The following is a 72089-nucleotide window of genomic DNA, read 5'->3' on the forward strand; positions in this document are numbered from 1 at the left end:
GAATTAATTTCGGAGGATGATTACTGTTGGCCTGGAGTATGGAGTTACCTGCTGTGGTTTTTCTGAACAGGGATGTGTGTAAAATCCCCTCCTCAACGAACACCCTCAGGTCCAGGTAGTCCACTGCCACTGGACTAACTGTGCCCGAGAAGTGCAAGTTGAGGGTGTTGTCATTCAAAGCATCTATATAATCAGATGCTTGTTCAGTTGTCCCTTGCCATATGATGAATAAATCATCAATATAGCGTTGCCACTGTATTACTCTGCCTTTTCGTCCATTTTCTACGGTCCTGGGCACCCGCTCCTCCCACCAGCCAACGAATAAATTTGCATAGCTGGGGGCGAAGCAGGTGCCCATCGCCGTACCAGACCGTTGTCTGTAGAATTGGTCCTCGAATAGAAATATGTTGTTCTCTAAGCAAAATTCCACAAATTCAAGTAGCATGCAGGAGTGTTCCATAAATCTTAACTGTCTCTTTTTTAAGAAAAATTGTATCGCAGTTAAGCCATCTTGATGTTGTATGCAGGTATATAGACTGGTAATGTCTAATACTATCAAAAGATAAGAACTGTCCCATTTAATAGTCTCAATTTTCTTCAAAAAATCTTTTGTATCCTGCACATAGGATTCAAGTTGTCTTACGAGAGGTGACAAATAGTGATCTACAAATATAGACAAATGTTCAGTGAGGCTATTCATAGAAGACACTATGGGGCGTCCCGGGGGATTGATGCAGTTTTTATGGAGTTTTGGGATATGATAAAACGTGGGAATTACTGGATTTCCACTCCGCAAATACATATGTTCCTCTTTCCCTAGCATGGATCTACCGTGCCACTTGCGAATTAACATATCATATTCATTAACACTCCTTTCATATTCCTCCTTGGTTGTCACCTCATAATATTTGGTGTCCCACAATTGTCTTATGGCCTCATCTTTGTATTTTGATCTGGTTTGTAGGACTATATTTCCGCCTTTGTCAGACGGCTTGATCACTATGTTAGTGTCCTTTACTAGTGCATCCAATGCTTGTCTCTCTTTGATGGTTATATTCTTCGTTGTTGGTTTGTTCTCACACATCTTAGATCTTAATTTGCACAAATCGTTGATCATGGCATCCGAAAAAGTGTCTATTGCATCCGGAGGCATTTGAGGATTAAAAACAGAGGTTGATTTTAAAGGGCTTTCTTCTCTGTCCTGCTCTATACCTGCCCTTTTTGCCCTCTCCACTAGATCCGGATCATAGCATGTTGTGGCATCTAAATCTGATTACAGACTGTCGATTGATTCTATTCCTGTAAGATCATTGCCCGTTAGGATATCCGTTGCTGTTATTCTTTGTCCTACTTTTTTGTCCTTGATGTTCGGTCTTAATTTGAAGTATTTGTGTAACTTCATTTTCCTTACCAAACGAAAAAGGTCAATACGGGTTTGCGTGTATTCAAGACCTTTACTAGGGCAAAAAGTTAATCCTAAACTTAGTACTTTCAAATCAGTAGCTGTTAGAATTTTTTCAGTTAGATTTACCACAGTGAGATAAGGAATGTCTATGATCTCTTGTTGGTTTTCTTTTTCTGTGCAGGCCATGTTCTTCCTCTTCCTCTTCCTCCCGTTTCTGCCACCCGCTCTTCGGGTTTGTCTTCTTTTCTTTCTGGTGGTTTGTTTTTGCCACCCCGTAGCCTGGATTGTCGTATGATCTTGAATTCGTCGTGAAAAGGGGTAGCTCCCCTTCTTCCTCCCGACGATTGTGCTTTCCCATCATCACCGGATTCACTTTCGGGATCTGTGATGTCTGATTCTGATGATACTATGGTAGGATCCTCAGTTTGCTTGGCTTTTTGGTTCAGTTCTTTTCTAGGGGCATTGAATCTTTTCGCAAATGTTAGAACTCTTCCACTTAGATAATCATTCTCATCTCTAATGAATTTTTCATGTTTGCGATTTTTTATTTTTTGTTCGTATTTGATTAGTCTAGTTTTCATTTGTGCTTTCAGTTGTACCACCTTTTCCATATCTTCTTGATTCTCGAGTTCCTTCTCCATGTTCTCAATTTCTTTTAAGGTTTTATCCCTATCGCTCCAGGCGTATTTTACTAGGATTCCAAGGGTACCCCTGCAATACTGTGCAGTATGTTCTGCCCAATCCGTGAGCAGTTTTGGATCGGGATTCTCGTAGGAGGGAACCGTATAAACTCTTAATCCCCTGGGTACTCGATTTTCCTCGATATAGCTTTGCAAACTGGTGGCCTCCCACCATTTTCTAGTCTCTCTCTAGTAAAGTCTTTCAATCTTATTCACAGTTTCCTGCAATTTGTCTCCTACTTTCGGCGGTTCCTGTGCATTTCTTCGTGTATCCGCAGTTTGTCGTTTGAAAACGTCACGGGCTGCCTCCCGTCGACTGTCTTCACAAAACATGTTTCGGGCTCTGTTAGTTTTGCTGTGCCCGTTAGACTAGATGTAGTCTCTAGTCCATTGAATAGTATCCCCTTCGCTCTGCCACGTTCTACCGTTATTTGTGTATAACAAACGGATGTATGCAGTCTTCTTACCGATTATGGCTCGGAGCTTCTCAGCCTTCTCTGCGGTTACCGCTCGTCTTCCTGTTCGCATACACACGGGTCTGGCGGTGCTCACGTTTTCAAATATTCACGCTTCCTTCTGACCACAAACAAACGGAGCACTCTCCTGAGCGGGTGCGGTTGCGGTCCTGGTCAAAACCGCCATATGTGACGCTCCCACCTTTAACTTCTCCTCAAAGGAAACTGCACTCACGGGGATGCTATTTCAGATTACTTATTTATTACGGGCAAAACAAACGCGTTTCGGCGTGACGCCTTCTTGGGAGTTCACAGAGCATAAGTGTTGATACATTTAAATACGTTTCCTTAGGAGTAGAGATAGAGAAGGGACTACAGCGTTATGAGTGATCTCAGCACCATCTTTGAACAGTGAAAAACGTACGTGTCTCTATACACATTTGTACATATTTACATACATTATTCACTTTTGTTCTATCACTATATTTGCATTTGTATATACAATTTATAAAGCCGTGTATCGGCTTTGGTCCCAAACTCTAATCATGTTCGATTTCTCCCTTATGACAGATACTAGAGCTCTATGTAAGAACATTGTAGGGTTGAAGTTAACACTGGGAGGAACGTGAAAAGTGCTCTGATGCTTTTAGTCAATATCAAGTTGTGTATCAACAAAACTTTATTGCAACAGACCTGTTGCAATGTCCAAGTTGTAGTTCAATCACGCCGTGTATCGGCCACACGTTCCTCTTCAGTGCTCCTCAACCCATATATTACTGATATGTCGTATATTTCCATTATAGTCAGTGCATATAATTTCTCGTATGTATACAAAGCCTTAGACTGAAACACTGGAAACCAAAACCAAAAACCAAAAAACTAAAAAGCAGGAAAGAAAACAGATGTAAATCTCCTAAACTTTACATTTGTACATTATTTATACATTTGCATTCCATGAGTATCATGTTGGTATTTACTATGTGCAGATCTGTCAGATTTTGCTTCATTGTCCTTACTATTAACCCAGATGTACTGTGAGTTCTTCCCCACTATTTAATCCGTTCAGATATTTGGTCATGAGATCTATGATGTAACGTGACTCTAGTCGGCGCAATTTTTTCAATCGGTCCCCCCTCCTGATGTTATTGGGGACAAAATCTACACCATAAAATTGTAGCTTGTTTCTGTATTTTTGGTGTAATTCAGAGAAATGACGCGCCACAGGGTATGCCTGATCTACCTTATCAATGGCCCTAAGGTGTTCGAGGATTCTGATTTTCAGGGGATGGATGGTGCTCCCTATATACTTGAGCCCACAGGGGCACACAAGACAGTATACTGCATAGGGAGTACTACAAGTGAATTTATTCGTTGGCTGGTGGGAGGAGCGGGTGCCCAGGACCGTAGAAAATGGACGAAAAGGCAGAGTAATACAGTGGCAACGCTATATTGATGATTTTTTCATCATATGGCAAGGGACAGCTGAACAAGCATCTGATTATATAGATGCTTTGAATAACAACACCCTCAACTTGCACTTCTCGGGCACAGTTAGTCCAGTGGCAGTGGACTACCTGGACCTGAGGGTGTTCGTTGAGGAGGGGATTTTACACATATCCCTGTTCAGAAAAACCACAGCAGGTAACTCCATACTCCAGGCCAACAGTAACCATCCTCCGAAATTAATTCAAAGTATACCTTATGGTGAACTTTTGAGAATGAAGAGGAATAGCTCAAAAAAATGCGGATTTCGAGGCGGCTGCCTCGGAAAGCATTAAAAGATTTAGAGCTAGAGGATACCAATCCTCTACTCTTGACAGGGCCCTGTCAAGAGTGCGTGGCTTGGATAGAAGCACTTTATTGAAAGATAAAGAGAAAAAAGATACCCAGAAGGCGAATCAATTTTGCATGATCACTCCTTTTTCTTCGGATGCCAATCAGTTGAGGAAGATACTACGTAAAAATTGGCACATCCTCCAAACTGATCCAGTCATCAAAGATGACATACCAAAGTATCCCCTAATAACTTTTAAAAGAAATAAGTCATTGAGAGATACTCTAGTGAAGAGCCATCTAGAAGCATTACCAGGGAAAGCCAAAACCTTAAAAGAAATGAAGGGGTTCTTTCCTTGCGGAAAGTGCAAGGCTTGCACCAACAGCAAGAGGGTTCTTAGATATCAGATACCTGGGAGGAAGGGATTTAAACCTATAAACAAATTCATCACTTGTAGTACTCCCTATGCAGTATACTGTCTTGTGTGCCCGTGTGGGCTCAAGTATATAGGGAGCACCATCCATCCCCTGAAAATCACAATCCTCGAACACCTTAGGGCCATTGATAAGGTAGATCAGGCATACCCTGTGGCCCGTCATTTCTCTGAACTACACCAAAAAGACAGAAACAAGCTACAATTTTATGGTGTAGATTTTGTCCCCAATAACATCAGGGGGGGGGGAACCGATTGAAAAAATTGCGCCGACTAGAGTCACGTTACATCATAGATCTCATGACCAAATATCCGAACGGATTAAATAGTGGGGAAGAACTCACAGTACATCTGGGTTAATAGTAAGGAAAATGAAGCAAAATCTGACAGATCTGCACATAGTAAATACCAACATGATACTCATGGAATGCAAATGTATAAATAATGTACAAATGTAAAGTTTAGGAGATTTACATCTGTTTTCTTTCCTGCTTTTTAGTTTTTTGGTTTTTGGTTTTGGTTTCTAGTGTTTCAGTCTAGGGCTTTGTATACATACGAGAAATTATATGCACTGACTATAATGGAAATATACGACATATCAGTAATATATGGGTTGAGGAGCACTGAAGAGGAACGTGTGGCCGATACACGGCGTGATTGAACTACAACTTGGACATTGCAACAGGTCTGTTGCAATAAAGTTTTGTTGATACACAACTTGATATTGACTAAAAGCATCAGAGCACTTTTCACGTTCCTCCCAGTGTTAACTTCAACCCTACAATGTTCTTACATAGAGCTCTAGTATCTGTCATAAGGGAGAAATCGAACATGATTAGAATTTGGGACCAAAGCCGATACACGGCTTTATAAATTGTATATACAAATGCAAATATAGTGATAGAACAAAAGTGAATAATTTATGTAAATATGTACAAATGTGTATAGAGACACGTACGTTTTTCACTGTTCAAAGATGGCGCTGAGATCACTCATAACGCTGTAGTCCCTTCTCTATCTCTACTCCTAAGGAAACGTATTTAAATGTATCAACACTTATGCTCTGTGAACACCGAAGAAGGCGTCACGCCGAAACGCGTTTGTTTTGCCCGTAATAAATAAGTAATCTGAAATAGCATCCCCGTGAATGCCGTTTCCTTTGAGGAGAAGTTAAAGGTGGGAGCGTCATATATATATATATATATATATATATATATATACATATATATATATATATATATATATATATATATATATATATATATATATATATATATATATATATATATATATATATATATATATATATATATATATATATATATATGTATATGTATATATATATATATATATATATATATATATATATATATATACACATACCTATACACACGTGAATAAACAAACATATATATATATATATATATATATTATTTATATATATATATACATATATCTATCTAGACATACAAACATAAATACTCTCATATAAACGTGCACATATATAGTGTTTTTAACATTACATACAAACCTACAGTGTTTTTAACATCATGCTAACACATACATTGTTTTAATATTGCATAGACAGATTTGCATTGAGGATTGTCCAGGGGTTAGTAGTCACTGCAGGGACCAGGGGTTTACAATGAGCTACGAACTATGGTATGGTTGGGTGTGTGAAAAAGTTTCTTGGTGTTGTGGGAGTGGGGGCCTGAGGGTTAGATATTGAAGCTGAGGCTGTGCTTGTCTTCGTGTATGGGAGCACAAATCTATCAGAGCTTTAGGAGGCCACGTTCAAAATTTGCTGAGGAGAATGAGTTTCAGCTTTGCCTTGAAGTGGGGGAAAGAGTGATTTCCCGAATGTCTCGAGGTAGGGCATTTAGATTCTTGGGGCATTCCCTGAGAAGGAGCAGGCACAAGATTTCTCTTTCTTGAATTTGGGCAGAATCAGAAGGAGGCTGTTAGAGCTTCATAGAGGTCTCCTTTGTCTAGCTTTTGATAGTTTGTTTGAGAGATAGGTTTGTTTATTCATGCGAAGAGCTTCGTGGGTTATGCATGAAGCTTTGAATATAGCACTTGCCTATATTGGGAGCCAGTTGAGTCGCTTGAGTGTGGGGGTAATGTGGTCATGTCGCCTCTTCCCCAATATCAACCTGGCCACAGCATGAATGTCGCTTTTACGGGGGCTAAGTACATTTTTTGGGTGCCTGTGAGCATTGCATTGCCATAATCCAGCTTGGGGAGGATAGGGGCTTGCACCAAAGCCTTCAGGTCTTCACTAGGTATAAAGGGTTTGACTTTCTGTAGGAGGTTTTAGTGAGTAGCCTGCACTTTTGTAGAGGTGTTAATTCGCTCCTTAATGCTTAAGTGACCTGTTGAGTGTGATTCCCAGGGATTTGAAAGAGTTCATGATGGACAGTTTGCAGTTTAGTGCAATGATACTGTTAGCCCGCTAGTTACTGAATGGGTTTTTCTTTAAGTTGGATGAGGAGGAGCTCTGCTAGTTGGTAGCCAATTCTGGCTTGTTGCAGTATCACAGCAAGAGGTTCCATATAGAGGTTGAATAGGGCAGGGGACAGAGTTACGGGACACCTTGCAAAGCTGGTGTTGCACTTGAAATTTCATTGTTGAATTTGATAAGCTGTGTGCATTCGTTTAGAAAGGAGGTGAACCATTGAAGGACCATTCCATTGATGCCTGCACTCTTCTAGAGGATGTGTAGGATAATGTCAAGGTTGACATTGTCGTAGTGCTGCAGATATATCAAGGATGACTATGAGGCAGGCCTGTCTTTCGTCCAAAGATCTATGGAGTTCATCAATGATATGCAGTAAGGACGTTTCTGTGCTACAGCCTTTCCTGAAACTTGACTGAATGGTGGCCAGTAAGTTATATTTTTCAATGTAGGCGTTGATTTGGGCAAGCACACATTTTCTTAAGTGATTAAGTGATTAGGAAGGAGGGGGAGGTTGGTTGTAGGTCTGTAGTTATTGAGATCCCTTAGGTCGGCATCCGGAATTTTGGTGAGGGGGGGTTACTTGGCTGAGTTTGAGGGGAGCCGGCATGGAGCCTCTGAATAGTGAGGAATTTATGATATTGGTCCAAGTAGGTGCAATGATGTGGCTGAGCTTTTTTTCAAATGCCGCCACAAGAGGGCCTGATATGTGTGAAGTGGGTTTCATGTTCATAAGGATTTTGCAGACTTCTTCAACACAGACTTGTATGAATTCATCTCAGGTTGCATTGTTTTTCAGTTGTAGGGAGTTAAGGTTGGAGAGCTGTGTTGGTAATTGGAATAGCTGTGCTGGCAAGGAGAAGATATAATCTACCTTTAAGGAGTGGGGTTGGGTGGGGACCTTTCAGCTGGGGGTACCTTTAGTGTGGCGGGCAAGGAGGGAGGCTCACATGCGAGAATAATACTAGATACTTTTTCAGAAAACAATTATGCAAATTCGTGTCAACGTTTGGTCGAGTTGTTAATTGCCAATTGAGGGAAGAATATGTTCACTGCTTTATGATGTTGAAAAGTTATTTGGGTCTGTTTTTGGACCAGTCTAGTTGTTCCCAGAAAAAAGAGGATTTTTCTCTGAAGATACTTTTTTTGTATTTTTGGTGTGCGGCCCTGAGTATCAAAAGATTAGTTTCAGATGGATGCTGCCTCCAGGTTCTTTCAGCTAGATGCTGTTGGTGCCTCTCATTGTTTAGGTTGTTTTTACATGCAACCACCCGTGCCTTTTAACGCAAGACCATATTTACAAAGATTTGTAAACATAGTTTGCGCCAAACCTTCATGCCCCTTCAAAGGAGGCGCTAACAGGAGAAATGCTTTAATTTTTCTGTGCCTTTCCAACTTTTTATGTGTGCTGCACTGTGCAGCACGTATGAAAAGTGGTAAAAGCTTTGCATTGTGCCTAGCATAGTATTTTGTACAGGAAGGGTACCCTTCCTGTACAAAACTTATGCTACACTTATGCACACACCCTAGCGATACGGCGCTAAAGTGTGTGCATGGCGCATGGCAGCTGAAATCAGCCCCCGGCGCAAGGGAAAGGGGAAGAGAGAGCCCTGTATCTGAAGATATGGCGCTTTCTGCTCCTTCCCTGTCGCACAATGAAGCGCAGCCTTGAGGGGGCGGGGGTGCTGTGTTGTGCGACTTTCTTGAAAATCCCCCACTTGATGTTATTGTTGTGCAATTCATTTTGTGAGGTAGAAGATCTGGATCTAGATGAGGACCTACCTCAATTATATTTTGCCTATAGAATCTGTTTTTTTTTAATATATCCCCTTCTTTCATGGTGGCAAGGGTGGGAACTGGAAATGCAAAAATGGCATTAAGTATGTGTGCTATGTATGGTTGGTTATGTTTCAGACAAAAAATGGCAGACAAATAGTTTTCAAATGTAATAAAATACTAATAGACGAGTTCTTGTTATTTGATTTTGTTGTCATGGTTGAAAACCGAGAGAAACATTACCTTCTTATAATTCATTTATTGTTTAACTAACATTTGCTTTTATATTTTAAAATGTATGATGGAGGGAAAATTACTATAAATAGGACAAAGAAATACACCAATCTACACCAGTCTTTGACTTTGTAAGTTTTTTCTTTTATTAAACAAACTAAATAAACTAATCTAACACAGGGTAATAACCAAAAGGCAAAAAATAGTAGAAAAAAGTCAGTCATGGTGAATGAAACCATTAGTGAAGAGCCAAAATTGTTTGAAGTCCAATGTCCAAAATAGAACTGGCATCAGAAAGATAAATGTGTCCAGAAAATACTCCACAGAGTGACTGGTAATCACAGACTGGAGGAAATGTGGTTCTGTGTGTCTTGGTGGTGGTGGAGGTCTTGCCATCCTCTCCTGGTGGTCCGGATGAATGTGTGCTTCTGCGGGTGGTTAGTGGAGGTATCCATAGCCTGAGCTGTGGTAACAGTTGGGGTTAGAGGTTAAGGTGTGGGCCAAGTGAGACTCACTGGAGCCGTCTACTCAGGCTGACCAGACTTGCTGGAGTGGAGTCCTCACTGAAGGCTTGTTTTTGGTGCAGAATGGAGGTCTCCTCAGTGGCAGGTGTTAGGCCTGTTATGAATGAATAAATACAATATTAAAAGTCTGGATTACAATTCAAAAGTGCTTGAAGCTAAAAACAAAAGTAGCAAGCTTAGATAGTTAACATAATGATTGTACACTTCAGTGGTATTATAATCAATAACAGAAACAGTTTAAATTACACACAGAAGTCAATCAGAAAAGCAGGTAAAAAGATGTCCTGAAATTAAAAGAAATATTTTATTAGTAAGTAACATTAAATATACCAAACTTTCCAAAGAACACAGTACAGAGGAGAAATGTGAAGTCAAATTTTCTAAGACCTAGAATGCTAAAAATCTTACTATTACACAAATGATATATAGCATTAGTCATCATATAAATATTGCAGAGTACATTTTAAAATACACCACTTATATTCAGCATACAAATGTACACACCTTACAATTTTGAAGTCAACAAAGTTTGCTTTGTGCAATTCATGACATTAATTCTATAGCATAACAAGGATAGGACAGCAGAGAAATGTAAACTGCACAACATTTCTAAACTTAGAATGGACTATTAATTGATAAATACAATACACTTTAACATATGTGGAAATGTAGAAAAAAAAGAATGAGGAACATACCATAGCAATCTTATTTTCACAAAACCAAAACATGGCATAATGGTAGTTGTAGGCATTTCAATTATATATTTACAAAACTTGCAACATTGAAAGGTAAACATACCTAGTGAACATATGCAGTTACAAATAACAGACATTTACAATACAACAAATATATGAAATATGTTATTTGGTGTAAAAACACTTATAAGGGCCATTACATTATGGGATATGAAATGGAGGTTGAAACCTGTAATCTCAAATAAAAGATAATACATTAAAAGACACAACAAAGGCAAAAAACAGATTGATACATATATATATATATTGGTTCTATGTTTGCAAAAGGTGAAACACACATTAGTAACAGTAACATGGAAAGTAATAAGGGCATTTAGGTTTAGTGACCCTTTCAACCCCCTCCACCAGGGATTTCTGTCAAGCCTTCAGGATGTAGGATCTGCAAGACCTTCTCCTCCCAGGAAACTCACTCTCCCCTGCAGGCCGTTCCACCTCTTTTTAATTCCTCCTGTATGCGCAGGTTGTTAGTTACAGCATTCACTCTATTAACTATCTTGGGAACACATTTGTCTTTTCTGAGATATGGTTGTAGTTTGTACTTGGGATCCAAACAATTTTGGCTCTACTCTAATAATTTCATCCACCATGACTGAGAATTCTCCTTCAGTAAAACAGGGATTTTTTTCCCTCTCATTATCTATATTAAAAGATTTGTAATGAAATATATAACCCACAAGTAAATAAATAAAAGAATTAAAAAGGAAGAAGAAACAGTGAAAACAAAACAAGACCACTGACTTAACTGACAAATGTTCTGGTGTCTTGTTGTGGTGCAGTGGAATGGAAAAGTTTAATGGATCGAAGTGTAGTGTGTTTTGTGTTGTGGTATGCAGGTGTTAACAATTAGCCAAATAATATCAGGTGTGTGATGCTAGTATCCATCCTACAGCCACAGGAATAGCACCACATTGGCAGCGTCTGCAAGGGACTCACTCCGTCAGCAAACCACCGCTAGAACACCACTAGCACAACTGTGAAATCTAAATAGGCTCAGTGCAACCCCACTGCCCTGATGGTGATGGAGTTCTGTTGCCTCAGACAGAAAGTCAGCTAGAATACATCAAAATACGGTGGCCGGGATTCCATTACCTTGACCGAGTACTTGGATACTCTGCCACGGAGTGACGATGGTAGTCCCGCCTAGATCTAAATCACGCCCTGAATCTTGGCATAACTGCAGATGACAAATTATGGCCATTTGCATACGTTCACAAGATCTGCAGAATGAGGGTTCCTTTCTTACCCTGGCTCTCAAAAAGGAGAAATTGCAAGAAACCTTAGCTAGAAAACAAAAATGACTATTTCAGCTGCGCAAATGATCGAAGACTTTTGTCCTTACAGTGGACCTGCAACTTCTGAGAGAACGTTTTTTCAGCAGAATTATGTTAGAATCGTTGTACTTTACAGATATTAAGATAAGAAAGGATTAGTACCATCCATATGTGAATCCTATTATAAATATTAAGCAGACCATTTAAATTTAAGAAAACCTTAGTAGTAGATTTAACAATCACATTGCACCCTCATGACAGTCTAAAATTTCAGCCCATCTGGCACAAGTGGTCTATGTAAAGGGTGGACGTTGCTAACCACACACAAGATGGACGCTCTCTGAGGTAGCTCCTGCAAGCATGTTCAATCCCTGCTGCCTACCAGAGGCTGGACTGACTGCAACATAACCAGAGGTAAGTCAGGGCCAAGGGAGAGGGAAGGTAGTGGCACAGCAGAGTGCTGCACAGAAATCTGCAGTTTTGGCCACAGGCTTCCCTTCAGCCACAGCATGAAACACAAAATGGCAGCTGCCTCAGTTGAGTGCATGTACAACACCGGCCACTTGCACTGGAAAGGCCTGACAATCATTGCGGACCACAAACCTGTGCTGTCCAGCATCTATGGTACCTGACAATTGCAGAGAGGTGAATAAAAGGAACGCTGCTGCTGAAGGGATCAGCTGGGGGTCCTGCACTTCACGAGGTAGTCAGGGGTGAAAGGCACACTACGGGTCATCCTTTAGCTGCTACAAGGTGAACACACTGGGAGACGCCAAGATTGGGCACCAGCAACAGACCAGGTCGTCTACCCCTGGCCGGGCCGGTGACCAGCGAGGGCAGGGTAATAGGTTCAACCTGAGCCTGTGGAGCCAAAGACTTACAGAGGTCCCCTAGAGGATCACTACGAGTGGCAGGACCTTTGGGGACATCCTGTACTGATCTAGGGGCCTTTTCTCCCCTTACTAAAAGATGATACTATTTGACTGTGAGGTCACGAAAAAAGAAGGGGGTGGTGGCTGCCGTTCACACCCCGGCATGAGTGCAACAGAGTACCACATCATAGAGCCCTAGGAAGCTTCCTTGGGACTCCAGTCTGTGGCCTGGCAGCCCCAAAGAATCGTCTGGTGAGTTTGTAAATTCTATGAGAGGGCCTCGATTCCTGTTGGGGGTGCTAAGTCCACCCACCCCTCAATGCTGGGGAGATCTGAGTGAGCTTTGCCACCTCTTCCTCTCTACCAACAAGAACTATATTGATGACTCTCAGGCTGTAGTTTATCATGGGACCGTTCCCGTGCCAAAACCACTAGGGAGACACCAGCCGGGGAAGTGCTCAGTTACCCATGGTGAGACACAAGGCAAGGAAATGTATTCATTGATTTGTCCCGTGGATAAATTGGTCCTGATGCTGTGAAAGTCTCTGTGACATACTGGGAAGAAAAATTGACATAGACCTGGGTATCCTCCGTGTTGACCATTATAATCTGGCAGATTGGGTGAAATGGAACTCTGAGGCCCTTGAGGAGGTGGACCCGGTGGTCAGGGGCTTACAGGACGGAGTAACTGTACTACTCCGGTGAGTGGATTTGCTGGACCGCAGGGCAGAGGACGCAGAGGGTTGGAGTTGCTACAACAAAGTTACAATAATTGGACTGCCTGAGATGGTGGAAGGAGTGGACATGGTCGCCTTCCTCAATTCCTGGCTGACTAAAGACGTTGCTCCACAAGATCTGTCACCTTTTTTCACACTGGAGAAAGAACATGGGGTCTCCGCATGGCCACAGCTACTCGGGGCGCTCCCTCAGCCAGTGGTGGCATGACTGCTACTCCATGGAGACAGGGACCTGACACTGCAAAAAGCCAGGGAATTCCAACTATCCACTTTGAGAATTCATCAGTGGCCATCTTCCCAGAATATACTATAGCAGTCCACCAACAATGTGCCTCCTTCCTTGGAATTAAAAAAACCCTGCAGTATGTGCTTCTGTGCCCTGGGCACCTCAAGATCATGATTGATGACCATCTAGTGTTTTCTGATGACCTACCTGCAGCTTAGGACTAGATGGAGATCTACAAGTTGGGTACAGATGGGAGACTGGGCCTTGGGCCACCGGGGCCAAAACATTGTGGAAGGAGGCATGCAACAACATCCATGGTGTGCACCCATCTAAAGGACAAACAGAGCAGGAGAGAGCAGTAGCAGTCGATGCAGCCTCATCCCTTCGGACATTGACAAGGTGGACTCTTGAGGCACACCGTTCCGCAGCTTCTTCTGAAAGTCTGGACTCTGACAGTACACCTGAGGATCTCATGTCTGGGTCCCAGATATCCCCCAGACTGGCTGACTACCTGTAAATTTGGTAAGTGACAATACCCTCTTCTTCACATGCTCCCAAGAGTAAGCCCTTTATATTGAGGGGATCAATTTGCACCAGCATTGGACAATGGTGCTCCAATGGCCACTCACATGACTCTGCCCAATCACGCCAAGGCAAACTGGCTTACAATTACTTTAATCATTAAATGACTTGGTTACATGGGGATCTGAGGTGGAGAGGTCTCCTTTGTGTTTATTGCAGCAGCTACCCCTCACGAGAACCCTCATACATCAGTATGGTATTGTGGATTTGGTGTTCTACAACTGTTTTTATTTCTATGTTTTGGGCATGGTGCCATTGCTGCTCTGACCAGGGGTAGGAGAGTTTGGGACTGTGCAAATGTTTGTGCCCAGTGTTTGTGAGCGGTTGCATTGCTGTGAACTTGTACGAGTGTTTGAGGTGGTGGCGTGGATTGTGGTGGGGGTGGCTAATGTCGCCATCCTGACTGAACGGACAATGAGATATTCCTTCCTTACCTGTAATGTCCCAGGAATGGGTTTCATTGGCAAAATCCTGTCCTTTTTTAAACACGGGGAGTAGATGTGGCCCACCTTCAGAAAACCCACCTAGTTGGGATTGAGGCATTTACGTTACAGAGATGGTGGAGGGGACATGTTTATGTCACAGGGCACTCTGCCCTCTCTATAGTGGTGCTAGTTTGGGTCAGGCCTGGGATTCCCTTGGAAGTCTTGAAGAGATATATTGATGACGAAGGCCGCTATGTTATTTTATCAGGGAGACCCAATGGGCTCCAGATACTGATTGGCAGCATCTACACCCCGAATGTGGGACGGGGACAGTTCCTGGAGACTCTATTCACATGAGTTATCTCACAATCCGTTGCTACTGGGGGGGTGAGTATAACTGCATCACCGATGTTGCACTCAATGGATTTAGCCCTTTCATGGCGGAATCACCAGCAGTGAGACTGGAGCAGAATTTCTGTGACTGGCTTTTACAATGAGACCTTCTCAATGTGTGGTGACGGCAGAATCCGGAGTGAAGGGAGTACTTATTCTACTGTCCGATGCATGACTCACATTTCCGCTTTGACAAGATGGTGGGCTCTGTGGAGCTCGAAGCCCAGGTTACCCGCACCAAATAATAAAGCCACAGACTTTGTGACCTTAACCTAATATTGGTGGATGCCTTCTTGGGTGGGTGTACCCACTTGTAGACTCTCGTTCAATTACCTACATGAACCCACCTTTAGAGATCTCTGGACAAATCAATTGCAGATTAGTTCACCAATAATGCCCATATTGCCTCCCACACTAATATTGGGACACTTTTAAAGTGGTGAATCAAGGATATTGTCTTAGTCAAACAGTAAGGTGAAACGATTGCTCTGGATGGACCTATCCATCCTGGAAAAGCCCATCTGTTGCCTGGAAACCGAGGCCCCAAGCCACCCTGAGGTCATGCTGGCCCTGAGAGAGGAGCACGAGAGGAATTTGGTTGTGCTGGGAAAGCTCAGAAAGTCAAACAGGTATGACTATATGAATACTGCACATACGAAGTGAGGGTGAGCAGGTAGACTGCTGGCCTTGCTGATCCTCCCGGAGGACAGGGGGAACCCTATTACACACAAAGGTGGGCTGACAGGGGAGATGGTTTATCCCTAGAAAGACATCCACACAGTGTTTATGGAAGACTACAGAACTTGTATGGGGCTGACTACCCTGCAACAGCAGAGATACAGGATGCCTTCCTGAACAGGTGATCCAGCCGCAATTACCTGCCGAGGACCAGGAAGTGCTTGGAGCCCCCACCTTTCAGCCTGAAATAGAAGAAACCATCAAGGGCCTGGCTTGAGTTAAAACCCCAGATACTGCACACCCTGTCCCGAGTTTGGGTCAAATGTACACCAATGCTCTTGTTTGCAGGTCTATGTCAGTCACGTCCAGAGAGACCCTTTTAGTTCAGGTGTCCAAGCCCTCAAGCAACGTTGCAGCCACAATGGCCTATTGCCCCTCTCAAGTTAAAACCTAGTTTAGAATATCCCTAGCAAGATCCTTACGGATTGACTCAAGCCCTATTTTTACGCTATGGTACCTAAGGACTTGTACACCTTTATCCTCAAGTGAAACAAATCCAATAGCATCTGGAGTCTGTAGTGTGGTTTAGATGAGCCAGATGGGGACCGGTTTCCTAGAGCATTGGTCCTCTCTGTCGACATTCAGAAAGCTTTTGACACAATGCAGTGGGGTTACTTACTGGAGGTTATGACCAAATGTCTTTGGGTGAGGGTTGGATCACATTGGCCATGCTGCTGTGTGCAAGGGCACAGGTGCACACCAGCAGGTGCATCTCCGCCCCTTTGGGGTTCACCGAGGCATGCAACAGGGTTGCCCTCTCTCGCCCATTTGTGTTGGTGGTCAAGCTGTTTGCCTGTATGTTGCACCTGGGGGGTCTGGACTGAGGAATCCCTTTGCATTACAGGGAACATATGTTCTCACCTTCTGCAGATGATATGCTTGTCTACGTGAGAGAGGCTTGTGGAGTGTTGCCTTACTAGACTATGGGAGGTTGTTCGGTTTCTCTACCAGCTGGTGGAAATCCTGTGCTTTACCAGTATCACTGAAAATTACCCAGGAATCAGTGTAACATCTTGGTATCAAATGGAAAGCCTAGAGTTCTCAAATATCTGGGGGTTAAAGTATATCATGGATGTGAACACGAGAGAGGGCAACCTCTGGCTGTAATGAGTGGCCTATGGTGTAGTGTGTCATTTTGCCAGACAATTCAGTGCCATCATGGCTCGAATAGCACTGGCAAAAACGGTGACATTACCCAGACTTTTCTACTACTTTGCAAACCTCCCAATCTGGATACCAATTGCTTGGTTCAGATTCCTTAAAATGTTGCTCCGGGAATTGATAAGGGACGGGTAGCACACCTTTGTAGAAGAGCACGTTCCAGAGACCCATGACCAGAGGGGGCCTTTGTGTCCCAGACTAAGAAGTATACTATTTCACCACACAGCTGCAGTGGATAACCCGCTGGCTAGCGGGATGTAACCTGTTTGAATTAGGAGAGTTTGGGGAGCCACAAATGAACGGGGCACCGCTAGCCATGATGCTGGGGGTCAAGATTACACCAGTTCGCATGCTGAAATTGCTCCACATTTCTTCTGAAGTTGGCGGGGGCTCACCGTTAAATGTAATCGACCCTACTCCACGTCTCTACGACACCGCTGATGAGCTTACCAACTCGATGAGGTTGCTTTACTGTCAGACAACTGTTACCTTGGATGAAGGCTGGGGTGACAAGTTTCCTTCCTTTGGGTCAGTTCAACCTAAAGGAAATCCTAATCAGTCCCTGGGATTAGCGATCTTTGCAAAGCCATGCCTGTTTTACTTTCTGTTGCAGGTTTTATATTCATCATGCCAGGAGGTGGGTGCTTCCCCTGTTGAGAGGCACCCTAATCTTCCGAAAGGTCCCATCTCTTCTGTATCCGTAGTCCCTCCAAAATCCCATGGGTTGTCTCGGAGTGGGCCCATTTCTTAAATGCTCCTTAGAGCTAAGGCGTTCTTTGATGTTCTAATCTGACATATGCCCTGTACTCCATATTCACGGTCTCCTGCTGCTTTTTATTTTGCTTATGGACAAGTGTTTTTATTAATTGAATTTTAGCGTTGTATTCTTTTAATTTTACATTATTGTATCGTATTTTATGATGAGTATGCTTTTATGGTTTATTACATACACCGAATAAAGTTGGTGAATTGAATTGGGTGACAAGTTTATAACAAAAGAGAGATAGTCAGGGGATTAAATGTTCATCTATATGTGTCTTTTAGGCTGATAGCGATACCACCACCTCTTTTGCGGCACAGTCTTTCCTACATTTATAATATTCCGGGGGGAGCACTTGATTGATGTCTGGTGTAGAGCTGTAATGTAGCCACTTTTCTGTTGGAAACAGGACATCCATTGTACATCCTCCATTAGTGTTAGTAGTTCAAACTTATGATGTGACAGGGATTTACAATTGATAAGTGTGAGATTCCATTTTATGGACCCAGGTATTTGAGCTCTACCTTTCTCGGGATTGCAAATCAAACAAGCATTTACAATGCAATGGTCTCTGCATTATTAAAGGTAGAGCTATTAGCATTGCTCATGTCATTTTTTTTTTTAATCTTAAATAAATGGCATTGTCATTTACATTGCCAATAGCTTAATCGTTAAATAAATGGCATTGTCATTTACAATGCCAATAGGTTAATCGCTCGCAAATGCATGACCTATTGCATTTACACCCACACAGAGCCACACACACAAAGCCACCCACACACACACATGCAGCCACCCACACAGAGCCCCCCACACACACACAGAGCCCCACACACACACACACACACAGACCCCGGCACACACACACCCAGAGCCCCACACACACACCCAGAGCCCCACACACACACACAGAGCCCCACACACACCCAGAGCTCCACACACACACAACCAGAGCCCCACACACACACCCAGAGCCCCACACACACACCCAGAGCCTCACACACACAGACCAATCATGTCCCTAAACCCATCCAAATAGGACTACGCACAGATGCAAAAGCATTCTTGGTAGAGTTTGAAGAATGGATTGGATTGACAATAGTGAAAGCAATGGGCGCTGGTAGTGCAAGGTCAAGCTGTGGAACACGTTAAGTTCCTCGATCTAATGAGTACACATCACGTTTGCACTATTGTTAAACGAGGTCACAACCTCAAATTAGGTGTTTCGCTTTCATGAAATAAAGTGGCCTTGTGGCAACACAGTAACAAATAGCATAATCAGGTTACATAACAGGGCAAGTGAAGAACGTAAACACTTTGTTTACATATTCAAATAATGTCAGTCTTACCCATCAGTGTTGCAAGCAGGCACAACGAATACATCTCCTTGTCAATCTGTTCTTGAAGTTCCTTAGATATAGCGTGTGTCGCTGCAACATCGTCATGCTTTACTGTGTGAGCAGAAGAGGGCTGGATAGGTTGTTCCCTTTTACCCTTAAGGATCTCAATTGTGATCCTATCGCCATGCTGTAGAGGAACAGGCTCATTTTCCATGCTGTTCTTGGGAGGCAAAAGCTCTTTGGGTGGGAAACCATAGCGTATACACTGCAGATATGAGGGAATATCGAATTATTTTGTAATTCCTTCCTGTAACTCACAAAACGTGGTAGACGATTGAAGAGTAAGCATAGCCTGTCGGCCATCATTAGTTGTCATTCTTATTTTCTTTTCTTTAATAGCAGTTGGGGAGTAGAGAGCCTTTGTAGGAGTTGCGGGAGCAGAAGAGGATTCATCTCGCATCAAACTAGGTGAAGCTGACCGAGGTGGTGCCTTCTGCTCCTGCTTCAAAGAATCGGGTTTTCTCATCGAAATAGTGACAGGGCGAAAGTTAAAGAAAGTGCAGTGTGCACGGTAAGGGCGTCGTTTGTGTTGGGAGCATTGATGCAGTGAAGGAGATGCAACGAAGTGCGGGCAGGAAAGAGATAAGACTACTGAGGAGCACAGAGGTGAGGCGTGAGATATGCAGATGGAGCATTTCAGAAAACGATGAGAAAAGAAGCATAGATAACGAACAAAGTGACTCGAGAAGAGAGTGGTGTGAAGAGAAGAGGATTGATTGAGGCACTCCGAAGACCTTGCCCCTTCCGCAGACCATACGAGTGTTCAATTCAGCCTGCTTAAAAAGTTTGTCACTTTATATATGACAAGCAGCCAATCTTCATGATAGCACGTTGTAGGTGGCCTGCCAGTTTTTATCTGTGATCCTAAGAAATGGTTTGGCACAATCGAATGATAATGGTTCTGGCCATTTAAAAACCCGCCTCTCTGATTGGCTGCACATCAATGGTTTCAGATTAGATCATGGGCAATGGTGATGTATGTGACATGCGTGCAGGCTCTGGATGCCTTTTGAATCAACATGCAGCCATTAAACACCACATGCAAACACGCAGCATCTTCCGAAATAAACATGAACCATATCACGAATTCTCCAAATGCAGCATTAATCAAAGGCCTTGCGCCCGAGCTTCTCAACCCACTGCCCTTGCGAAGGCTCGTGCTCGGCTGTATGTGGAAGGATCACACACTTACCGCCATGGTGGACCAAGGACAGGAGAGGTGGGAAGTCTTCTTGTGCCACAGCAACCTGTTGTTCAAGTCAAGTCAAATAAAGCAGACACAAGAGCTACGAAGGCGGGTCAGTGCCAAAGCGATGGTGCAAGCGGGGAGCAGAACAACAACAAAAAAAATGGCGGCCGCAAACATCCGAAAATTTCGGATTCAGGGGCGTGTTTTTGGCGTTCTGAGGGACGGATGACGTCACAGGCGAAAGAATGCCAAAAACACGCCCCCGAATCCAAAAGAGATGGGGCTTTATTGGAGTGACTCCCTTCTCCTCCAATGGCTGGCCTCCGTTTAGGAAGCCAGCCAATGGAGAAGAGGGGCAGGTTCCAAGCCCCCTAACTCCAAAACATAAATTCTTCCGGACTCCGCCCCCACTGCTTCGCAGTGCGACGGTCCCTCGACCTAAAAACTACAGAGGGGGCAGCACAGATCCCAGTTCCCTGGCCTTAGGGGGGAAGGTGTGCAGGCGGATGAGAACATTCTAAGTCTGCACGGACTTTTGTGTGACCCTTAACCTCTACCGCACGACCGCGGTTTCCCGCTGTGCGTTGGAATTTGAAAAATGCGCGGTTTGTGACAAAGCCAGCTCGTCATCCGCATAGCGCAGGTAACGCCCATGACGAGCTGGCTTTGTCATCAGTGCTGAAGGGGTTAAGATCCCATCAGAGGCTGCAGTGCAAAGTATTGCATCAAAGACACAGTGGGGCATATTTCTTAAGAAAGCACGCCGCGCAGCAAGTCATCTTGTTGAGCTGCATGATAGGGACAGGGCAGGACGTAACAATATACAGCACATTCCTGTCATTTGCCGGGGATGGCGCACAAATGCTGCCTAGCACCAACGCAGGGACCCTTGCACCATGGTGCAAAGGTGCATGTATTGTAAGCAGGACTGTTTTTGTGCAGGAAGGGCCTCCCCTGAGGCATTTCCCTCCTTCTACACAGAAAGAGAAAAAAACGAGGAGAAATAAATATTCCTCCTCACTATGCCTCCCAGGCGTTGCATTTTGATGCATTCTCAGGTTTACCATTGTTGGCAAATCTGGGAATGCATCAAAATCCATTGTTTGATGTGTGGGAAGAGCCACGCTCCACCCGTGGAACGCCTCCCTGGGGCAGAGTAACGCAACGCAGCAATTTGCGCTGTGCAGTGTTATTCTGGATTTATCAAGCCATTCAGGGCCACGCAAGGAGGCCTTGCAGGGCTTGATGAATGTGACTTAGGCTTTGCGTTGCCCATGAACCTCTTTGGTTGGCACAAGGGCATGCAAAACTTTCATAAATGTGCCCCTTACAGTGCATTTCCTGCCAAACTATGAGTGTGTTCTTCCGGGCAGACAATACCTAAATTTGGAGGGTGACCTGACAACTTTTAAGGTCAGACAGCCTGTGCAAGCACTCCCTGTCGAGTTTTCCTAGGGCTGTCTCTGTAGCCTTCTGTGTCCCCTTTTGAATGGCACTGATGACAGCCACAATAGTTAGCTTGCCTTACCGAGGACGCCAAGCTCATGCAGTGACTCTGTAGGGTGCAGATGCACATGGGAAGGCATTCTCTCATTTGCATGCAGTCCTATACCTAGCTAATGAGAAAAAAAACCTTTTTGCATTGCTGGAAGCTAAATTTGCGTCTACACAATGCACAGGAGAAAATGCTGGTTGCTTTTGCTCACACCTTTGATAATTCAACATCTAGCATGACCTGGAATTCTGTCACTAGGAAGCATAGTCTGCTATTCCATATTTCTCTTTTTCACACACTGGTGTGGTCCCATATGGAAGTATTCGACAAGCCTGGCCCAAAATAGAAGATCAAAGAAAATGTTTTTTTAAATATCTTTTTCTATGCTGGCAGAACTTTTGCATTTCGAAAAAGGGTAGCACCGTGTATAGAAATCAAAACAGTACAGATTGGAAGGAGAGGTAAATGGAAGAGAGGGGGATACATGGACAAAAGGCACAAAAGAAAGAACACATTCAAAAGAACAGTTGGATGAAACAGAATGGTAAATAACCAGCAGCTGTTTCAAATAGATTGTGCAGGGAATGTATCAGGCGCAAACTCTTCCCTGCTTTAGTCAGCCTGTTTACAATGTGGCGATTAATCACTCGTGTCAGGCTCTAATCCCATTCAATGAAAAACAAACGTGATGATGCTGGACCCTTGTCTGAAGCAATTAGCATGTTTACAGGAACCTGCGAGAGAGGGCTTGTGACAATGGAGGGCTACCAGCCCCTCCAAAGCCAACCTTTTCAGCCTCACAAGGGAGACACATGCCCAATGGTTTAAAAAACACTGGGCTTTGTCATCTAACAGACAAATGAACCGTTAATTGCATTCAATAGCCTTTTTACGTCTGGCTGAAAGCCAGCTTTAGCTGTTTTGCCAGGCTCATGTTTTCCGAAAAATATCATTTTACCCTTGCACATATATATCGACACCGACGCACCTCTTGCAGTGAAACTGGAGCGTCACCAAAGAATTTCAGAGTTTTTGCATCTGACTTGAGAGGGACCTCCAGTAATGCCATGAGGAACTGTGACTGAAAGAAGTTCGAAGATTTTGCATTTCACTTTGTAGGGATCTCTGGTAACGACTTGTGGAAGTGCAGCTTCAAGAAAGAATTTCAATGCTTTTGCATTTGACCTCAGAGGGACATCTAGTAATTTATTAAAGAACTGCAGCTTTGTGAAAAAAATGTGGAGATGTTGCATGTGACTCAAGAGTGATCTCTAGTAATTACAATTTACTGCAGATTCGTGAAAGAGTTTCAATGTATTTGCACCAGACTTGAGAGGGACTTCCAGTAATGGCTTAAAGAAGGCAGGTTGGGTTATAAATGAGTAAAAAACCTTTCATGAAATATTGTCATATGTTGCGCTGCTTCACTGACATGGATATTTTGCTTCTTCCTATCACAGTATGCAACGTAGGGCAGTGGGTTTTAATATAAGCCACTGGGATTTTTGGCATACACTCATAGCCAGTTTGCTAAGCAAACATTTGAGGGCATTTAAAAGTATATGGGCCATATGTATGAAGGTACCCATTTGCGAATCTCAAATAGCGATTTTTAAGAAATCGCTATTTGAGATTCGCAAATTGGTATGTATGTAGAAAATCGCATTTTTTTTGCGATTTCTTAAAATTCCTTAATTGCGATTAGCAAATTGCGAATCGCAATTAAGGAATACTTTCCCATTCATCCTGGCCCATAGGAATAAATGGGAAGTTATTCTCAATTTGCGATTCGCAATTTGCTAATCGCAAATTGAGATTAATTTCAGGAGTGCAGGGGTGTCCAAAGGACACCCTGTTGCACCCCTGAAATATGCATGGGTGCACATGTGGTGCACATACATGCCCTAAGGGCATGTATGTGCGTCTCATGGCACTTTGAAAAATGAAAAAATTTGCATTTTTCAAGGAATTTGCAACTTACCACCAACTAGAAGTTGGTGGTAATTTGCGATTCCTTAAGGACATTTTGCTAATTTTTTTAGCTTCATACATTGCAATTAAGGAATCGCAAAATTTGCGATTCCTTAAATGCAATTGCAAAATAAGGAATCACAAATTTAGCGATTCCTTGTTTTGCACCAGATTTTGCTTTATACATACCATTTAGCAAATTCGCATTTGCAAAGGCCGAAATTCTGCGAATTTCGGCCTTTGCGAATGTGAATTTGCTTGATACATATGGCCCTTACTGACTTCTAGTACTTTGTACTTGAAAGCTGACAGACTGATGTTTTCCCAAAAAATAATAATACAAATATTTAAACCTTTGGTCAACTATCTTGATCCATTAAGTTGTTCAGTTGTTACTCAAATAATACCCAGTCCCACTGCAGCACACAGGATATATCATTGGGTCAGCCCACTTCTACCATAGAGTCCATTTTACTGATCGTGCCACTCAAAAAACAGTTAGTTAAGAATATGGTTGGAGGCACAAAACGTAATCAGTAACTGCTAGTGCCTATATTTAATAGGTTGTGTTCACAAGTGTTTCATAGTAATTAAGATTTTTTTTTAAAGCTGCACTATTGAGTCATCAGCTTGAACCAACATTGGCATATTTACTTGTCCTACAGAAACAAGCACAATTCATTAACATCTTGGCTGCGGCTGGAATTCCGCGCCGGTGCTGGACATTCCGATTGCGGGCGTGGTCATGACGGCTCCCGGCCGTCATCAGCACACGCCCACCGTGACTCATGACGGCCGGGAGCCGTCATCAGCACCTAAGGGGTTAAAGTAGCAAAAGTGTATATCTGCATTTTTATGTTGAAGCCACACCCTCTAATTTGAAGCAGCTGTGTGTGAGCCAAGAAGAACATTTATTAACAACCTGAGTTATTGCAGCTTTGTACTAGACTTGTTAGGCAGTTGTTCCTGACTAGAGAGGGACATCTTGTAACGTTTTTAAGGGCTGAATCATTGTTAAAGACATCAAGCTGTTGCTTCTGACTCCAGAAGGATATCTAGTAATAACTTGCGATACTGTAGTTATATGAAAAGTCAGACCTCTTGGCTATTTTCAATACTTGTTAGCATTTGGTTTGATTCAGTTGGGTTAAGCACCGTACACTCCAGCATAAATAATGAGGGTAGCTCCAAAGACAATTGGCTTTGTGTTATGTATGGCACCATGAAGGTTTTATTCACTCAAATGTCAGGCGTGGGTGAAGTGACTTCGTATAGCCTCTAATGCACTACTACATTACAGAGACAGTCCCTTACTCTACCCTTAGCTCACAAATCATAGCCTCCGATTTGCTGCTGAGAGGCAAGAGGCAGGACAAAGCATAGCAACTACTGAAATTTAAAGAAGATCTTGGAACTTTGTATAATTATTGGCCCTTTTCTTGCCTCACAGTCATGACTTCTGAGAATATTATTGACAATGGCAGTACCATTAATAGCAAAGGGGCTAGTCAGGTTTTGCAACTCCTCTGGCTGCCTTTATGTATGACACCTTCAAACGAAGGTCCAGTTCAGTTATGTTTTTATTTCGATTATCAAAAATTATAAAAGACAGAATACATCAACAAAACTTAAGACTATAATAATGTATAATAACACATTTCATTTCAAACGTTCCTACAATCATTAAAAACAAAGGAAAACAAAACAAATGAACGGGCAACTATTAAAAGCAGGTTTCATTAAAAAAAATACAATGGACTATTTAAAAAAACATGGTAGAATACAAATACTGAATCTAGTGTGGATTATAGATAGTAATTACGACTAATCAGATCCTCATCCTGTTTGTTCGGATAACCCACATCCAGCTCAAAAATGTGGCTACTGATATCACATAGGGATAAAATGGGAAAAAGTAAATCACCTCGTCCGCCCTCTCTCGTTTTCCTAAAATTTACTTTTTCACACAAATACTACGAGGGCAACTTTGTGGCTTTCGTTACTGCTAAGATTAACATCAGTTGAGGCAGAAGGACCATGTCCTGATGATGGTCTCGTGGAATGACTATGTGAGACCGAAACGTCGACGATATTGACGCTTTTTTGTATATAATGCCATTACTGAATGAATTTCAATTTTGTATAAAGTTGTAAATTAATGTATATATGGTTGATTTGTAAATATTGCCCATATAACGTTAAAAAGAGTCAAAAACGTACTGCACATGTCAAGAAAAACTGAATAGCAGTACTATTTTATGTTGCCGAACATGAATGGATATGTGGAACAATATCTATACAATATGAAAATGTATACGTTTTGAAAACTTGATACATAAAAAGAAACTATTTTTGATAGATTTGTCTCCTGAGTATTGTGATTTCATGCTCACTATTGTGACACATTTCAAATTATAAATAGTGTAAAATTATTCCTTTAGGAACATTTGTTGGTTTGTTATTGATGTAGAGTGAGTTGCTGCAAACTGACCATGTTCCAATACGCTGCCTTCAAGTCCTTTTCACCGGAAAGGTGTCAGCTGCTGGGTCCTCCCACAGCTTGCTCATCCCCATGTTGGTCAATCGGAGTTTTAAGTTCCGTATCCAAGGGATTCTGGTTGTACCACCCTGTGATCTAACTTCAGAAAAAGCTTGGGCATACAGGGTATTCTCCGGAGTTGTCCAGAACCTTCTCCAGAATGCTACCGGTCTAAACCATGCCTGGTCTGCGATTTTGTTACAGCCCAGGTCCAAATATAAAGGCTGCAGAGGAGTATACTGCGGAAGGCCAGGCAGGGCTCTCACAAATTTGTTTTGTGCAGCTGCCAGGGAAGTTAAATCATTGAAGCCCCATAGTTCTGCCCCGTACAATAGTGATGAACCTCTTTTGAGGTTGTAGATTTTTAGTGCTGGACCAATGGTCTTGGTCTTGGAAAGCCTATGCTCTTTTAGCAACACGCCTGCAAGTTGGGAGTGCTTGAGTGTCAACAGGTCAATCTGGTTTTTCCAGCTAAGTTTCTTGCCCAATGTTAGCCCTAGAAAGGTGAAGGTATCAGTCTGCTCCAAACGGACATTGTTCATATGCACCCTCCCCCTCAGCGCCTTGGACCTGTGGAAGACCATGAACTTTGTTTTGTCCACGTTGACCACTAGCTCATGCTCGCGAAAGAAAACCCCAAAAGGCTCCAGGGCTGTCTGCAGCCCTTTCTGAGTCCTGGAAAGCAACAGGGTATTGTCCGCGAACATGAGCAGTGGTATCCTCATTCCTTACATCCTGGGGGCATCAGTGGGCTGAGATGTAATGTATTGAACCACCCTGTTGATAAAGAGTGAAAACAGGGTTGGAGCCAATACGCACACTTGACGGACACCCTTGTTTACTGCAAACCTTTCTATAACGTTACCCTGCTTTCCCCAACGAACCTGGGCATAATTTGTGTCATGCAATTTTACCAGAATACTCAGTAATTCTAGGGGCATTCCCAGGGCCAGAAGGGCGCTCCACAATTTAGTACGTGGAACTAGATCAAACGCGGTCTTGAGGTCTACAAATGCTTGTACCACCTCCAATGGCCACTACCTTCCAATAAACAAGGGCAAACCTAAACACCTGGTCAATGGTGCTTATGTGGGGGCCAAACTCTGCCTGTAGGGGGGGTCACAATGTCCCTCTCATCTATCCAAGCCTGAATTCTGACCAAAACAAGCCTCACAACTATTTTTTGGATAGAATCAATAAGACTTATTGGCCTGTAGTTGCCTGGTTGGGAGCGGTCGCCCTTCTAATGTATGGGTAAAATTTCAGCGCCGGACCAAGTTTCGGGGATGGAAGCGCCACTAGCTATGGTGTTTGCAAGATATTTTATGTAGAGAACCCAGTTCTCTTTGTCCAAAACTAAGAGGTCAGCCGGAATACAGTCTGAGCCTGGAGCCTGACCACGTGGAATCAATTTTAACACATTTTCCACATCTAGGCAGGTAAAGAATGCACTGGTAACTGGAGTAGGTAAATGAAAAATAGGGTCACAAGAGTTAATAGCAGAAAACTGGGCCTCAAAATGGGACACCCACACATCCTGGGCACATGATTTATGGGTACTTAGGATATAACTCCACTGCTCCATTTGAGAAGCTGCCAGAAATGTGTCATGTTTTGGTCTTTGCTTGCTAAAAACAGGTTGTGCCAGCGGGACTCGTCCCAGTCCTTCTTCGCTTGCAATTGGGATGCCTTATACCCAATTCTTGCCTGCCTTATATCCCCCACAATGTGTGATCTGATGGCCCTAGCTAGTGACTTGTAAGTCTCTCTGCAGGATTTATTATACCAGGAGGCTACCTTAGCGGATAAAGCCCTGGTTTGTCTATTAGGTTTAATAAAGAAATGTTTGAGCTTTACGAACAACTCACTGTGAACATCGGATATGATGCGGTTAACCTCTTCTTGGGAATCGCAACTGCGCAAAATAGAAAGCGAGCAACCAACCAGGGATTTTATTTTTGCCACTTCCCCTTCGTTATCAATAATCCCAGCCCACCTAACTAACCGCATATCGTTAGTAAGTAAGGCCTCAGCTGACTTATCCTCAGTGACCCCAGGGACATTGCGAGATAGGCCAGGAACTTTTAAGGTTAGGATCAACGGGTTGTGGTCGCTCTTGTTCCGCTCCTGTACCACCATGTCTATAATAAGATGCCAATTTTCTACATTAAGAAATATATAGTCAATACGACTACTTCTCAGTCCATTATTAAAAGTATGGGTGCCCTTGCTGTCAGAATACGTCCTCCCGTTAGCTCCTCTAAGTCTCCTATCCAGACACAGCCCTTTCAATTGTAGTGCAATTTCCATCCATTTTTCGATTGGGCTTAAGTTTAGTTGCGGAATATTCCATTGAACATCCTTGTCCAAGCTAAAGTTACTGTCCTTGTGGTCGAGGGGCTCGAATGTACAGTTAAAATCGCCAACTATTATCATATTACTGCTGCCTCCCTGGCTTCCTAAAAACTTGTCCAGGTCGGCAACTACAGATGATGCTCTGTCCCCTGGCAACCCTCTGGCATAGACGTTAATTACCAGACTGTCTAGAGCATCAGCCATCCGTAGCTGCAATACCAATTATGTTGGGCTGTCAATAAATTCTTCCTGCACGAGGCATCCAGCTGACTGCCTAACCCAACATGTTAGTCCGCCAGACGAACTGCCTTTCTTACCACCCCGCGCCTGTTTTGAGAAATTAAGATATCCTGGAAAAAAGTTGGGGGTCAATGACCAGGTTTCCTCAAAGTACCAGATATCATAATTTTCTATGAAAACAGCCCAGTCAGTTGAGGCGGTTTTGGAGGACAGGCCTGCAATATTCCAAGAAGAAAAGGAAATCGAAGACTGTACAGACCAATCATCAGTCGGGTTAAATGGGTCATTGGCAGCCGCACTGCTGTTACCCGCGGATGCTAGCCTGCGGAGAGGACTATAGCGTTGTCGAGCTGCGCAATGGTGGGAGAGAGTTATAGCCACGAGGGTGTTGCTTGGGTCCCTCAACCCCACCTCCGGAGTTTTACCCATCCCCTACCACAAACAGTCCCTGGGACAACAGGATTGCGGTTGACAGAAGCTGAGACAGAAACATCCCTTGTGCTAGTGGGCCTAGGAGGGACTGAGTTGGAAGAGCTCAAGGCTGCCCTAGTTGGACCCATCGGTCCTTGAACTCCTACTAAAGTTGGGACACCTGATGCTTTGAGTCAGTCTATTTCTTCCATGGATGTTAAAGCATCAAAATGGTTGCTAGTGGGAATGTGGAATGTAGGTTGGACATATGTGTTTGGTTTGACCCTTCTTCCACTGCGACCAAAGGCACCTGCTGTTTTATAGAAAAATCCCAGCGGAACAATATTGATGACTGCCTCCGAAATAAAAGAATTTCCCGCCCTTTCCACGATGTGCTGGACATTCATTGGTGATCTGAAGCTAAGAACCACACAATCTCCTGGGAGAGACTTGTAGGTTTTTCCCACCCATGGAACTCTGCGGACCATCTTAAACTCACAGAAGAGAGGTTCCTTTATACATGTCCTAGCACTCAGCAGGTGTAGTGCCTTGTTTCTTAGCGTTGACCAGTGCTCCCGCGCAGCTTGGGGGAGCACTGGGAAGTTTGTCAAAACAACTGTGTAAGGTGTTGCTTCCGGAGGTAGATGCAGGAAGGGCTGGGTACTCAAAGCACTGGGGATATGGGGCTGTTGTGTCGTCTGAGTAGTGCCTCTCTCTACCTGCTGTGTTGCTAGAGGAGGGGGCTTTGTTTGTTGGGATCACTTGTCGGGTTGAGAAACCATTGTAGCTAAAACTTGCGATGATTGGGTTCGACTTACACTGCTGGCTAAACCCCAAGTGGCTCCCGCTGACCTCCCGTTCAATAGTGTCGTGACTCTATCCTCTATTATCCCCTTGAGGTTATTTGGGAAGGGGTGCGAGATGCCTAGCTCTATCTTGTCGAGTTTTTCTTCGATCAGTGTCAGCTTTTTTAGTATGGGAACTAGTAGTTCCGATAGTTTGGATTCAATCCTAATGGAGAGATCTACCTCATTGCTCGGGATTGAAGTACCACATGCGTCTGCTGTAGGGGGGGAAAGGTTGGAGTCCCACTCGTCATCCCACTATAAGAGCTCACAGGGGGCTCACCTTTGTGTTTGCCAGATCTTGGGGGCATAAAAATATTTTTTGGGGAGGGTCTCGTGCTTTCCTCTTTTTGGACGGTGGTTCGGCTGTATTGGCATGACTGGACTTCGGACCACTGGCAGGGGCCAGGGTGGTGATAATAGGGTGCAGTCAAAGTTTCCTTGGCTAGGGGCGATACTTATTGGTTGATCACAGTGGGAAGGGTAGGGCAAACCACTAGTCTGGTCGGTGGCTTCGGTGTTGTTTGGTTCACTGCGAGGGGGAGGTGGGGATAGACCGGGGTGCTTGAGGGTACTGCGGGTTCAAGCGATAACCTCCGCTCAGTGAGCTGTATTTGGTGAATTAGCACTGATTCTGCCCTGGAGAGAAACGCATCCAATGTCCCCACAACCCCTGCACACACTGTAGTCTTGCGATTGTTCATTTTGACCAGGCTCCACTGCAGAGATCCCCCTAGTTTCTGTTCCAAGTCACACTGTCAAAGGAACTTGAACGTCAGAGGGCTGGCCCAGCCCGGCCTCCTTCAGTCCCGGACGGGCACAGACGGGCCCGCCCTTGGTCCGGGCTTCGTCCGGGCTGCGTCCCATGCCGCGGTGGGAGAGGCAGCGCTATAAGCGCGGTCACGGACAACTCTCCCTCACAGCAGCACTTGCTTCAGCAGCAGGAGGTTCTGGGACCTGTAGTCTCCTTCCACGTTGTTGCCCCCCTCATGGTGATGTCTGGCGCTGGGAAAGATAGGCCTGGGACTCCTGTCCCACCAGAGCGTGAAGAGCGAGCAGCAAGCAGAACCAAGCGGCCAAAGGTAATTAACAGCACCCGCACCGCGGGGGAGAGGCACCGCCATAAGCGCGGTCACGGGCCCCTCCCCCTCATGGCAGCACCTGTATCAGCAGCAGGAGGTTCTGGGACCTGTAGCCCCTTCTGCATTGTTGTCCCCCTCGCGGCGATGTCTGGCACCAGGAAAGTTAGCCCTGGGAATCCTGTCCCACCAGAGCGTGAAGAGTGAGCAGCAAGCAGAACCAAGCAGCCAAAGGTAATTAACAAGTCATTGTGTTATAGAATTTGTAGTTTTGCTTTCATCAGTTCAAGCATGGGCTGAAAAATTCCAACAATCCACTGGCAACAGATTCATGACTATCTGAAGGTATCACATATGGTGAAGGGCCACTTAGAACCTTTATGAACGTATGCCGGTGGTCATTTTGGCACTATGGCCAGGCCAGTCTCAATCAGAACTGTACGTTTAGATTTGTGTGCGCTTTTATGTACAAAGACAGTGCTCTGTGTGATTTTTCCTTTTTCGTGTTAGAATGCCCATCTGTGGAGAAATATTACAGGAGATGTCTTGCAATAACTTACCACAGCTAGAAACACGCCACTTCAATCCTCACTGTGGACCGAGGAGAAGTTGCATGCAAGTTTATTTGATCTTCTTAGAATGGCACATTTTTCAAAGCAATTTCTTTTTTGGCTTTTTGAGCCTTCCTCCAAAAGCAAATCTACATTTTTTAGGAATGCATAACAAAAACCACAAGCAAAATATGTGCCTCCTGGATAGTGAATCAACAATATTGATGGGACAGAATATCGAGGGCAGAAGTTCGAAAATAAAATATTGACAGCTGAGTGAGTCTAGATTTTATATACCTAACTAAACATATATGTACGCACATGGTACATATATCTTCAATATGTAGATGTGCAGTTACACATAGTAAATTTAAATTTCCCTATATGCACTTTTCAATATTTTGTCTCTCGATATTCTCTCCTTGATATTAGAATGCCACAAGATTGTTGGTGTCGATATTGAGTAGTACAATCATAAGCAAATGAAACCAAACAACTTCTACAGATATTCTCCAGTTAGTTTGGTGCTTTTTTATTTTTTTAGTCTTCCAGTCAAGTTTATGGGGCCGATTCACAGAACTAACTTACGACAAAATCCTAAACTTACTACTTTTGGTATTCACAGTAGGTATTTAGTAGTCTTAAATTAGGATTTTGTCTTAAATTAGGATTTTGTCTTAAGTAAGGATTTTGTCCTAAATTAGGATTTTGTCTTAAATTAGGATTTTGTCCTAAATTACGATTTTGTCTTAAATTAAGATTTTGTCCTAAATTAGGATTTTGTTTTATGTTAGGATTTTGTCTTAAGTTAAATTTAAGACAAACTTAAGTTTAACTTAAGACAAAATACTAATTTAAGACAAAATCCTAATTTAAGACAAAATTCTAATTTAAGACAAAATCCTAATTTAGGACGAAATTCTATTTTAGGACAGAATCCTAATTTAAAACAAAATCCTAATTTAGGACAAAAGCCTAATTTAAGACTACTAAATGCCTTCTGTGAATACCAAAAGTTTTAAGTTTAGGATTTTGTGTTGTTAGTTCTGTGAATCGTGCCCAATGTTTCCGAATTTGTTCTGTCTTCTAATCCAATCTTTGCTAAGCAATTCCTCATGGATGTGTAACTTCTAGGCCATCATGCAATCACATATCTCTTCTACCCTCTCCAACTCCAAGCAACCTATATTAGCAAGCACCTGTAACAACCTTCCCTGCCCACCCACCTCCTTGACCCTACCCTCACCTCCTCTGTGTGGACTCCCACCTATTGAACGGTACTCTATTGTTTTGTAGCTCGATTTATGCTAGTCAAATCCAGACCCATTCAACATACAAATACATCTTGAATTTTGTTGTCTCTTTTAAACTGCAAATGTAAAACAGTGTTGTTCAAGTTGGACAATGAGGGCCAGCTCAGTGCCAGGATTACACAATATGGGATAAACTAACAGGTCACTAATTCAGAACTCTTAGTTTTCTCAAGTCCATGTTTAAGCAGTCCATCCTGTCTAAGTTTCTTCTTTGTATTCTGGTATTCCTGAATTGTCCCAGGATGAAAAGAAGAAACAGGAATAGGTTTAGTACCTCAAGCGTCGTGCTGGGATAGTTGAGAGTGCAGACAAATGTAAATAGCAATCACTTATACTGTCAGTAGTTACTATGAAGGCCCACATTGTCCACTCTTTTATACCTCTAAATTACAAAAAACACATTTGGCTTTTGTACAGATAGCTCAAGCATACGTTCTGGTCTACCATGTACAGATATCAGGGTGATTACGCTAAATTTTATCCATACCTTCCCCACTGAATTCAATACTGATGGTCTTTTATTTGCCTGCTAAAAGTGGTAGAGGGGAGCAAAACAATTCAAGATTATACTTACAAAGCAGTCATGCGTTAAAGGACCACAGATTCTGGACTTCCTTTTGATGAATTTATTATAAGGCCAAACATAGTTGAACATAAACACACCTTAATATCAGAGAATATAGGTACATAAAAATCCATACAGAGCTGAGTCTACGGATATAATTCATTCGGCACAAAAGGCATAATGTGATGAACTCCAGAATCAAAATGCAACCCAGAATAGAAGTTGAGTCCAATTCTCTTTTCATTGAGACGAGAAAATGAAAGATATCTTTCCCTACACTGCTCTAAATGAGGGCCCTGCCTATCTCCCTTATATGATACCCTAAAGGTGTGAGCACATATTGACTTCCTAAGAAGTACTCACGTCAAAATGGGTCTGATAGCTTAAGACTATGGAGCTCGTTCTAAGAGGCTCCTTCTTCTCCGAAAAAGCAGAAGTCTCTCGAATCTGTCCCTGCGCATCATACAAAAAGACAAGGTTCAGCCCACAATACGTCACATAATGAACCTTTTCATTGCAACATTTTAGTAACTTTCCACAGGAACCTTACATTGTTCAGCTCCTCTCCAGTGGCCTTGGTACTCAGATAGGCCAGACACGAAAGGTGTCCTCCCTTTTTGCCCTCCAGTCTTCTTCAAAGACATTCTTGGTATCTCCTTAATCTAAGAATAACAAGGTTGAATTCCTGCACCTGCAGTAGGATGAGAACATACTAACTACGAATACAAAAAGGATTCATCTATTTATTTCTTGAGCAACCAAGGAAAATCAAAACTAAAAACAACTTGCAATATGGACCTACAGTGCAGGCAACTTGAACTACACACAGTTACATTGTATGAATATAATTTCATCCTGCACATTATGCATACAGGAATACTAAACTTTTCTAATACATACAAAATCCTACTTAAATGTACATACTACATTCCAAATGTTTATGTAACTTGAATAAATGCATTGAAATAATCATGAAACACTGCACAAGACAAAATATATGTAAGTGCTTTTAAACCATGAGTATAATGCACCCATACAATTTAGAGTGCTGTAAGCGCTCAAGCAGGGTGTTTTTCATCTAGCATCCATTATATCATATATTGACAGTGCCTGAACTCTATAGCTCCACTCTTACTGTGTCTCATATGGGGAATGTAGAGACATATTCATCCATGAGTGGTCTAGACAGTTGAGCGGGTTAGGGATCACCTTGTGGATAACCTAAGTAGAGGTCCACTTGGTGTGACGGATTCAACCTTCTTTCTCTCGTGCCCAACTCTACCAATGAGTGAATTGGTGGGATTGCCCATGAAGGCCATTTCGGAGCTGCACGCCAAGTATACCAGAACTACCAAAAATACATTATGAAGTAGTTCTTGTCATGACATTCTTCCCATATAAACAGAACACATAAATAACAGAACACAAACACTACTCAAAGTATCAGTTGTCTATGAAATTATCTGATAATCAAGGGTGCATTTAGGGGTTGGCAGGAGCTACAATTGTTAAAAAAGTACAATGGTCTTTCATTGCTGGTCAGTTGTCGTGTAATACCACATTATGTAATGTCAGGGTCAAAGGGTGTGTGATGTCACTTATACTGCTATCAGCATGATTTTGTGTTGTGGCTACCAGTTATGAACTTTCTAAATATTTTGAACTGACCCGCACTTTTATTTCCCTAACCTGCACATACATCTATGCATGTACTTATTTTGTTTATGTGCAAATTTACAAACTTAATTTGCAAGTGTAAAAGACTATACCCACTGTATATGCACAGTTTGCCTTGCATATAGCATCTGCCCTCTGTGCAAAGCTGGTGCTTGTAGCGTGTCAAGAGGTGTGGAAGTTCAAATTGCCAGCACATTTCTGATTCACAAAGGGAAAAAAAATTATTTTGCCCATGGTTCACCCCGTGCCTTCTAGGCCAGTCATGATCAGCGCGAGGCTCAGAACCTCTTCCTTAAGCCACACACTTTTCTGACCACGCACTACTGTTTCAAAATGTACTTAGAGAGTAGAAAACAGGCATGCCCTATTAATTCATGATGAAGCAGCGCAGGTGTCTCACCACTAGGCAGTACTAAATACAGTAGCTACCCATTAAAGTTAAACTGTTCCCCAGAAATGTTTCTCTCTTCACAGATTTAGAAGCTCTTTGTATAAAAACAACAGTAGGCCCCACTCAAAGTTAAAGTTGTGTTGCTGCAAGTGAAGCCATAATGCAAGTAGGGGACAGAAACATTCCTTATCTGTTTAGCAGATTTTGCACTCCATCGTCAATGTAATACATATGCGGTGGAGTTTATACCTGCATACTCATCCGTTAGTCGGATTGGAAGTGGAAATCTAGGCATTGGCTGGGAATAGCCCTTTAAGACCTGTACCTGTCGATGCTGATCCAATAGATGAATAGATGATAGGAGTGTGGTGGTCGGAGCCTTCTGTCATCAGTCTCCTCCAGTCAAAATGCGTGCCCCATGAGAGGCAATACATAATCCATAGCGTGCGTGCACAGTACGTCATGCAAGGAGAGTCTGTCGAGAAACTCAAGCGCAATATTTTCACTCGCGAGCCGGCCAGCCTCAGAGCCGCAGATCTCATTGGTGAATTGGAACTTCCCGCCATAGAAAAGGTGGAAACGCATTTGCGACCGTCATTTTGCCTGTCACAAACGTGTGGCCCGGTTTTTGTGCATTTGAAAAGGGGGGGCCCTCGGCCCCCCCGCACGCATGGCGGCGCGGCGACCGTCTCCCCTCCTTTCCCCGCGTGTCATTCGACGGTGGGGGCGTGCCCTGGGGGTGCGGCCCACCGCCGATTGGCCGGCGGCCCTCCTGACCCGGATTCAATGGAGTGGTTCCGGGTCAGGGGGGGCGGGCGATAGGAGGGGCCATCCGGCCCCTCGGGAATAAGAGGTAGGGAGCGCCCAGGAGACCCCCTTGTCCCTGGACGCTCCCTCGCTGAACGTTGTGCCCCGCGTTCGGGGCCTCTTTGTTTTCCCACCCACCATCCCTTGGTACAAAGTTTTAAGCAGTGTTATGTCCGGTCTAATGATAAGTTTCGAAGGTACGGACCACGAGAGAGAGTGGGCTGTTGGTGTATTTTGTGATCTGTTGTTTAGGAATTTTTCCCCTTGGTAGCAAAAAGATGTGTGAAGTGAACTGTATTTGAAGCTATGTGTCTTTAGGCCTTTTTTCCCTTTATAGCTAGACGTTGATATTGTGATTTTGAGAAACATGAGTGAACCAAATTGTAATTTAATGCCATGTGTCCTTAGGCCTTTTTTCCCTTTTAGCTATACGTTGATACTGTTATTTATTAGCCAGTGTAGTTGTCCTTTAGAATTTTTCCATAGGTCGTCGTATTTATTAGGTATGGGGCATGCGGTAAGGTCATTATCGGTGAGCACATATTTGAGGTCTGAGGGGGCGGGCATCATCCTATGGAGGTTCCCGCCCGGGGGGAGGGGCCTGCGGGCCACTCCCAGTACTCCAGGGGCAAGGTAATATGCAAAGGAGCGCGGGTAGGAGTAGTTCACGCTTTCCTTAGGCTGGTAGCCACCCCGCGCGCGTGGACTCATGACGCCACCGGCGCAGAGTAAGGGCCCTCCTTTAGTGGGTAAATGGAGTTTAGGGCGTAGACCGGGCAACTCCCGGGGTAACACTGCGCATGCGCACTTCTAGGGGGGAGGCGCAGCTTGTAGGACCTGACACCGGTAGTGACCCTGCCATATGGCCAGAAATGTACAAAAATCAAGTGTAGGATGTTTAGTTTAAGCTAGGAACAACATGTATTAGAGTTTTGTTAAGGTCAGGCTCTCAAACTTGTTGATAACAATTGTATAACTGAATGTCCTGCTGATTTTTGTATTCATTGTTGATTATGCAATTAAAACCTTTTTTAATTTCATACTTTAATAAATACGGCCGGGCGACTAGCGCCCGCCTTCCAAAAGGTAAAACATGTCTCGTGTCCACGTTCCTGGGTGTTGGGTGCCGGATTGGGGGGGAGGCGGCAGCTAGTCGCTGACCATGTGGGCCGAAACGTTTATTCCCTTGTGGCATAGACGATTATGAAGCGAATTTAATTTAGCAGTTTATTAGTCCAGTTTGGAATCGTATGTTGGTGTTCTACAGTCAGTACACATTTATGATTAAGATGTATATATATTTTTTCTTAACTCTCCAATTTAGGGCAATATAAAGAATTAAGCACAAAATTGACAAATCAATAATTATAAGCTGACTGCAATCAAAATACATTTTAGAGTAATTACTTGGTAAAATTGGAATTTAACATTTTTCGGCCTCATTGCTCAGATAATGTGTTTCTGTCTCTTCACTAATACTGCCTTTAAAGTTCTAATTTACAAAATTGTAAAGGCTGAGGCTTCTCCTCAAGAGTGCTTATCTTATAACTTGTGGCGGAATGTCTGCGTGTGGGACTGAAAGGTGAGGGAGGTAGCTGTCAGAGTTGCAAGTGGAGACAAGGTTTAGAGTCTGATGTCAACGACAACAAAATATTTTTTATCCTTGCTTCGTTTCACAAGTTATACAAATATTTTTTGCCACGTGATCACTGAAGTGTTGACATTTATTTATATTGGAATCTCTGCTTTTTAGTTATTTAGGGGAGCTCGCCTGGTTCAAAATCCCTCTATCCCTGTACATCAAGGAACCTTTACTCAAGATACAACTGTTTACACCATGTCAGCCAACCAGAACACATGTTATATATAGACCCCAAACCAATTGACTACATCTTCACAGCTGACAGATTTTAGGAGGCGTGTCAGAAGGCCTGTACCCTCAGCACGAGACAGCTCCACATCATAGGTGCTGGAAGTAGAGATGCAGGAGGTGTTGCAGCACCCTCAACATAACCACTATGAAGTTCAGGCAGTAAATGAGCAATAAATGACGTTACATTTTGTTTTTATCTTGCCATATTTGCACTGCCATAAGATAATAGTCAAATGTCAGGCACTGTTTTCTGTCAAATTGCTGTTTATTCTATTAACATGGAGAAAGGCAATTCTTTTTCTTTGTGACTGCAAAGTGAGAGGATTTTGTAAAGTCAACTATGAGACAATCTTGCTGGGGTACAGGCAGTGTGGAAGGAATGGGTGTAGGATGTACATTTTTTCTAACGCTTAACAAAATGTGATGACTTGTAAATGAACTATACACATTTTTCAAAATGTATCAGCAGTTAAGAAAGCACAAATTAAGACAATTTTTTGGTAATTCTGAAGTGTGATGGAAACATATTTTAATATGATCAAAACAAATCAAGGCACTCAACATGTTGATGCGCAAATGAAAAATATTTCTGAAACTCGATTTCCACACACATCTGTTTGTGTGCTATATGGTCTTATCAATAAAATTGTATTGTCTGCACACATTTAGTAGCCATCTCAATGGAAAATGTGCTACCTGTAAATAACTGTATCCTACCACACCATGCTTTAGTAATGTATGGTGGTTAACAGTATGCTCCATAATGTATCACTGCCGAAATACAAGAACCTGAGCATTCTCCTACCGAATGGGTGTGACTCATTTGCTATGCTTTGTTCTTAGTGCGACACTTGGATTTTTTGCAATCCCTATGATTTATGTGAATTAATGTTGGTGGCAGAAACCCACTCAGAAAATTGTTCCAGCAACACTGCTCCACACAGGTTTGGACTGGAGGCCAGTAGACCTTCCAACTTACACTGGGCCGCTGTTTTCATCACTCTTCACATGTCACCCAATAACTAGTTATATTCACATGGTGATCAGTAAGATGAGCTAAAACTCCTCGATGGCCTTGGGTTTTTGGTGGGATTCCTACTCATTTGTAGAAAATCTGCAATTTTAGATTCCTTTTTTAAATTCACCAGGAAATTGAAAGGCGTTCCTCACTACCTTTGTGTGGCTGCTCTGCTACCCAGTAGCTGTCATTGCCCAAAACCACGGCCACTCTTCATGGCTTCACTTCTTTATCACCCCATCATTTGAAAGGGTAGAATTGGTGGAAGATGTGCAAGACCTGCCCATCCCATGGGACTCAACCAAAAGGAAATCCTAATATCCCTTTCATACGATGCATCTGGGACAGAGATTGTTTAAAACACCTATTCGTGACCACTTCCACAATCACAGCCCTGGCAGTGAGTAGCACGCAGAAGCCCAAAAATTGGTGAATATGTGATTTATAAACAGCACATAACATAACATATTAATGTAAAGGACAGTTCCTAAAGTAGGAAACATTTTACATTCAAATTCACATTTGGTATCACTGAGGTAGCTGTGCATGTACTTACTTTCTACACCATTGCCTTTAAAAGGATTAAAAAATATATTTGCATTTGGGCATTTCTATGCAAATTACGGAATCAGTGATTGGCCCGAGGCATGACTGATTACAGCCCCTGGAACAGATTCTTAATTATTTTGTGCAGTGCAACGCAGCAAGCAATGTTGCTGCGCTGCGTGAAAGGCCAGGAATGCACAGTATTTACCATTATAAATGCATATTCCTGTCCTTTCCTACCGCTGGCACACTTTTGGGTGTCTAGTGCCAACATTGACACCCTCGAGTCCTGGTGCAAGAGTGCCCGCATTGTAGGCAGGATTGTTTTTGTGCAGGAAGGAACACCTTTTTGCTCTAAAACAATCCTGAGAGGCAGTTTCCTCTTTCTATGTGTATTGCAAAAAGCAGCAGAAGAAAAAACAAGGAGAAGTACAAATATTTCTTCTTATTACACCTCACCTTGGGAGGCGTAGCATTTTTATGCAGTCCTAGGTCTACCACTAATGGCAAATATAGTAATGCTCCAAAATCAATCTATGGATATGTGGGAACACCCAAGTTCCACCAATGAAACACCTCCCTGCTGCAGATTAATGAAAGGCAGAGATTTGCACTGCATTCTGTTACTCTACATGGTGGCCTTGCGTGGCATGGGCGACACAAAACCATGAAAAATCTGTCCCGGAATATGAAAATGGACCCAGATCTCTACCTTGCTCCAACCAGGGGCATTACACTGGGCCCTGCATACCCACAATTCAGTGGTGCCTGCCTTCTCGTTCAAGGTTAAGATGATAGGTGTCTGAGAGAGCTCATCCTGGGGGAGTCCTCCTGGCCAGCTATCATCTTAACCCTGAATATCTATCTGGCTGTAAGGGGGCTGCTCCACTTAATTTGCAGCCACTTGCTCAAGTTTTGTTAGCCTCAGGCTCCTAGCCCACCAAAATATATGCATTCTTGTTGCCGAGTAAGGACCATTTGAGGAAATGCTCAGTCTACAAATAAATGTACATACATATCCCGAGCATTGCTTTGAACCCACAATGCCATTCATACTCTTCTCTCTATTACAATGTTTCTTTGCTTTTGAAAATCCAGCAATGTTATCGACTGGATGCACCCAAATCGCTGCATTAGGTGCTCAACTTAGCTAAGTGTACCAGGGTGATGGAAAATTAATTATATCTTCAGACACAACATTCCAAGCTTCCTGGGACTCTCTTCTCCCAAATGTAACTCCTTTCCCGCCACAATGTATTTTCTACCTCCATAAAAAACTGGGTATCAAAACAAAGGGCCCGATGTATTGCCTCCTGACTTTTTGTGAATAGAATAGAATTTGGCAAACCGACCTAGGTAATAATAGGTCAATTCACAAAATCTGAACCAAAATGGGTCAGAATCTAACCTCATCAGTCTTTATGAGAAAGGTCGAAAATTGTGACTCTACATTTTTATGTCATCACAGCATACCACCATGTCTGTAAAAGCTTCAAAATAAACCATTTTTTTAGCCCGTTTTCCTTACAGTAAAGCGAATTGCATTGTATAAGAAAGTTTATTTTTTAAGAGTTTGAGAGAAGGCAGTGGTTACCCAGACCATTAGCTACTTCCCATCAAACGTATTTTTACATTTACAAAGGGGATTGGGTCCCAAGGAGACAACTTCCCTTTTTCGAACATGTTACCAAAAGAACCCAGGAGCTGGAAACTTTTTCATGTTTTGCAACCAGATTTTGATCACAAAACATTGATGCATACCATACCGATTTGCTGCAGAGGGTCACTCTAAAAATATTTCTAAACAGCAACTGGGTATACCTTTCTAAACCCATTTTGCAATTTGGTAACCTGTTATGAAATGGCAAAATTAGTTTAGTGCATTTAAAATAGCCATTTCGCTGTTTGCAGAATTTCGACCACTAAATGGCTTCGTGCATCTTGCCTAAAATGTCTGTTTCCTTAGCTGTACAGAAGCCCACATATAAAAAGGTCCACATGCAGTTTTATTTATGCAGGTCCAATTCTGTGTAAGACCCAAATTTTGTATTATGCAAAATATGTGCAATTGTTCTGACATTTTACGCAACACAATGTGTTCCATAATTTTTGATCCCACTGAGATTGATTGGACAGGAAATGTCTAGCTGAGAGATAGGTTCTACTCAAACTGTTCTCCTGCAGTAGTTTTTGTACTATTTCTACACAAGGCATTCCTTTGCATAGATATGTTATGCAGGACAAAGAGTCAAAACTGTTTGTGAAATTTCAGTAAAAAAATATTCAGATTACGCAGCCTCTAATTTAACCCTTTAATGGCCCCCCATGGTAATTCTCTTTAATATTTATTTGCGCCATTTAATTCCAATTAATAAATCCTTCGGCATTGACATGGTCAATTATGAAGACGATACGCAACTGGTATTCTCTCAGGAATGAAAAGCAGGCAGTATCCCTTGAGAAATTCCAGAAATCCATGCTCAGAACTTCCAGTTGGCTTAGGAAAAATTTCTTACAATTCAACAGAGAATAAACTGAGTTAGTCTACTGCTCGGCGGCCAAAATCGCCCGGCCTTATCCCACCGAGTTTAGACTTACCCCAATAGAGAAACCACTGACTCCAGTCAAAACAGTGCGCAACCTGGTGGTCCTAATGGACGACAATCTACAACTTGAGTCACAAGTTAACAAAACAGTGGTACCTGTTTTTCCTTGCTAAGAGCACTACTACAGATTCCCCCGCTCCTGCCCGCCACCTCCAGACCTTTGGTGGTGAGGAGTCTAATACTGAGCAGGTTGGACTATTGTAACTCCTTATATCTGGGAGCACCGCAGTCAATACTACAGAAGCTACAGAGGATTCAGTCCATACCGGCCAAACTGGCGCTAAATAGGCAGCGTAGATCTTCAACATCTTTAGCTCTGAAAGACCTTCATTGGCTGCCCATAAATGAGAGAATTCACTTTAAATTTCTCTGTATGGTGGTCAGAGCAGTACATGGACTAGGTCCAATATCAAGCGCAAATCTGGTAACCACCACCAGATTTAAGAAGACGAGGACAGGTGGCAGATTATTTGGGGTAGCAGCCTCACGACTCTGGAATGATCTTCCCCTGAACATTAGACAAATCAAATCTCTACTTTTATTTAGGAAGAACCTGAAGACATGGTTCTTTCCCAAGAACTAGATATTCGAACAACCCATATTGATAAACAAGCCATTTTCACATACAATGTCATCTAGGCAAGTCGCAGCACCAGGATAGCCGTAGGGTGACAGTATGCGCTATATAAATCTAAGATACAATACAATACAATGCAATGCCTGAAAACAGCAAATGCACCTTCCATCAAAGACTTTCTGTTGGTTGTTTCAAAATCATCACATTTGCATTGCCTGTTTTATTTATTTATTTTTATTTATTTATTAAATTTGTAAAGCGCTACAGCTACCCAAACGGGTTTCCCGGCGCTGATTGTTACAAGTATCCTGACACCCAAGAAAAGAAAGAATGAGTCTACTGGTTAAAGAGCCAGGTCTTAACAGCTCTTCGAAAGCAAGCATAGTTGACCTCCTCACGGACAGCCAACGGGAGAGAATTCCACAGTCTGGGTCCCAAGTTGGCAAATGCACCTCCCCCCATTCTGGACAACCTATACTTAGGAGCACAGAATAAATGTTGAGAGGAAGAACGGAGCAGGCGGGAAGGAGAATAGGGCTTAACAAGTGACTGAAGATAAAGGGGAGCCACACCCATCTTAATCTTGTGCATGTAGCATAGCGCCTTGAACTTTATACGGCTTTCCACATGGAGCCAATGAAGTTCCCTTAGGCGTTCTGTAATGTGGTCTGATTTGCGACATCCACAAAGGAGTCGCGCGGCCGCATTTGAACCAGTTGGAGACGGCAGGTGACCGCCTTGGTGGACCCCAGTTACAGTACGTTGCCATAGTCCAATCTGGAGGTCACCAAGGCGTCAACCACAGCTCTCTGGGTATCCGAGGGGAGCATCCAAACAATTTTTCCAAGCCACCGTAAGATGGTAAAACAGGTGGCAGATACTCTGTTGGCTTGGTCCCTCATAGATAGCCCCCTGTCAATAATCACTCCAAGGTTACGAACACATGCAGACGGAACTGGCAGTGCACCCATAGCTGAAGGCCAGTGACTCGAACTCCAAAGATCTGGTTTGTTGCCCAAAACCAGAACCTCCGTCTTCCCACCATTTAATTTAAGGAAGTTCCTATTCATCCAGTTCGCTATATCACTAAGTCCAATTTCCAGGGGAGAAGGCAGGGCAGGGTCAGTTTGGGATAGGGAAAAAACAATCTGTGAATCATCAGCATAAGTGAATAAATTAAGACCGGCCCTTTGAGCAATATGAGCTAAAGGAATAACATAAAGATTAAACAGAAGAGGACTAAGAATGGAACCCAGGGGTACACCGTGTGGGGATAGATAGACTTTAGAAGTGGAAAGGTGAGAAGTAATTTGGAAAGTCCGGTCTTTCAAAAAAGACGAGAGCCACTCCAAAGCCCTGCCACCAATACCAAGATGAGTGAGGGAGCTGATGAGTATACTGTGTGATATAGTATCGAATGCTGCACTGAGATCGAGCAATATCAGTGCAGCAGTTTCCCCTCGATCCAGGTGTAATCGTAGATTTTCTGTCACACCTAGAAGAGTGGTCTCCGTAGAGAATCCCGGGTGAAAGCCAGACTGAGAAGGATGTAGGAAATTGTTACGCGCCACATACTGAGATAGATGCGTGTGGATATGACTCTCCAAAACTTTGGAAAAATGGGCAACAAAGAGATGGGACGGTAGTTTGAAGAAACATTGGGGTCCAAGGTGGGCTTTTTCAAGAGTGGTGTAACCATTGCATGTTTCCAGCAGCTTGGGACAGTTGCCGTATTCAAGGAGTGGTTTAGCAAAGCGCAAATAATAGAGAGCATGGGCTCCAGAGATCGTAAAGATTTAAAGTTTTTGTTCATATAAAACTAAATTAGGATACTAATTTCTGTGTTTGTGCATCATCATATATTTCTTTGTGCAATTTAATTGTTTCAATTTTGTGTTACATACTCTTAAGTCCGACTGTTGTAGTGGCTGGATTCGCTTAGTGTGGTGAAGAGAAAAATAGTTTGTTTTAATGTCAAGCAAAATCCGAGAAGACAAAGGGATGTCTAAATTTGCAGTGATTGTGTTAGTTAAAAAAAAACCACTAATAAGCTTTGTGAAATTAAAAATAGTTAAGAATTATGTTCTCAAAGAAAAACTATGAGAAAAAATATTACACAGAAACAATCCACACAAACACTAATTTTCAGAGGTGTATTTTCTTGCAAAAAGATTTTTGCACAAACTTTCTCCTACAACACCTTTTTCTGCTGGAATATTCACCCACAGTGAAGTTTTGAGAAGGTTCCAAAATTCCCAAGTTTATTGAGGTGTTACTTTTACGTAGTCTTTATGTATAATTGATAAAGTCACACATTCATAGAAGTAAAAATCACTGTTTAATGACTCACCAAAAGACATGCATCACGATCACACCAAAAACGTGATGAATTAGTCGTTGTTGAATAACAACTAGCTGGTTCTACAAATGGAGATTTGGAAATTTAGAGTTGGAACGTCAAAGGGAGTAAGGTCATTTGAAGACATTAAAAGTTTGCCGAGTAGCCATCAATTTCATGAGGCCACTCAGCAAACAATTGTTTTTACAAAAACATACTTCAAAATTCAGAGTTTGTATTAGTAAAACAAAAAAACGAATGACCATTGCACCATGGGAGATTTCTACCTCCTTTTTGGCTTAACACATTTTTTCAGGTGGTCCCAAACAGTAAAAAAAAGGACCTGAACACTGTGGGCGAATTAGGGTAGATGGTATGAGGTAACTTACAACAATGGACCTCAGATCCACAAGGCATTGATGTAAAGTAAGGTTTCTGCTGGCAGAGCCAGCGGGGACCCTGCTGGCATAAATGTGGCTGTCTGCCTGACCCTAAATAAAGTGGGCAGGCTGAAGGTTTGGCAGAAGTCAAGTAAACAATTCCCTTTGGGTTTGTTAAAAGGAATCCAATGTCAAATCAAACCACATTCATCCCAGACATACCAATATCACTAAGGAATACTAGTTACTTCTAATTTCAGAAATATTGATCTTTTATTTTATAAAAATTAGTTTTCAATTTTATACATAAAAAAATATCATTCAATAAAACAGTAGATATTTGTAAGCCCAAACAGACTGGCTCTTGATATCATTACAGAGAGGCTCACTTACGTTTTTCAGAAAGTTATGCACGTTGTTACAAAAAGTCACACAAATACATTCATAAAAAGGGAAAATATCATAGACATTAGTTTTTTGTCACTACTGCACACTAATCAGACATAAATGCATTGGTCAAAACCCTATTGTAAACTATCTCTCGTTTTTCCAAGATAAAGTTGATTTAGTGCTTTCTAGAACCAGCAACGCGTTTCAGTGTGTTTGAATAATCCAAAGACCTTCTTCAGGAAAAAGACTCGATGTCTGCCATAACTTCAAATCAGTAATAATGATGTGGTATCAATTCAACAGTAACTCTTGGAAAACTGGCTCCTCAAGATCAAATGTCACCCATCAGTTTCTTAGGTGTGCCTATCAATGTAGAGCTTGCTCGGTAGAGCTTAAGATTGGTCCTAATATATTCAGTGTTCTCTTGTTAAAAAGATCAGTGTTTTCTGCCATGTATGGTTGGGATTAAAACATCTCCAATTTTGACTCCTCCTTGCAGTGGTTATATATGTTGATTCCTTAGTGTTCAAGAGGATGCCGGGACATTCGTAGCCTTCGACCTCACATCTTCTGTTTTCTCTTTAGGTTTGGCAAACACAATACTCTGACATGTGTGTACATACCAAACTCTAAACAAGGCCCTATTTATGCATGGTTAATGTAGATTATATATACATATACAAACAAACACCAAGAGACAAAACCAATTCAGTAGGTCAGGGATAATCAAAGGGGCATCTATCTTGACTATATCAGTACTTGCAAACCTGCATATTCATATTTATAAGATATTAATAATCAAAGTATTGGAAGAATGTTCTAGAGCTTGGCAAGCATTGGGTACAATAGTGAGTTATGTTACAAGCATACCAGTCACTAGATAAGGGTTTGATGTAATTATTTTTAAATGTTGTCTCTTGTTTTAATCTTTATTATGCAGGCCATTCATTATATTCTCTCAGTTAGGTTTAAAATGATTCTGCGCATAGTTTGATGTCAGTATTAACTTCTACAAAAGGCTGTACACATCCTTGGAAATGAGTGGCTAATTCTCAAGGTATTTTGGCCATCTAGAGCTAGGTGAGCATATAACTGGTTGCAAAATACTGGTCACAATTTGGGACCAGTGATTTAGCTACCAGTGTAGTAATTGTCAAAGCAACCTATGTACTAATATGTTGTTTTACAAATACTGATTAACGGGAGTGGGTCAAAATTCAACCTACATCATGAATAATAATGAGGTAGGTCACAATTTGTGACCCACTAAGATTTGCTTCCATCAAAGGGATGGTAGCCTGATGGAGTCAACAGACCACCAGGTCTGTGATTACTTTTAAATAAAGCAATCATTTTTTTTAAATGCAGTACATTTTCCTTAGAGGAAAACAGGATTTTTATTTTTTATTTTTTTTAAATGTTTAATTTCTATTTTTTAAGAGTAGGAGTTCTTTAAAAATATTTTTGTAAACATTCTTGGGGGGGAACAGGTCCCAAAGGGACCTCAGTCCATTTGCAAATGGCTTACTACCAACTTCGAGTTGATGTTTAAGTATGAATGTTTTGTGACTGCATATTGGTTGTAAAACATTAGTACATACTACTAAAATGAGGTATTTGGAAGGGATGCCCTAAACATTCCCTTCCAAATACCGAATTGTTATTAGGTTAGAAACCTAAACTGCAACTCAGTAATGTGTTACTGAATTGCAAGTTGAGTTTGATACATTAGAAAAAGCCTTTTTGTGTTTGCAAATGGCCCAATTCTGCCAATCGAGCTGTTTGCAACTGCAAAAAAAGCTTCATACATTTACCTCAGTTATCTGTATTATGCTATGCGTTAACCAGTGCTTAATTTGTAAAAATATAACTGCCAGGGCCCTCGTTAGGAGGCTGCTTCTACTTGCACCACTCATTGCCACTGTCAGCACTGCCAATTAAAGTAACAACATAACTACTAACCATCACACTGCGCCAAGTGTGGCAGTTCTGACTATTCCAGGCCGACAAAGGAATACAAATGGCTTAGGCAGCAGGTATTAGTAATTTTGTATTTATATTAAATTAATAAACACCTGTTGTTGCTCTTTTTTCTGCATTAGACAATCAGGGCACCATGTGGCAGACAGTAATGAGTGCTGGTGTTGACAATTAAGTGCTGGTGCTTAGCACTGGAAACCACCGGCACAAATGCGTGAGAAGGAGAAGGACAGCACCATATCTACTGAGATATGGCCCTCTCCTTCTGTCTTCCTATCGCCAGCACACAACTAAGCTGTCATGCACCACGCACACATCTCTGCACCATAGAGCAAAGGTGTTGGCATGAGTCCAGTATAGGCTTTGTACTGGAAGTGTGCCCTTCTAGTACAAAATACTATGGTTAGACAAACTTTACAACTTTTCCTACCACAAAGAAACAGGGGTAATTCCAATGAATATTTCACTGAGAGCACAAGGGGATTCACAATGTCCAACAATATCCAATAAACACTTGATTAACCACCAACCTTGCATTTCTGGAGTAGGCTGGACTCAACACAAAGCGCTTCAACTCCTTGTCAGGAGTAGCAAGTGCAATACAAATTAAAACAGTACAATAAAATACGATCCACGCTCAACTCCTAGTAGCTTATTTATTTATTTATTTATTTTTACCATTTGTTAAGCGCACTGTTACCGGGCGGTGTCCTGGCGCTGAAACGATACATTTTCTCCGAGAGGCAGAGGAATCCCTAGAGGTTAAAAAGCCATGTTTTGATGTTTTTCCTAAAGGTCATTAGGTCATTGCTTTGTTTTAGGGAGAGGGGCATTTCATTCCAGATGGTGGATGCTCCATGGAAGAAACTGCGTCCTCCCCATCGGACTTTCCTGATACGGTCAGTCATAACCAGGCTTTTATTAGCAGATCTTAATTGTCGACCTGGTTTGTACAGTTGAAAGTGTTGTTGCAGGAAGGACGGACCTAATTTCTAATTTCTAATTTCTAATTTAAAACATTTATAGAGCGCATCGTCCACCGTACGGTTTCTTGGCGCTAGCAGGAAGGTCCGATTTCTGAGGAATTCAGGGTTGAGTGAGTTTATACCGAAAAAGCCTATTTAAACAGGAACGTTTTGAGGTCTCTTCGAAAAGAGACATAGTGGGTAGCAAAACGTAGGTGATCAGGCAGAGAGTTCCAAAAAGTGGGGGCCAAGGTAGAGAGATTGGCGCCACCCCACTTTTTACGCCTAAAACGTGGGATTTGGAGGAGAGACTTAGAGGAGGAATGAAGCTCTCTGGAGGGAACATATTTGCTTATCAGCGAGGAGATAAAGGCCGGGGCAGTGCCTTGCCGGGCCTGGAAGGTCATACAGGCGGTCTTAAAAAGGGAGCGCTCCCTGACAGGCAGCCAGTGGAGCTCCCTAAGAAGGGGTGAGGAATGATGGTAGCGTGGGAGGCCATAAATTAGCCGGGCCGCGTGGTTCTGCACCATCTGGAGCCTCCACAGACTGTATGCCGGGATGCCATTGTAGAGGGCATTGGCGTAGTCTAGCCGTGAGATTACCAGTGCTGCCATAATCAGTTTAAGAGCCTGGGGGGGAAAGAAGCGGGAAACGGTACGGATTGTTCGAAGGGTGAGGAAGCAAGAGGAGACCACGGAGCTGATTTGAGGGTGAAGGGTGAGATGACTGTTCATTTTCACTCCCAATGTTTTCACCGTGACTGAAGGGGTAGGGGCGGGACCAAGAATGGGGGGCCAAAAGAGGGGGTTCCAGGGACTGGATGAACCGCCCGTGAGGACCAGCTCGGTTTTCTCCGGGTTCAATTTAAGATGGTTATGGTTCATCCAGTCCCTGATGAAAATCATAATGGACTGAAAGTTAGAAACAGAGAGAGAAGAGGAAGAAAGATCAAAGATAAGCTGGAGATCATCTGCATAATTAAATACAGTGACCTCCAGCTGCTGAAGGGCAAAAATAAGAGGGGAGATATACAGGTTGAATAATAGAGGAGAAAGAGAAGAACCCTGGGGGACACCACAGGTGACGGGGAGTGAGGTGGTTGTGAAGTCTCCTAGCCGAACCGCCTGGGTACGGTCCCTGAGGAAGGAGGAAAGCCAAACCAGGGCTGTTCCCTGGATTCCAGCTGCCCTGACACGGGACAAAAGGATGTTATGGTCCACCGTGTCAAAAGCGGCGGAGAGATCCAGGAGCACCAGCGCCTGGTATTGGTTGTGATCCATTCCCTTCCTGAGTTTATCTAGGACCGATACTACGACTGATTCGGTCGAGTGTCTGGGACGAAAGCCAGCCTGGCGGGAAGCCAGTCCCCCATTTGCTTCTACATGTGTGCTGAGTACCGTGGTGACATGGCGCTCTAGCACCTTGGCCAGATAGGGCAGTAGGGAAATGGGGCGATAGTTGGCTGAGATGGATAGGTCCGCGCCAGGCTTCTTCAGTATGGGCACTATGGTGGCAGATTTGAGTGCAGGCGTCACGACTCCCTGGGTCAGAGAGTTATTAAGGAAGGTGATGGGGGGTTCAGGGCAGAAAGAATAAATTTTTTGCAGGATGCGTGCAGGACAGACATCTGCGGGAGAGCCCGATTTAACTTTGGGGAGAATCTCCAGGAAGGCTTCCTGGGTGAGGGGGGGGATAGAGGTGAGACAGCATGGGGCGGTCGGCAGGGAAGGGTCGATGAAAGCCGGTGAAGGGGGGGGGGGATGTTGGCCTTGATGGTAACAATTTTTTCCAAGAAATAAGAGTTAAGCTGAGCACATAAAGACTGGGATGGAGGAATCTGGGGTGAGGCTCTGTCAGAGAAGGCTAGATCATTCACTATGCTGAAGATCTCCCTGGGTTTGTTTTCAGCTGCTGTGATTTTGGTAGAAAAATAGGTGGTTTTGGCATCAAGAATTGCTGTTTTATACTTGGCAAGTGCAGAGAGATAGAGGATTTTTAATGAAGGACAGTAGTCTTTCCTCCAATGTCTCTCTGCTTGTCGAACCGTCAATTTAAGTTTTTTTAGGTTGTCATCAAACCACCTATTGGAATCCTTGAGTCGACGGGTGGAAATACGGCGCAAGGGGGCTTCAGCGTCACAGCCTCTGGCTAGCCAGGCATTAATTGCCTCGGCTTGAGAGTTAGAAGGGAGGCCAGCAAGGATCGGAGTGGAGTTTCGGAGCAGAGAGGCCAAAGCGGGAAAGTCAACTCTATTCCAATTTCGGGCCCATGTGTTTTTGGCGTGTGGGATTTTAGGCACCGGTCCAATAGAGATGAAAAAGGAAATGAGGGCGTGATCCGACCAGGGACAGGGCGAAACAGTCACCGGGGAGAGTGGGAGGTTGAGGGACCACACCTGGTCGAGAATGTGACCATGAGAATGGGTGGGAACCGAATTATGCGACACAAAGTTCAGGGAGAGAAGAGATTCAGTGAATTCTTTTGAGGTAGCACACTCGGAAGGGTCAGAGGGCCAGTAATTAAAATCACCAAGAACCAGGAGCGAGGCATAATTAACCACCAGGGTGGCCAGTAAGTCCTGAAACGCTGGTAGAAATTGGGGCGAAGGTTGGGGCGGACGATACATCAGGAGACATGTAATAGGGGGAGAGAAGTAGAGGGAACGGGCAACAAGGAATTCAGAGGGGGGGAATAGAGGGAAATGAGAGGGTTTGAAAATTCAAGTCCGCACGAGCAATCAATGCCACACCACCGCCTGTCCTGCCCGCCGGGCGGTCAACGCGTAGGGCAACATAGGAAGGGGGAGGGTGGCCAGGAGGACGGGGAGGGACGAGTCACAAAACCAGGTCTCGGTCAAGAACAATATATCCGGTTTCTCCAAGTCGAGGAGAACAGACAGCTCATGATGGTGTTTGACCGCGGATCTGGTATTGAGTAAGATGATAGATAATGGAGGGGTAGAGGGGGGGGGATCAGGTAAGGAAGGGCAGAGCAACGGTGGGGCCGGCAATGGCGGCGGCAGTAAAGGGGTAGAAGAGGGGGTAAGATCTAACGATGCAATGTGCCTGCAGATGGATTCGGAAAGTGGCCATTGGTTCTGGAGAGAAGTAATCTCCTCCGAGGAGTAACAAATAAATTTGGCATGGGGACGTGCCCCTGGCCCCGTCCGGCCGCGGACGGGTGCAGACGGGCTTGCCTTGGGCGCGCCTTTGGCGCGCAAACGGCGCACCCGCTGCGCACGTCCGCTGCGCGTTCTGGGGTTGCACATTGATATAGAAAATCTTTGAGGCGGGAAAGGGGCGTGGCCTCTAGATGGGCGTGGCCAGCCGCGAGGAAGCCGAGTGGAGGGTGTCACGTGAGCGCTGGATACGCTACACGGCGCCCTCCAAGAGTAAAGTGCAAGGTGCTTGTGGCAGGTAAGGTAGGCTTTTTAAAATACACAAATACACAGAATCACAGTTTAAAAATCACAACTCCCGGCTGTTTTGCCTCAGGAGAACGAACCAACTGGGCGCTTGTAGGTCAGCGCTTAAGTAGGGCGGGAAAGGGGCGTGGCCTCTAGATGGGCGTGGCCAGCCGCGAGGAAGCCGAGTGGAGGGTGTCACGTGAGCGCTGGATCCGCTACACGGCGCCCTCCAAGAGTAAAGTGCAAGGTGCTTGTGGCAGGTAAGGTAGGCTTTTTAAAATACACAAATACACAGAATCACAGTTTAAAAATCACAACTCCCGGCTGTTTTGCCTCAGGAGAACGAACCTATTCCATTCACTGCCTTGAATACCATACAAAGAGCTTTAAACATGATACGTTTCCATATTGGGAGCCAGTGTAAATTTCTTAGTTCCTGAGTGACCGATGTAAACTTAGGTAGACCAGTAATCAGTCGGGCAGCAGCATTTTGTAGCGTCTGCATTTTGTTCAAAACTCCTTGCTGGGCTTGCAGAAACAGACTGTTACAGTAGTCAAGGCGGGACAGCACAAGTGCTGTCACCACCATTTTCCTGCTGTTGCTGGAAAGAAAAGGAAGAATTTTCCTAATGGTTTTTATTATCCAGTGAATGGAGGAAGATAGGGCATTAGCTTGTGATTTAAAAGAGAGTTGTTTGTCAATAATCACCCCCAGGTTTTTTACTGTCGTGGCTGGAATGGGTGGGGCTCCCATTTCATGAGGCCACCAGTTGGGGGTCCAAAGATTGGTCACATTCCCAAAAAGAAGAACCTCTGTTTTCGAGGAATTCAATTTAAGGCAGTTCCTAGCCATCCATGAGCTTACTGCAGTCATGCAGTCCTGGAATCTTGCCGCTATTCCTTCCTCTAGCTTCAGCATACAACCTCCAAGCTGCCCTTAAACTTGTCTCTAGAACATCCACTATTTGATGGTCATCCTGAGTTCTATTCAAAGGCGTGCTGTGCTCACAAGAAAACATCTTATCCAAAGCTCTACCCATGGAATGTGACTGTGCTTATTGGATGCTTTGCACGAATCCTACCTGTTGATGCTGGTGTATGAACCAAGCAAAGGTATTTCACTTCCAGTCCACAGAGTATGCAGCACTTCATAGGTTGTTTTGACTTTTAAAAATGCACACGAGGAAACAAAGGTTGAAGTTGGCACCAAAGCACAGATCCCATGTTACTCTCAGCTCGAGGTTCTAATCAGACTAAATTGTGCACCTACTAATTACTACACCTAGAAGTTCTGGTAATTTCAGCCCCTTTTTAACCCAGTCTTGTATAGAGCCTTCAGTCTTAAAACCTCCAGCAAGTAACACTATAAAAGGTTCTCCAGATACAAGAACGTAAGTGACACAACATGTTTACACCAATCCTGGAATATCTTAAGCTGCAGCGTGCATAGTTTAAAAGGTCCTACACCACAAGCCACAGTGATGGTTTCCAATTTCTTCCATGTTTGCAAAATATCGAATTCATTGAAATAGGCAATTGAACTTTTCCTGAGCAGTGCGTCTCTCCATAGTATTGATATAGCTTGTTTTTGTAACACAAGCTACAAGGGCGTAGCTTCAGAGCAGTGTTTGGGGGTGTTACACCCCACTAATAATTGTATATTGTTATAAATAGTTGGGTGCAGGTACTTTCAGTCAAGTATGGTGAGGTGTCTTTTGGATTTCACCTGGAATTTCTACACACACAGACAAAAACGCACACATGCTATCTATGTTTGGAAAGACATATAAAAATGTTGGTTATTTCGCAAAATATTATGCTTTCTCTTACTTAATACCCCTCCATATCTGCATTCCTTTCCCTTTCCAGCTGCACCTTGAGCCTTCCTATCACAACCAGTGCTGGAATAAATCCTGTGGAGGCCCCTAGGCAGTCAAAATGTTGCCCCCCGCAAATTATCTCCCAATACATTTTTTATTTTACCAATCAACAATTGCAAATAAACCAATTTTATTACACAAAACTAAACATCAACAATTATTAATGTTACTAAACGTTTTATTTTATTTTAATAAACCAACAAAACTTTAAATATCCATTGGATACATTACATTAACACTTTTTTCCCCCTAGAGTCTTTAATGTAACGTTTTCGTTTCTTTGAGTTGATTCCATTGTTTCTATCTTTTGTAAACATGTTATGAAAGCTTGAATGTAAATTTCTTTCAAGATCAAATCAATATTAGTTTGTTCCATTGTTGCGTGTCCCTAAAAGAAGTGGGGCCCATAGGCGAGTGCCCCTACTTTGCCTCTTTGGTAACTCGGAACTGAGTGCACCCTGTTCTTGCATAATGAATTTTAAAATTATGTCAGCCTGATTGTAGGGAAATATGAAGCCCCCCCACACAAACACAATCTTACTGACCAAGCTACGTCCCTGACAAGCTATAGGATGTTGTAACACTCATGTTGACAACATTCTGGTGTCAAGTTCACAAGGTTTTCTTACATCCTAGGCTAGCCCCTACCATTGTAGGCGCATCAGTGCTGGAAAATATTTTTCTGGAACTGAATTCACAAACCAACTCGTGTACACTTTACAGTTTGAGTGCATTTAGAACGCAGCTGTGTTTGATGATGTCTCACTGCATCAATAATGCAGTAAAATAACTCCACAGCACTGTAAATGCCTGTACCTTTCCCACCTGCAAAACACTGATTGCACTTGGGGGGAGCGAGGATGTATGCTTTGCCCAGTGCTTAATTGGTACCTCGGGTGCAAATGACAACTGCGCTGAAGTTTGGGAACCAAGGCCAGTGATTAGTGTGAATCACTGCAACAGAAAAAAAAGAATGGAGAAAGAAGGAGGAAGAAAAAGTGGCAAGGGAGAAAGCGGGATTAAAAGCAACATGCAAGATGTGAGATAAAGAGACAAGCAGTGTAAGGTGGTGCGAAAAGAGGCATGCGTTGAAATAAAGACTAGCAGCCTTAAGGCCCTTAGCATTAGGGATCTCCCGTATTCGGCCTCGCCGAGAGCGTGACCATAGAACTTTTTAGGTCCTCATCTTTTTTCGTTTTCATTTTTTTTCTTTTTACAACTTACGCATTTAAATATGTTTCCTTGGTGTCCCTTGAGGTGCCAATGCCCAGAGATAAAAAAAACGTGTTGCTGGTATCCGGTTTTACCTCACGATTTAGCCCGTGCTCTACATGGGCATCAAAACACTTTTTCAGGTGCTCCTGCTCCTAGTGGTCATTGCCTTTGGACTAGTTTTGATGGGATCCAGAACGTAAAATGTGTATATGCTTCAACCTTCCAGCATTCAGATTTGAAAATCTGAGCACGCTGAGCGGAACCCTCATTAAAATTCCAAAATGAGCCGCCATGAAGGGCAGGCTCCCGTGCCCTCCATTGTGCCGCAGACAGTTCCAGCGGGGGGAAAAGGCAAAAGCGGATTTATGCAAACCTCGCGAGCACTTAGCAATGGCGCGCGCTGGCACTGATGTCCGGGCTCCTCTTGAGCTGCGCTGACATTTCTCGCTGCTGCAGATAAAGGCGCATGCGGCTTAGCGGAATGTTTAATGCCATATCCCTTTCCCGCCCAGCAGGGACCAGCCTCAATTCCCCTCTTAGCTACAGCTAATTAAAACTATCAATGCAGTTTAAATAGGATTATGAGCGCAGCAACTGAGGTAGCACCTGGCTTCCCCCTTCATGCTTTTAATTTCCAACAATCGCCACTTATTTGTAGTAGACGTTTCTTTCATTAAAGCCGGGCTCAGGCATTTAATTAGCTCCGCTGCCTTTGTTTACCCAAGGAGCCGCTGAATCATGCTCAGAATTGAGAAATGTCACCGCCACATTATCTCTCCCCTCCAAACACATTAATAACGCCCAATCTAAACAGAGGACTTGCATATGATTAATATTCATAAAGGATTACAGCTGTGCTTGCCATGATAGAACCAGAGGGTAGGGCTTTGCCAGGTCATTCCGTCATGCGTAGCTGTCGAGTTCACCCTGTTTAACGAGAGAAACCTTAGGCCAGATCCGGCTCCATAACTCTCGTCCTAATGTATGCTAATGCTGCCAGCTTCATTTCCGCAATCAACGGCTGACTGGGAATCAAGGATGCGTTAGCTGTTATCCGGCAATGAAACGGAAGCAGCGCGTGTGCGGATGGTGCATTGCGATCCAGATTATGGCGGGAATTTATTGTTGGTCTGCTTGGAAAATATGAGACTGATTTAGAGGTCGGCAGAGGTTACTCCATCACAAGCGTTATGGTCATCCCGTTCGCCTTATTGCAAGTGCATTATATTCTGATTTACTAGTAATGAGGCAGCCACAGGGCCTGGACTGGGAACAGAAACTAGCCCTGGCAATTTCACTTGACTGGCCCACGGGGGAGGGGGAAATGGGGGCCCTAGTGTCAAGCACTGCTGCCACTTTTGTTACGGCGGCCCCTGCAGCTCCACTCTGCCTATTGCTTAGAGATTCAGTCTCCCCCCTCCCGAATTTTTTTTTCTTAGCCTCCCCCCACCCCCAAAATGTGTCTCTAGTCGCGCCTCTGGGGCCGATAGTGCAGCACTGCTGCTAAACTGGCCCCCAGTAACAAGTCCAGCCTCCACTGGCCAAAAATCAGCCCCACCCTTCCGGCCCACTGGGAAAACTCCCAGTACCCCCAACGGCCAGTCCGGCCCTGGGCAGACAGAATAACTGTCATATTTCTGACGGAGTAGCGGCCACCATACTCTAAATCTATGTCTACAATAGTTGCTTCTAACTGCCCATACAGTTCACCTTTAGGATTAACGTGGGGTTCTAACGGTATTCATCAACGTCAACTAGTTGTTGCTACCTATGGCTTGTCCTTTGGTGCCTCTGGCACTGGCCTCCCAGTCCCTGGTCTCAGGGAGCAGCCAGTCCGCACAATGAACCGAAAATAAACAGGACCTGGTGAGCCCTGTTAATTGCGCTTACCTTCCATTCCATGCCTTTACCGAATCCCCATCTATAGAATTTATTTGCAGATTATCTAGGCCAGGACAAAGGATTATACCCTGTAATGTCATCAGAGACAACTGATGCATGATGTGCGTTCCACTGCCCTAAAAATGTTTTGCAATGATTTCTTTGCTTATGATTCACGTGGGGCTTCTTCTTTAATTTATTTATTTTAATGTTTTATAGAGCGCAAACTTGACCCGTGAGGGTATCAGAGCGCTTTACAGGTTCATAGAGTAATACAAGAAAGATGGTTGTCAAATGGGAAAAACAATACATCAGAGGGTTATACAGAATCAAGGGTCGTATGGTAGGCTTTACATGTTCTCAGATGCTACAGCTAGTCTTTTGATTGGCTCTCCAAATACATGTATAAAGCGCAATAAATTCCATCATCGTGTTTTTTAAAAAGCCCCCTGCCGATGCACAATTTTCTTATGGGTCCGGACGTCGGGCAGTTGCAGTGCAACCTCAGGCTACACACTTCCACTGCGATTCACTTTCACTGTTGAAAAGAAAACAACAACATTTTCTCATACAAAAATTGCCATCAATTAGAAATAGCTGTAAATTGACACAAGACAAAGACAAGCTTTGGACCTCAATATTTTCAGAGTATCAGGGATGAAGAACTAACTATTCCACGGATACATTAAATTAACCTCGGCCAATAAAACAGAAGTGTCAGTTAGCAAATTGTAACTAGCCCAAAAGAAAGAAATAAATTACAGCAAAGAAAATTTTGAAATAGAAAAGAAACATATAAGAAAAGTAGGAACAATTACCCTAGCATAGTGCATTTTTTGCTATTGTGCCTCCTCTTCCGTGTGACTTTCAATGTGATATAGATCATCTCATTGTACACTAACAAATTTTCCACATGTTTAATGAATGCGTTATTTAAATACCATTATCATCTAACACAAGCCACATGGTGAGCTCATGTTCATTCACCATAGAATGGGCGCCGCACCAGCTTGGTTAAAGTCAAAGACACTAAGGATTTTAATTGTTGATCCAGTCTGCAGTCCAATAAACAGAGTCTATAGTGGTGTAGACATCATACGTGAAATTTACTTTGGAGGTGTAACAGGCGTCACAATGCCAATAGTTTACCAAAGGGCTCTCCCTCGGAATGTTGAAAATTTGTCTTGGAATCTATCATCCCAAATCTTTCGACATTCTAGAAATCAATAAAAAAAAATTCTTGATGAAGAAACTGCTTCTTTTCTCCCATCAAGTCAAACTCATTGCTTAATCCTTAGATCTTGCAAACTTTACACATAGCTCTTCAATGTGATAATAAAGGAATGAGGCCCAAAAACTTGCCCCTAAAAAATAAAGCAAAACAGAAAAAGAAAACAAGCATTGGCATAGCTAATAAGTCTCGCCTTCGGTAACTTATAAGTGTTTAGCTGTGCAACAGTTGATGTTGTTGCATCAAGGATATTGTGCTCCATAACTAAATACTTATAAGTTCCCTAAGGCGAAACCTATTGGCTATGCTAATGCATGTTTACAAATGGATCTCCGGGGAAACGTGGCTTGGATGAAAGGAGTCGCTCTGTGCACCTCTGACCAGGATGTTCTGCAGTCTGATACTTGTGCACATTTGCACATAATCCAGGGCAGGGGGAAATGTTAAACTTGTAGGCCTCTTGTCTTTCTCATTGCTTTCACAGCGGTAATCCAGTAGTTTAAGCTCACAGACATCTGGCTCGATTTGAAAAGAAAGGTATCTCCTCTCTAACTTTTCTGCCCTGCACGGTGGCTTTTGGTCTCATTAGAGGGTGTTGGGGCTGTCCCCACCACAATCTCACCGATAAAACAGAGCCAGAGGTATCCGTAACAACGTCACCTCTCCTTGTTCCCAGCCTTTACCTTCAGCACCAAGCAGCTGCCTGACACTTTGCACAGTGGAGCTGGTGTTAATCTTTATAGATCCATGCTGAGAGAGCTGCCTCTCACAATCCAGGAGCAGCTGAACGAGGAGCCCAAATGGGCATAACATTGCGTTTCAGTGCAGTAATGCGGGGTGAAGCATTGCAATGTGTTAGCTTATCCCTGAGTGTGTGGCACTTGGCAAGGCTAGTTAGTAAGCACACTAACATTCAGCTTGTGGCTTGTTGCAAACAAACATTCGGACGTGGGCCGGCAGCAGATGTGTGTTTGTCGGGGTGGAAAGAGGAAGGGGTCCAGCCCCGACGAGGGGTGTGGTTCATGTGCCCCATGGCCCTCCTGGTCGGCAGTCTCCTCCGGTGGCTCTGCACTGCCGTAGTCAGCTCCCTAGGACCTCGGAGCGCCAATAAGCCGCAGATAACCAAAATGCACCTGCCTGGTATAGATGCTGAGCTGCCAAAGTATCTATTGCATAACAAGGATGCATGGTAGTGTTGGTGCAAATGTGGTGATATAAAGGCCTACTCAATAAAGAGAGAATTGCGATGGGAATTTAAATTTTGCTCGATGTCGCTACCACTGCCAGTCGATTTTTCAAGGGGACGAGTATCCAGCATGCCCCTGGAATTAGCACTTCTGTAGTTGTTCTTTCTGAATAATGAGGAATATATCCCATGTGCTACCTTTTGCTGCATAATCTCAGTTTTCTTGGCATGTGATTTAGTTATTCCTGCTGCCTTATTTGGTTTACCAATGCCACATAATTGTAATCGCCCTGTTTCTAAATTAGCTGGATGATCATCAGATGACTTTGGGCTTACTCTAAAATTAATCGGGTCTGTACTCCCAGAAATCGTGTAGTACATTTTTTCTGTTTTTGAGTTTTATAGAAGTCGACCCGAAGGTATTAAAGTGCTTTACATGTGCACCAGTTACGTTACACCATTGCAAGTTCATTTTTGGTAGGCACGGGGGAGATTAAAAGATTTGCCCAGAATCATAGAATGTCAGAGCTAACACTGACACTCGAACCTGGCTTCCCTGCTCCAAAGTCGGCAGCCCAGGTCATTATGCCACAACCTAAAAATTTAGCGGCCTACAGTTATTATTTATTTTATACACAAAGGGAATTATGCAGGCTTTAACTAGTGTATTTACTACAACAACGCATAGATAAAGCTGCAAACAACTGGCTCCCCAAGCCTGTTTTGCAGACTGGACATGTACTTTCACTTTCACTTTTCAGCTTTCCCTTTTTTCGACTGTACTTGTAGGTGACCACATGCAGAAAAGGGTGAAAGGGAAAGGTGACTGCTGCTGCCCTGTGTGAGTCGTGCTGCTCTCCTGCTCCAAGTGTCCTTGGGTGCGGCCTAGGTTGAGTGAGGGTGCAAATGTAACGACCGTCATCGGGTAAGTGACATCTCAACCCATCATTAACGTGTGAGAGTGTATGCTAACAAGATAGATCAGAGGCTTAATGCACCTGCAGCTGGCGGCCCGACTGGGCAGGCACAGTATTATTCTGTTGAAGAGCGAATGTTATTGAGCGTGGAGGACAGAAGCACCCTTTGTTGTATAGCCTGCAAAGCCTGTATGCCCACGATGAAAGGCATGGTCCTCATAAGCAGTAATGCGCATGATAAAAGGCATAGCGCTGCAACACAGCACGTGTGAATAAAACACTGCATTGCTAACAATCTAGCAGGCAGAGAAATAGAACCAGCGCGACCAGCGCTTATTGCCATCGCGCTATCTGTTTCCAATCAACACGAACACGATAATTGGAAACAGATGGCATTAATGCTCGCTCCCATGGACCCTAGGCCAGGGAACAAAGAAGGCAGGACAATCACCCGCCTTGGACCAATTGCATGCGATATTTCTTAGAAAGACGCATGCAAAGGCCAATTGCGGGTGATAAAAAATAAGCACACGCACAAGCGTGTGTCTAGAATTTAAAAGCCCTTACTAAACCTCGCTGAGCAGCACATGCGCGCTGGCTCAGGCGAGACCTAAAAAAGAGAAAAAAAGGGCAAAACTTTCAATATTGACTCCAAAGTAGTCTCTTTGTAAGATGCAACTGGAAAGATAAACAATGACAGTAATCATGTTAGTTAAAAATGGGTTTTGCTAATTGGATATGAGCTCACTTTCATCATTGAGCCCCCTCCGTTGTCTTTAATTTATAATTCAAAATAGTCTCTTGTTGATGGAGAGCCAGCTTGGTTTACTCTCATAAGGGCAATGTGTAATGTGTTCAGTACAATTGGATTGCAACAAATGTACAGGGTATTGATAGGAGAAAAAATTGCTGCTCAATATCATATTATTTATCTTTCTTGATTTTGAATATATGGCTATATACACACGTTTTAAGTTGTCTTGTGGTTCATCTAAAATGTCACCATCCAAGTGAATATAGCATCAAACTCACCACATATCTTAAACCACAATTTAAGGACATTGGCAATTTGTGGCACTCTGTTGGTCTATAACAAGGCCAGCTTTTGTCACAAAAAGATGGAAAATGTTTTTCTAATATATTTTGATCAACCTTTATTGATAGAAAAAAGCTTGTAAGAACTGTCCGATGCAACAATTACATAACATCTGAGGGCTCCTGAAGAGGGGATCAGGTTAAGCGGATAAAACATTCAGAAACCATTTACTTTTAATATCCCTGATAGGAGGAGTTTGTGCATAGTTGCAAACAGTATGTGATATTCAGCCTGATTCATCAAGCCGAAATCGGCTCGCAAAGGGCCAGATTCTGAGAATCTGGCCCTTTGCGAGCGCTATTTTTGCATTTGGGATTCATCATCCCAAATGCAAAAATCGGTAATAGCGATTTCGCTATTTTGCGAGGAATTACATTTAAGGAATCTCTATTTGAGATTCCTTAAATGCAATTCATCATCCATTTAAAAATTGCGAATTCGCAATTTCGGCCCGCTATTTACCGCGAGGTCAAACCTCGTGGTAAATAGCAAAAACTTAGAAAAATGCTTTTAAAAGCATTTTTCTAAGTTGCATGTTGCACACACACATGTCCTTTGGACATGTGTGTGCGCAACACCTGTTTCAATTTGCATTTAAGGGGTGCTACAGGGTGTCCTTTGGACACCCCTGGCACCCTTTAAATCGCTATCTTATTTGCGATTAGCTAATTGCTAATCGCAAATAAGGAATACTCCCCATTCATTCCTATGGGCCTTTTGGCCCATAGGAATGAATGGGGAGTTATTCCTTATTTGCGATTAGCAATTTGCTGCTCGCAAATAAGGAACATGTAGGAATCGCAATATTTATTGCAATTCCTACATGAATCCCGTTTTGCAAGTCCTTAATAGCGATTCGTTATGAATCGCTATTAGGGGCTCGCAAAACGGGAGAATGATGAATCAGGCTGATAGTGTCTGCCTGTGAATCACCGTTGTTATCAAAGGCTCCTGCTTTGAGTGCTGTGCTCCCAGCCTGAATTACCTTGTGAACCTTCTATCAACACTCATAGCATCCCCAGTTGTTCTAAATAAAGATATAGGAGATTGGGAACAGAAATCGGAACAAAAACGATATCTATTAGCCTCATTTCTTAAAAAATTGAACAAAGGGAACCTGCACTCAGAGGGGCACTTGGGTTTCAGTACTCTCAGGGGAGTTATTTTAACTCTACCCTTTCATTTGCATCTTTATTAAAAACTGAGCCATACTGCACTGAAATCATACTGTATTGAATTTGAATACATTTTATATAAACTGAGCCATACTACACTGAAATCATACTGTATTGAATTTGAATGCATTTTATCTAAACAGAGCCATGCTGCCCTAAATTTGTATTGTATTAAATACCTTACATGTTTTAAAATTCGCCGTTTATTTAAAAGAGCTGTTGGTAGAGTAAAGTACAAAGTACAAAGCTCTGACTTTGCCTAATTCATGGGTTGCTCGCTCTATGATAGAGAGGAGCGAGATACTCCCAGTGACCATAGAGAGGAATGCTCAGGTTAGCGCTCCAGTTAATCGGGCTCGCCTATAAATGGCGGCAGCAGCACGGACGCACAGTGGACGTGCGCAGCGGGCGCGACGCTGGTGCGCCTAAGGTAAGCCCATCTGTACCCGAATGGGGACGGGGGGCAGGAACCCTGCCTAAATGTCCACAGCCCCCATAAGTTATATACATTTCACTGCTGAGGATCTTTGGCAGCTCAGGCCTGACGTGTGTCCACTCTGCACACACGCTCTAGAGGCAGCTAATTATTTAGAAAATGGAATGCTGTGCCAACACTGCAATTTTCCAACAGACAGGACCCTGTATAACCATAACAGTAAACAGGGTACCCAAGACAATGACGCCCTTTTAAACATGTGGTTGATAAACTGCAGATCCCTACCAGGACACAAGATAGAAATGGGGATGTTTCAAAGAGAGCTTGGCTCCAGATCAATATGACCCTCCCCCAGGGATATGGCATCAGCAGACAGGACCGGGTGGGAAAGATAGGAGGAGGGGTGGTTATTATCTATAAATCACAGTTTAGTTGCTCTATCACTCCATTGATACTAGTAAACTGTGATGATATGCTATTTAGAATATCACTGGCCTCACCCTCTCTTTCTCCAGAATTCTTGTCTACAGGCCTCCTGGGGCTAGTAGGACATTCCTACAGGCCTTTCCCGACCTCCTGGCCAGCCTTATTGTAGGAAAAGGGGCTATCACAAGGCTTGGTGACCTTAATCTGCATTTCGCGATACCAATAATCTATCAGCAAACAGACTTTTATCAGATCGGGAGGCCCTGCAACTTTCCCAGTCGGTGGGCTCAGCCACATATGAAAAAGGGAATATCCCTGATCCCATTTTTCTAATGACCCCAGACTGCAGGTCCTCACTCCAGTTCAAGTTCTGTGGTCTGACTATTTTTATATATCCCTTTTGTTTGTGTTACTGGTCACAGAAATGCAGCGGGCAGATACATTGAATTCAGGCAGGAATTGGCCGAGGGCTGCATCAGTAAACTGGGTCAAATGTCAGGAGTCCACTAACCCCTTTTTAACAAAAGATATTGATGAGGCACATAAACAATGGGTAGACTGGATCAACCACTCGGTAGACATATGTTTCCAGAAATCGAGAAAGACGGCACAATGCAACCCGAAAAGGGAAGCTTGGTGGAATCACCAGCTATCTACTCAAAAAAAGTTTTATAAGAAACTCGAAAGAAACTGGAGGACAACTTTTGCCCCAGACCTCAAGCTGGTATACAAAAGTACCATCAGGCAATATCATGATGACATCAAACTAGAGCAGGCAAAATTTTATGAGGAGAGGAAAAATATGTCCGCCAATTCCCCCAAAGGACTCTTTAATATCGTGAAGTCAATCACCACGACTAAACAGGGTGCCCATGCGACTCAATCCTCCAAAAAGAGATGCAATGAGCTAGCCACTTTCTTCAGTACTAAAGTAGAAAATATATTGAACTCACTACACCTGACCCTTGTGGATAGCTCAGAAGAAAGGCAAGCAATTTTGGATCTGGATAGCCAATCATCCATCCGCCTCTTCCTCCAATATTGAGTACTTTCTCAATACTGAACAAAGACCAGATGAGACTAATCCTAATAAAAATTAAGTCTGGCTCTCCACTAGATCCAGCCCCTCCTCACATCCTACTCCAGAGTGGTGACCCTATTCTCTCCCTAATGGCAGACCTCCAGTCACTCTCACTTAGTAATGGGACAGTCCCAAAAACGTGAAACATGCCATCATGAAGCCTTTGCTCAAGAAACCACAACTAGATCCTTTGGTTTTGGGGAGTTTTGCCTCATTTACATTTCACTACTACCCATTTTGGTCAAGGTAGTAGTATCATCTCACAGGTCCTGGAGGAAAATAATATCTTGCATCAAACGCAAATGGGGTTCCGCCCGGGACATAGTATAGAGTCGGCCCTCCTAACAATCACAGATAAACTATAAATGATACTGGATTGAGGAGGATCTACCGCCATTATTCTCTTAGATCTAAGCGTGGCCTTTGATACTGTGGACCATAATATTTTCATACAGTAGTTAAGCGACATAGGAATCCAGAATAAAGCCAAAAGATGTCTTTCCTCCTTCTTACGTGATAGATCATTCCAATGCATGGAAGCGGCTAACCTATCTGAGATATTTCCGCCACGCCACCCCCCCTCCCCCCATGGAGTTTCACAGGGTTCTGCGCTCAGCCCAGCCCAGTTCAACGTTTACCTGATCCCTCTACCACAAATTGTACAGGAGTTCAGACTAACCATTGTGACTTACGCTGATGATACACAATTGGTAGTATCAGTGTCAGAAGAGATGAACTCTAATCATCTTCAGTTGGTACCACGCCTGGAATTGATAGCCAAATCGATGACCAATTCCAATCTAAAACTGAATGGTGACAAAACAGACCCGATGTTCCTGGGCAACTGCCCAGGGCCCTGGGCTAAAATCAGCTGGCCAGAGGACTGGGGCGCCCCTCGTGTTCCAAAGCCATCCATAACAAATTTGGGGATGTGACTCGATCACAACCTGTCTATGTAAACTCAAGCTATAAATCTTTCAGCCGTCTATTTCGGCATATTGCGCATGAGCCGTAAGATCATGGAACTCATCCCTGAACAGGCACACAGAACAGTGGTCTAGGCCCTAGTGACTTCAAAATTAGACTACGGCAACTCCTTGTATTTTGGTTCTCCCAAATACATTGTTGATAGGCTGCAAGTTGTCCAGAACGCTGCGGCTAGGAATTCCTAGACAGGAGTCAGTTAGATCCTAGAAAACTGCACTGGCTCCCTATCCAGTCCAGGGTGAGGTTCAAAACCCTTTGTCTAGCTCATGGAGCTATGTACGATAGGGGTCCAGCCCTGTTAAAAACGATGGTCACCCCAATGCCCTTATTGATCTCTCAGGTCCTCCTCTGACTATCTTATGGTCACTCAAAGGATAAAGAGATCCAGATGAGGAGGGAGATCATTCACACACCTTGCCCCCAATGCTCTGGAATTCATTGACCAAGGTGCTGAGACTGACCAGAGCTGAAGGAAGTTTCAGAAAAAAACTAAAGACATGGCTGTTGCCGTAATGTTTTTCTCCACATTCTGCTTCCTTTTGGCAGTGCTGGGAAGCTCCTGTGCAGCCATGTGCTTTATAAATCACATAAACATAAGACTACGTGAGCATTGGCTTAATAATATCTTTTTAAAGTGCTTTACATTACACTTCAACCATTTTGAAGTGCTTTAATTGACAGCCGTTGCTTTTTTCCTATTTAACATACATACTTAAGTTACTTACTGTGGAAAGTTTGAAATCTGGGGTGGCCTTGCTGTCACATGCTATTCATAAGAGGTGTCAAGGACAGGCATTATCTAACTGAGCCATCTTTTCTGCTATAAAAGAACAAATATTCAAAAGATTTGCCTGAAACTTGGAGCAACTAAGGATTCAAGAAGGATCCCACAGCTCTGATGAATTGCTCATACTATGGAGGTTCAATGCCCAAGACCCCAACAGGGTCCTAAGGAGGTAGAAGAGGTTTGTATGAGTATATTCAAGTAGCCCATATATTGCACGTCTGCCTCACTTGGCTACAGGGAAGGCAAAATGTTCATTTATCATAGTTAGGTCCTTTTTGGTTACTGAAGCTACAATCAATAGAAGGTTGAATATAGAAATGTAAGTAGCACAAACACTAAGGAGATTGTTTGCTAAACATGCCTCAAAATGGCATTAAAGTCAATAGAGATGATTTGGGTAAGTTTCCAAGTGCTTAATAATGAATATGGCCCTACCAGAACCAAAGAATACACAATTTACAGACCGATAACCACAGACCCACTGCCACATAAATCCTGCTGGTGGCCAAGTCTCTCTGGTCAGGTAAACCTATGGAGATGCAGGTCACGCCATGTGGAAATACACAAAGCACAGAGCACAGAAATGCCAATATACTTTAAAATAATGACATACACCACAGAGTAAGACTGCTTGATGTAGGAAAGGTATTGATCACAACAGCTTCAATGCACCATGAGACGCCCACTGAGAATACGTTTGTAGTGTACTGAACACATGGAATAGTGCACATGGAATATGGTGTGAAGGCATTGTTCTATTTGTGATATCATAATGTGACTAGTAACAAAGTGATTATTTGAGGGAATTACTGAATGTGTTCCTGACTCGTGTGCTTAACAAAGTGATGTGAAGGTACGTTAAAATGAAACTAGCATGTTTGACAAAAGAAGAGTACCCTGATAGGCACATGGTAATCCCAGTCAGGCCCTGACAAAATCTAAATTACTCTAGCATAATTCAAATTATTTTGGAAATTTATAATTATTTATCGGGAATCTTCATTACTTCTGGTCGTGTTGTCCTTGTCCCATTCATGACAAGTGAGGTGAATCCACCTTGCCAGACAGAAAAAAGAACAGAAGAATGCTATTAGTTATTGCCCCTTCCCATAAAACTGGATCCTATATAGGCTGTACTTCCAAGCATTCCTCCTGAACTACCAAGCCACTCCATATGAAGGCCAGCAATTCCAGGCTGGAGGGAGGAGTGTGATGAATCAGACAAACGCAACAAGACCAGGAGTAATGAAGAATACTGGTAAGTAATTATATATTACCCCCAGGTTCGCCTTGTCCTCATCCCCATAATCATAAGCGAGGAACACCCAAGCAGCACACAGCAGCCTTCATATGCAAACAGAAAATAAATCAAGACAGAGAGAACACATTGTCTCTGTGGCACCCCATAGGAACTTTTTAAACAGACAAGAGTCAGTACATGAAGCAACAAAGTTTTGTAACACACCCACTCCAAAATTCTTATCATTACACAAAACATTCTGTAGTCGGTAATGTTTAACAAAAGCGTTTGTAGATGCCCCGGTGGCTGCTTGATTGATTTCTATAATGGTAAACTCTTTCAATTCAGCCCAGGTAAGCAAACCCCACCAGGTCAATCTAGCCTGAATCACACTTGGGGGAGAAACTCCTGACAAGGAATAAGCCAAAGAAACCAACTGCTTTATCCAACTGCTTTTGACAAGGAAGCTCCAACAGATTCTAAGAAGGAATCAGTCTTAAGGAAAGGCTTTTTTCTGTCCCGATATAACAAGAGGGCTCTTTTAACAACCAGCAACTGTGACTGCAACTCAGCCTTTGATTCCCCGCCAGGATTCAATTCAAGAAGAATCACCTTCTGATCCCTGTGAAGCTGATAAGAGACCTTGGGAGCAAATGACAAACCAAGACAAAGAACCATACCATCCGCAAATAAAGTAAAAAAAGTTTCCCTAGTCATGAGAGCCCACAACTCTCCAATCCGCCTTGCAGAGGTGATTTTCAGCAGAAAGACCACCTTAAAGGTCAAAAACTTGATATGAGTGTTTTTCAAAGGCTTAAGGGCTGGGACACCAATGCTTTCAGGGCTAGCATTACCGAAACAAAGGCTCCACCAAAGGTTTGGACAACAAAAACCTGGCAACAACCATACTGCAAAGTCTTCCATATCTCACAATATTCCCCAGTGAGCCTGGAAAGCCCGAATAGTCATCCACTGGGAACGCAAGTTGGCAACTGACAGATGCTGCGCAAAAAGTTCTCATAAAATTAAACTGACGAATACCATTCAAATTACATTCCAGGGGAGATGAATGCTGAGGTGTACACCACCTCCAAAAACTGCCCGAATGCCTTTAATAATATTTCAACATGGATGACTTTCATGACAGTTGATTAGCCACTGCTCAGTGCCAGGAAAGGCACTTTAGCTGCACTCCCCTCCTTTTAATTTCCATACCGAGAAGTGAGGCCTCTGAAAATTGGGAAAGGGGGAAGGCCTGTAGCGTGAGGGATAACACAGGATCACCCACAGACCCTGAATCGTTAGAAACTTGACCATGGGAAACCATGAGCGCCTGGGCCAAAATTGTACTACCACCACCATCTCTCTGGGCTCCACTAACAGTCTGGCTAACAATTTGGGAATCAGGGGAATGGGTGGGAAGGCATACAGCAGACAATGCAGCCAAGGAAGAGTCACGGCATCCACCCCATGCCCCTACTTGAAGCCTCCTGGAACAAAAACTAGGAACCTGAGCATTGTGCCGGGGAGCACATAGGTGGAGGAAATAAACATCAAACATTCTGCACAGCTGATGAAAGACTGCCCTGGTCTAAGAAATTTCCCTGGGAGGAGGGAAAGACCCAGCTGAGAGAATCTGCTACCACTTTGTCCACCCCTCTAGTGACAGCAAATGCGCCTCCACCCACTGAAGTAGCAGAGTAGCTAATGCATTCAAGGACCTTGCCCTGGTACCCCACTGATTGTTCATGATAGGCCACTGTGACCAAATTTACTGATCTGACCACCAGGTTGCACCTCACAAGATGTTGCTGGAAACCCAACACTGACGTGTAAACAGCTGTAACTTCCCTCAAATTGGAGAAATGCCTGAATTCCTGCAGCAACCATTTATTCTGAAGAGACAGAGATCTCAGTGTGGCACCCCCAAACAAAGGAACTGGCATCTGTTGTCAGAACGTTTTGGGGAACCTGCTGAAGAGCGAACTCTTTTGACTGATAGCCTGGCAGAGTCTCCCACACCAAATCCCTTCGTATCTCTTGTGTCACTGGAACGGTCACCTCAAAATTCCCTTACTTTGGGTCCCAACAGGAATGAAGGTGCACTGGAAGCGCGTGGTTGCTCATCACCTGTAGAGCCAGAGACCTCAAGGTGGCCACTCTGGAATCCATAAGGAACATCCTGTTGAGATCAATGCAAAACCTGGCCCCTTTAAAAGTCAAGTCAATTGAAGGGGTCAATTTGCAGTTCTCTAGGTAAAGGAGAAACCCATGTGCCTGAACTCAAGACCACTCCAAGTCCAGTTCCCAAACATCTGCTCTTTGGAGCATGCATGAAGAAACCAGCCCTCCGAGTATGGATACAGGCGCACTCCCTGCAGATGAAGGGAAGCCACCAAGGGAACTACCACCTTTGTGAACACAGAGGGTGCTGATTTCAGCCTGAAGGACAACACCCAGTGCCTCAACTTGATGCAAACTCTCAGTTACTTCTGATGCCCTGGATGAATCAGGATATGATAGCATGCACTCTGGAGAGCTCACAAGCACATGAAATGCTGTTTTACCACCAGCAGATTTACTCTCTGTAATGTCTCCATTTTGAACGGTATTTGTTCAGACAAACTTGTTGAGGGCCTTCAGATCCAAAACCATGTGAAATCCCGCTGCAGATTTCTCCACTAGAAAGATGAGCAAATAAAACCCCTCGTCTTTCTCTGAAGGGGGAATCTCCAAAATTGCTGTCTTCTGGAGAAGGGCCTCAATCCACTGACAGAGGGCCTGCCCTCTTCAACTCCTTGGAAGGCCCTGGGGTAGGTCTAACTCCTGAGTTGTCCGGGAGTGATCAAATCTCTATGCTGTAACCTACTTGGATTATGCACACATAATCATCTGAAGTAAATGCCTCCCACTCCTTCTGAAGGTGCTGGATCCTGCCATTGACCTTATACACCTGGCCAACCACAATAAAGTCTGGACCTAGATTTTATACGGGACTTGGCCTTTGGGTCACTACTTCTCCTAGAATGGAACTTCCCCTGAGAATGTTGTAGTTGTCTACGCGAGGGCTGAAAAAAAGAAGATTTAGACTTCTGACTCTGATTATCAGAAGAAGGATTTTCAAGGACAACGAATGTGTTTTCTCTTTAAAAAGTTTAGGGAGTTTATCTTCCTGCTCAGTCTCAAACAACTTAGTACCTTGAAAAGGAAGACGGAGAGTCAAAACTTTCTACGCTGAATCCGTGCGCAAGTCCTTAAGACCCAAATCTCCCTGCACTGCTATGCACACTTCCCCAAGAGAGGGCTGTAGCTCTCATCACATTAACGTCAATATCCAACATACATTCAACCTGTTGTTAAATATGCTCCAACAGTCTAGAACAATCTGAAGAATTATCCAAAGAACGTAACAACTGCTTAATGTCAGAGATCAACAACTGACTGACAAATGTTTTATACATGCCAGCTCAAAGGGCTAAGTGAGAGCCTGAATAGAATTTCTTCAGGGCCGAATCAATCTTTTTTATTATTGGAGTCCTTAATAATAGCACCCTCAGTCTGAGAGTTCACCCTACAATGCTAGCCACTAAGGAGTCAATAGGTATAATGCCTGATAAATTATGCTGCATGTCATGAAGAGGATAGAGTTTACCAATGAAAGGTGGCAAGATTATCTTATAGGAGTCCTTCCACTCCCTCTCTTGACGACCTCCATAATGTAGGGTTATACCAGGAAACCAAAGGGCTCAGAAGCCAGTTCAGGCATCTCCTCCTCTTTGACATGCAAAATTAACTCTAGCAACAGATTCTTTAGGATATATTTCCCCTTATGTTCTTCTGCAACAGGTCTGTCTTCCCATTAGTCAAAAGCTTCAGAGGAAGGCACTAATTATTTCTTTCGCACCTGACCTTTAACTGGGTCAAGCTACAACAGCGTCTCTGTAATCATGTGCTTCAACCTGTCCACCTTACTCTCCAAACGCTTTTT

This window comes from Lissotriton helveticus, chromosome 1_1 (genome assembly GCF_964261635.1).
Source record: "Lissotriton helveticus chromosome 1_1, aLisHel1.1, whole genome shotgun sequence".
Lineage (NCBI taxonomy): Eukaryota > Metazoa > Chordata > Amphibia > Caudata > Salamandridae > Lissotriton > Lissotriton helveticus.